The following is a 72089-nucleotide window of genomic DNA, read 5'->3' on the forward strand; positions in this document are numbered from 1 at the left end:
CGCTCATTTGTGATCTTAGTTTTTTCTCTCATCTTTGCTTGAGGACAAGAAAAATGCTATTTGAGGGTGGTGATCAGCTTACAAATGTGCGTTTTATTACCCTTACATTACTGCATTACAACCCTTCTTACACATAATGAAAAGACAACTCATAGCTTTTATTGCCTTTTTCAAGTTACAGAGCACTTCATACCACTTATCATAAAAGCTGCATCTTAACACCAAAAGGAGCCTTATTTACGCTTATTATGAAGATTTGAAGCTGCTATGAAAAAGTGCTAAAAAAGTCAAAGTCAAAGGTCAAGGACTCAAAACTAGATAACTGAAAGTCACGTCCTTAACTCAGAAGACCAGAGATGGATGGCCTTGATACAGAAGAAGACTTGCTCAAAACCTAGCTTGATCAAGAAGATATACAAAAGCAAAAAGGGAAAGCATAAAGCAACCCTAACCATGGTGAGGTGTCTTGATTGTAGAGGGAGAGGGCAAATTAGACTTTTGTAAAAGTAGGGGTATAAGAACCAAAAAGTAAGAGGAGAGAATACACCTAGACTTATTCTAGTGTCATGTAGGAGTAGTGTAGGATTTATTTTTCAAGTCATTTACATTCAAGTTGTTTTACTTTTTGTTCTTCAATTCAATCCTTTTTATTTCAAGTTTATGTTCAAACATTCACTCAAATTATTTCTTTCAAGTTTATGTTTCTAGCATTCAATCGAACAAGTTCATTTCATGTTTCTTTCATCAATCAATTTGTTTCCTTTGAGTTTTCTTTCAATACAAGTTTAGTCAACAAAAACAGGTCCTAAAAGCTAAGAGTACTATATTTTCTCCTTCACAACTCCCATTCAATCCAAGTTCTAAATAATTTATGGTCTCAATTAAATAACCTCAATTAAATAAACTTTTTAAAGCCAAATACTCTCCACTAAAGTCATATAGGGTTGGTTCGGCAAGTCTAAACCTCAAACTTCTACCCTACCCTAACTTTTAAAGGTCCCTATATTTTTTTTTTTTTACTACCAGTTTTTCATACAAAAATGTACAATAATTACAAACAAAGTCCAACCAATCTAGTAATAATGTATAAGTCCAAAATTTAAAATGCACATCCACAATCTAATGAACTCAAGTCCATCGAGAGTTCGAAATTTGTTCTTCCTTGTACTCAAACCTCACTAAAATTACCATAGACAAATAATTATATTATCATTTTAAAGGAAGAAGTAATAGATATAAAGAAGAAACCAGTTAATGGTCATGGAAGTTGTTAAACTATTTGTAATATCATAAATTATTTCTATAATAGATTCAAACAAATATAATATTACCTTTCTTCTAATTTAAAAGTGATTCAAGCTTTGTATATGGAAATGAAAATATTGGCTTTTTGAACAAGTGATGGAGAAAGGTTTGAGATTACAAATGTCATTTTTCCGACAAAGGTTGTTTTGGTTTCTAGCTCCTTTAATGGTGTGGAAGGAAATCTTTAGTTTTAGACTTGGCTTGGATGTGAATAAAAATATAATTTATAAGAAATAAGTGAGAAAAGAAATTGAGAATAATAAGTTATGGACTTTGACTTGATGATCAAAGAAATAAAGTCTTATTTTTTTATTAGGCTAGTGCTCAGTCCTTCATGGCCTTGTTAAGTTGACAAGTTTTTGTTATATAAGACAAGTTATTGGAAGTACCCTTGGGTGTAAGTGATAAATTACAAAGGACAATGTTATTTTAATTGAAAATATTTAACAAAGAGTTGGACAATTATGGTATGTGTATTTATAGTGAAAGTGTGAAATAGGGCGGTTAGGGCTTGGTTTCAAATCTTATCGCCAATAATGCATTTTTATCCTTTATTTAATGCTTATGGTCAAATTATGGCCAAATTCCCACCCCTACTACTATCCAGGACACTTAGGGTCCCTTCCCTTCATCTAGTTAACAATTATACTTTGAAAGTATAGGGTCTAGGTCGATATCCATCCTCAACCTCGGTAAGGCCATGTTCACCCCAGGTTATGTAGTCCCTCATTGCCTACTTTTTCTTTTTTATCCTCTTATAATGATTATGTCAAATTATATAAAATAATGTATAAAACTCATGTTCTTATCATTTTTCAGGATATGATAAGCACCCAAAATGTAGTTTAAACCCCCTTTAATAGTATTACATTTAGGCCAATTATGTTTATAATAAATAAGAGTTAGTATTGTTTACTTGTTTTTGTGTATTTCAGGTCTTTAAGTTGTTTATGTGCTTAAAGATGTCATTTTGCATGGAAAATGAGTCAAGATGATTGCTAGAAGAGTTCTATGTTTAAAGCCCAAGAATCAAGAAGAAAAAGTTTTTTCAAGCCCAATCAAAACTAGGAAGTCAAAGTCAATTCGGGTAGAAAAAGAATATAAAAGTCAATGGAACTTCAAATAGGCATATCTTTGGACTCGGGCCTCGGAATTGGACCTACTTTATGTCAAAATGACCGTCTCGAAATAAGCTTTACAATGGACTTAGTCTTGTCCCAATCAGAGCTGTAAAAGTAGATGAAAAGGATACTAAATTAATTTCTAGTAGAATATGCCCTTTTAGAATTAACCTAATGGACTTTGGGCTCACTTTAGAGGCCCAAAGTCCCCTTTTTTAGCCCATGCATAAAAATGTAACCCTAACCCTCTCCTATATAAAGAGGGTTAAGGCAAAACTTATTATATTCTTCCTCCCCTTAGTCTCTAATTAGTTTAGAATAGTTTAGTTTATGTTTAGTTAAGTAAATTAGGGTTAGCATTGTAACCTCTATTAAATCCCCATCAATAAAGCTTAGTTTATTTAATTCTTCTCTTTATTCTTATGTCTTTATCTTATTGTTTTAGTTTAGAACATCCAATGAAACAAATCTAAACCTCCATTAGAGGGGGTTATGAAGCCATGTGAGGATGATTGATTAATTAGAATGGTTATTATTTAGAATAGAGTTTCAAGTTTGATTCTCATGGTTGTTTAGAGACAAAAACCATGAGAGTTGAACTAGAGTTTAGAGCCACCATCAAAGAGATTTGTGGTGGAGCTAAACTCTCATACTAGTAGAACCTTGATCCGAGAGGACTTGGTGTTCACTAGGGATCAATAGACAATTCGATAATCAACCTAATGGTTAATCGAATTGTGTAGCGGATTACCTCTCTCTAATATCTTTCTCTCATTTAATTTTTCTATTTTGTATCTATTATTTACTATTTTCATATCATTATTACTCTCTCATTAGTTAATAATTTGATTAGTCTAGATTCGTTACAAGTACGTGCAAGCAAGAGTGGTTCGAACACGACTACTCTTATCTTCAACACATGTTTAGAGACTATTAATATAATTGATTAAAATGATTTTAGCATGTTAGAACTACTATTTTCACATCTTAATTTATTTATCTTGTCAGGATACAAACCTATTCTGGACCAAATACCTCAAAAGACATGATCTGGAGCCAAAAGGAACCTAAAAGGGACCTTATTGGACAACTGAGATAAAGTGCCAAAAAGTCAAGGGTCAAAGTCAAAGTCAACTCAATGTCAAAAACTCAAAAGCTCATGAAACACTCCAAGGCTTCAAGGACCAAAGACTCAACCTTTTGCAAGACAAGGACTAAGCACAAAAGTCTTAAAAGACCAAAGGATCAAATTCCCAAAGACATGGGCTTGGGCCCAAAAAGCTTGACCCTATCCACTCAAAGACGGCACAAGATGCTTCTAGATTAGGTTGCTTGTTGGATAACATTAGAAGAGGGCAAACTTGTACATCTTTATACATATATAAGTGTAGAGATGCCTACAAAATAAGGGAGCTAGTTAACTAATAGCTAGACTCTAGTAGGAGTAGGAGATAAGAATTAGTTAATTGTTTTTATTTACTTTTAATTCAATTGTTTTCCATTTTCATTACTTTAAAGCTTGAAGCTTTGTTGAATCTAGTTGCTTTTCTTCCATTCAAAGTGTTTTATCTTATTTTGCATAACAATAGTTCTTCAAAATATCTTCTAAATCATTCATTCACCCAACCAAAGTTGGTTATACTCATTTGAGTATAACTTGATAACCAAGTTACCTTTTTCATATCAAGTTCTTCATGTTTTTCATACCAAAACAACTCTTATTTCCATGTTTTCATTATCAAAACAATAATAGCTAGTTCTTACATCATTATACATAAAAAACCATCACAAAAACAATAGAGGAATCAAGAAAAAGTGAGGTTTTCTCCGCCACCATTCTTCCCACATTAGATCTAAGATGAACAACTTCGAAACCACAAACCCCCCACAATCTCAACATGTCAAATGGCACCGCTGTCATGGATCTACTGATATGAGAAGAAAAGTGAATCAAAAGGGGAGTATCTATCTCTTTTTCCAAATTTCTCAACTTGTTTTTCTTATTTTTTTAGTTTCTTTCTTGTTGGATCTTACTAATCCATTTTGTTTATGATTTCAGGTCTAACTCTGAGCTAAAAACAACTTTGTGAGGCAACTGGAGGAAGCCGGTCAAAAGTGGTTGAAGCACCGCCCGCGCCCGCCCTCTACCTCGCTGAACTAGAACAAATCCTTGGCTCATATTGAAAACTTTGTAGTGTATACCTCTTTGCTTAACTCGTATTTGTTTAAATGTTAATGGTTTGAAACTAGATAGATTTCCCATATTTAGTGTTCTTCAAATTCAAAAATATAAAAAAATGATAGAAATAAACAAAAGAAAATAAAAACATCTTAGTTTATTGTTATTATTAGATAAAGTTTAAGTTTTTTAGATTAATTTCATATTTTACTTTTATCATTATTAATTAGGATAATATCAGCTTGCTTAAGGATAAGGTTTAGGATAATATAAAGTTAGGCTTAAAATAGGAAGTAACCGTCTTTTGGTTTAAGTTTTTAAACTTACCAAGTGTTGGATATTTGATTAACTTGGGACATTCGAATGCACGAAGCAAGTAATGTAACAATACGCTCGCGCATTATGAATCAACTTGGAAATTAAAAATTCGAACTTTGACATTTCCTGTTATATTTTCATAATAACATAGTTAATAGTTAAATCACACATTTAGTTAAGTTTTTTAAAAAAAACGTAGTTACTTTTTGTTTTACATTTCTGTTAATTAGCCCATGAAAGCAAATTTGTAAACCTACTGGCTTTGCCAACTTTTCAACCCAAAATGTGGGTTTAGTTTAGAAATTATGTAACCTAAATAATGTAAAGCTTGAAAGGTGGGTTTGATGTATCGAGACACCCAACACTCGGTAAAACCCTACCACGTCACCTCCATCCCCAAGTATGTGTACGCACACTTGGGAGGTAATTTCTTCACCTCCTCGTAACTCCCAGTCAGAGGATACTTAGTTGCTTACAAAAGCATGCTTGCGTGACTCTATGTTAAGATTCAGTATTGTATTTACTTTACGCGCTTAAGGCTAAACCAGAGCCATAACATAACAACAAGTGGGACTAATCCCCACTTTAGTTAACGAACTTTGCGTGATTCAAATGCTATATTGACAAAACAAAATTTTAAAATCAACTAGGCAGAGCCAATCTAGTCCGGCCCACGGGACAAACACTTAGCATGAAGATTGAGAGTGGAAAACTACTAGATTCCAAGTGGACCAACTACCTTACTCACTCCCTCCCTCATTTCATTGCGAGTGAGATTATTGGTAGTACCCCACGTGGTGAAGTAGTGATCTTCTCTTTTGAAGTGTGTAGAGCCCCAAAACCTAGTTTTGTGCCCAAAATGTCCGTTTTGAACAGGGCATAGTATCAAATCTACAGCCAAAACAAATTTTCCAAATTTCCATCGTGCACAAATGTATTTCGATTTATTGAGCATCCAACTCATTGATTGCGCATATAGTAGATTTTACTAGTCTTGCAAACGTGCATGAGACTATACTCTAGCAATCAAAAGCTTAGAGCAACTAAAACAAACTCACGTAGGAAAGCACGTCGTTCTTGACAAACTCCTATCTCTCGTACCCCACTTTCTAAGATGGCGGATGAAGTTGTACAAGCTGAAGAGCCTCTCTCTAGTTTTTCTACACACTGTTACAAGATGGCCCTCCATCTTGTATACGACTCACACAACTCATAAGCAATTTCTGCATTCCACCAAACGTGTTCAATCTCTTACCCGTCTTTCACAATTTTGAACACGAGTTACCGTACGAACACCTACGCCAGATACATGAGGTATGCAATACTTTCAATCATCCGGGCATTTCTGATGATCAGGTTAAACTAAAAGTGTTTCCCTTCACTCTAGCTGGCAAGAGCCAAGCATGGCTTCTATCTCAGAAGCTCGATTCTTTCGATACATGGGAAAAGGTAGTGTTCTTCTTCATGAAGAAGTACTTTCCATTGAAGAAAACATAAAAGATAATAAAGAAGATACAGTTAATCAAACAGAGTCCGAGTGAGACATTCTCCGAAGCATAGGATAGATTCTCTGACCTGCTCCATTCATGTGCTCACCATAAACTAGAAAAATGCACTCTTGTCTAATATTTTTTCAAAGGTCTTCTCCAAGAACACAAAGTCACACTAGACATCATGAGTAATGGAAACTTTTTGGATAAAGGTGTTACAGAAGCTCTAACCTTTCTTGAAAACCAAGCATAAAATAGTACCCACTGGGGCGACACAAACAATTCCAGAACATCCAAGCCTAGTACATCTAAACACAATGGTATCTTTGAGGTAAAATCTGATCCAAAGATTAAGACACTAATCGAAACCCTCACAAGAAAGATAGATGCCCTTGCAACCAAACAAAAAGATCATGCTCTTTAACCAGTCATGAACATAGATACAAAGCACCATGCACTTTCTGTTTCGATCTAAATCACGTATCTACCCATTGTCCCTTGCTCAACAACATCGTGATCATTTTAACTAGAAGAAGTTTGTGCTTTCAATGTACCAAATGCACCATGGAGGCAACACCAAAATTTTCAATGGAATACTAATCAACAAATCCAACCACCTCGGGGTTCATAAATCATGTCAAACCATAAAATACATTCAATCGGTTCGGACAAGGACAAGGTGCCTCAACAATCGAATAGAGCGATGGTTCCATCTAATTTTAACCAGAACTACCAAAATCGACTAATCAATAACCAAAGAGACCTAGTTCCAGTTACCCAATGTACTAGTGTTTCATTAGATAAAACATCCGAGATGATGCTATCTTTGATGCAACAATAATCTCAAATCTTGGTGTCCATATAACAATCGTTAAACCTCCTAACTTAAGAAAAAGAAGAGAAAGGTGTGTTCCTAGGACAAGCAATTCCCAATCCTAAACAAGCAAACACAGCCTTTGAAGCTACAAGTGATCCCAGGTAAAACACTATCATGAGTTACGATCTACGGATGTAGAAGAAACCCTTCTCCACGATCCTATCTATGAGGATTAAATCCTCTTTTCCTTGATGTATTTCCAATCCATTCATTCTCTTATATTTGCTTCAATGGAATACATCAGATAAGGTGATAGAATGAAAATAAAAGCTTCCTACCCTATGAATAATGATTTATGCTAGGAATAAGAAAGCTAGTTATTAAATGTTTAATCAAAGTTTCTACTCTCAATTATCACGTAATAAACTTAGAGTAAAGATTTCGTTCCACTCCTAGTTGCTTAGAACGTAACAATTTTACTAACTTAAACAATTCTACAATACCAATGAGAGCAATGTTTTTAATAAGACTAATATGTGGGAATAACTAATTAAGATATTATAAATTATACTATGGCAATTAAATAATAAGATATAAATATAAAGAAGGAATTAAGGGGATTTGAAATCCACCTTGATTAATCCCTAACATGCTAGTATAGATTTTGTTGCAACCCTAATCTTTATATTTTTACACAAGATTCAACATAAAGATTAGGTCTTTTTATCCCTAATTATTCATGACATCTCTAACCAACTAATAATTAGCATGAGAGGAAGTTGAAACCCATTCTCATGGTGAATGAACTACCCTCTAAAATTGAAACTCTTAATACAACTATTTTATACTAACACATCAAGTCTTCATTAAAGCTTCAATAAAACCCCTCTAATGGAGGTTTAGCTATGGATCAATAGACTATTATTGAATAAATAATAAGAAGAATACGACATAATTAAAATACTACTTGATTAACAATAACTTGAATTGTATTAGTAGTGGGTAGGCTTATAAAACATAAAATTATGTTTAAACCAAAGAGAAAAGCTAAGAGACAAGAGGTAGGAGAGATAGTTAGAGTTGTGCCTTAGTCCTCTTTATATAGGAGAGGGCTAGGTTTACAATTTAGTGCATGGGATTTGGAGCTATATTTTGGGTCATTAAATCAAGCCCAAAACCTAATTACTTAAGTCCAAAAAGGGTTTCTCTATTAGAAATTACTGAAATAGCCTTTTTGCCTACTTTTACTCCTCTGATTGTATTAAGGCCTAGACTATTAGAAAGCTCTTTTCGAGCTGGTCGTATTGACATATAGTAGGCCAAATTCTGAGGTCTGAGTTCAAAAATACGGCCTGCGGAAGTTCTATTTGCGTTTATACTCTATTTCTGCCCGTGTTGACTTTGACTTTTCAGCTTTGACTAGGCTTTAAAAAGGCTTTTTCTCTTTGAAACTTTGGCTTTAATCATAGAACTTCTTATCAACCAACCTTTTCTCCTTTCTCTTGCAAAAGTGACATATTTTTTCCCATATTTAACTCCAATACCTGAAATTCACAAACGTACGTAAACAGTACTAACTCTTATTTATTATAAGCATAATTGGTCTAAATGTAATATTATTAAGGGCTTAAAACTACAATTTTGGGCTCTAATTAGAAGGTAATCGGACTCTCTACTTAGAGTGTGTGGTTGTAAGTCGGAGTCTTGAGTCCACGTTATACCTTGCATATTCCTTGTTATCATTTTTTTACTCAGTAGTTTGAGTAGTGTATTCCTATAGAGCTGAGTATACAATTTTCTTTTTCTTTATTTTACATTCTTTTTCAAAATAGTTTTTCTTTGTTGTGTTTTTACAAAAGTTCTTGTTTTTCCAGTGCTTATAATAGAGGATTCTCGATACAACACTAGTCATGTGATTTTCTAAAAAAATGGGTTGTAAGACATGGGCTATGTGCGTACGTCCAAGTTGGATAAAGACTCAAGTCTCCAAGTAAAGCAAAACTCTACTTGTTGAGATTGAGATAAGTATCACTTTGGATACGTATGTATCACTTTCTCCCTATAAGAAGGGAAGAGTAAACCAACGTAGAATATCTCTAAGATTCCAATTCTCACTCTCTCTTCTCTCTATTAATCATTGGCAAGCTAAATAGGGTTGTACTATGTGAAAACAAAGCCACTATTCTAGTAATTGTGGCGACGACAACAAAAGACGTATCTTTGATCATTGACGATTTCGCTTCCGCTTTTGATCTCGCTACTCTATTTGGACAAAAGGTATCTGCTATTTTGTCTTCATGGGCAATGGATTCTACACAGACCAACCCCTAGAACAACGCAATCTAGAGGCAGTTTTAGATCAGTTTTGCTTACCGTCTATATCACCGCGCTAAACGTACAGGTTAGGGCGTTTATGTCTTGCCCAGTAAATCCCCCAACTTGCGTAACTAAAGCTCAATCTGTCTAGATTGGGTTCACCTCATATCCGACACGAAAGTTGCCTAAGATCACCTGTTATGGTTTGTTTTCAAAACTTAGCCATAGAAATCACGGCTTTTGTACGATTATCTTTATATAGTTTTTCAAAAACTTGAGAATATAAAAATTTAAAATCTTACGTCCCAAAGTAACCAAAATGATACTGGATAAACGTATGATTTTATCTTCTTGTGTAACCCTCTATATAGTTAGAGATACCTTTTGAGAAAAACAATTATTTCAAAAAAAATAATAAAAAAAACTTGACGAGGCATCAAAATCTAGAATTAACCAAATGGTGTAACCCAAATTTAAACCATGATTTGTTTAATTCTATCTTATATGCACCTCTCTATTATTGTCTCGTTAATCTAATATTAAAAGGCTCATTTTGTACAAAAATTTCAAAAATTCTTTCCCCCCCCCCCCTTCTAAAAATCCTACAAACTTTTCAAAAATGTCTAAAAACAGTTTTTCTCCACCGAGCAATACTCAATGGAGACGTGTACCAACCCCTTCTGAAGTTTTTTTTAGCTTTTCTAGTTGATATAAAACTTGATATTTGGAAAAGAGTTCATGATACAAACCAGGTCAAAGAAAACGTTCTTTCGCACGCAAAAGACGTGCAGTTAGGGAAAATTGGTATATGTACTGTCAAACACCAGATTTCCCTGGCCTTCAACCTCTTAGCGAAGGTTCAGTTTTCACGGTTTATACTTGTTTAACACCATCAAGTCGTCAACAACTTCTACATGTCATTCCACCATCTGGTTGGGAATGATTCGCGTTATTTTTAGTCTTGGGGATCTGACTATAAACGACTTACCTTTTTTACGACTTTCCAAAAATTTAATCCAAAAAAATTAATTAATCTTTAATTTCAAAGTTTGTAAATTCAAAATAATGTTCCGCTTTCCTTTGGTCTCGTAGCTTTCTTTTAGATTCATTCTACCATTCGTACACCTTGCTTTCAAGTTTGACACACTATATTTCTGTTAGAGCTCATTCGTGTTATAACTTATGTCATATACGCTCTTCAAGGCATTTCTCCATCATCCTTTGTGTCATTTACCCTTGGATGATAGCAGGTGATAAACCGTTAGGTTGGTTTTTTTGAGGTGATCATTTTGGTAGCTTATTGGTCCAAATCGGACAGGTAACGAAGCGGGAATCTGCATTTTACACTTTTTGAGATACAAACGACAGAATTGGAATTATTGCATTTCATATGGGCTCGGGCCAAAAATTAAAAACCTACAAAGGTCACGTGTGGTGCACGTGCCTACTTCTTTTATACCCCACGCGCTCGCCCCCATCGCCTTCAATCTTCCCCAGCTGAAATAAAACCCTAGCCACCGTATTAATTTAACGCCGCCCTTTAACGGTCGCGTCGCCCTCTACCCACCAACACCACCCACCAAAAATTTCACAGTTCACTCCATTTTTTACCCCAACAACAAATCTCCACTCCTATTTCACAAATTCAAAGCCAAAATGAACCAAGTCACAAAAATCGTTCCGAAACAAAATTTTGGGCCTCTGTTCAATTCCATTCTTTTTGGCATACATTTCAGAGAAGAGATAGTGAGAAGACATTGGGAGTCTTTGGTTGAGTTGGTGCATACAACTTACTCTCTCTCGCTCACTCCTTCATTTTATAATAGTATGCACCGAGCGGGGGATGGTAAGGTTTTCTGTACGTTTGTTGAGGGTACGTTTGAGCTTACACCTGAGGTGGTGAGTGAAGCCATCAGGATTCCATTGAAGGCTTACACTAAGACAGAACAGTCTCCAAAAAACAAGTCTGTTGATGTTCTGATCGTCGAGACGCTTTTGGAGGGTAGGAAGAACACTGCATCTCACTACGCTTATCAAAACTCGCTAAGGAGAAAGTTGGCAGCTTCGCAATGGATAGCCTACAATCTTATAGGCTCAGCTAAGCCTTACGATATCAGTAAGAGTATTCTGTGCATTCTTTGTATTTTGCAAGAGCATAAACAACAGTTTCTGTGTAGTTCAATTCATTTGGGAGCAGCTTCGTAAAGTCCGTAAGACTTATGCTTCCTTCCTTGTGATTTTCACTCTCATCATGCAACAATGGGATTTTGAGCTTCCTGATGATACAGTGGAAGTCGAGTATGCTACGGCAGGTCTCATCTATGCCCACTGTGTCTAGCTATACTGGCATCCTCCTGCATCCAGAGCACCCGAGCACGTTCGTGCTAGTCCAGAACCTAAAGACTTTGCTCCTGGCGTTACTTACCAGTTCTCTCAGTCGATGGATGGAATTCATTTCCTCCAAGAGGGCCAGAAACTCCTGATAAGAGCCCAAAATTGTAGTTTTAACCCCTTAACAATAATTCTTTTAGACCAATTATGCAAGTAATAAATAAGAGTTAATGCTGATTATGTGTTTTTATGTATTTCAGGCATTGAAGTCAATTATGTGTAGAAATGTGCCACTTTGGTGATATAAAGGAGCAAGGGTTGGTTGCTAAGAAGTTATATGATTAAAGGCCAAGATTCAAGGAGAAAAAACCTTTGTAAAGCCCGGTCAAAAGCTGAAAAGTCAAAGTCAACGCGGGCAGAAACAGCACACAAAAGTTAGCAGAACTTCCAAAGACCGTATCTTTGGACTTAGGCCTCGGAATTGGGCCTAGCTTATGTCAAAACGACCGGCTCGGAAAGAGTTTTCCAACGGTTTAAGTCTTGACCCAATCAAAGGGGAAGAAGTGGACAAAACGTCTGTTAAAGTCAAAACCAGTTGAAAAGGGCTCTGTGGACTGAAGAAATTGGGCTTTGGGCTCGATTTTCCGGCCCAAAACATGGCTCCTCAGCCCATGCACGAAAATGTGGATCTGGTCTCCTCCATTTCCACACACAAGACTTAACTCTTAAGTAATACTTAGTTTAGGTAGAGGTAGCCATTAGAGATAGCTTGTAGATATAGTTTTCATTCAATTAATTAGTTTTTCAATTATTGTTTTTAGATCTAGTTTTTACTTTGCAATAGATTAGTTAGAACAAGTAAATGATTAATTGAGAATCATATTTAGTTTTATAATAAAGTATTAGATTTTAATTCCAATTTAGTTTATTGATTAAAGTCTTATTTAGTTTTAGTATTGTTAAATTCATAAATTAGTTGTCTTTATTTCATAATTAGTTAATCATAATCTAGTTTAATTATTAAATTCATTAGAATTAATTTCGATCTTAGTTGTTAATCATTTCATAGTTATTAGTTTAGTTTTGAATTATTGATTAGAATCTTTATATTATTAAAGTTAGAATATTTATATTATGTCTTGTTTAATTTCATTGGGAAATGATAGTTTGATGAATCAAGGCTAAACCTCCATTAGAGGGGTTTGATGAAGCCTTGATGAAAACTTGATTGTGTAGTATAGAATCGTTGTAAGAGTCTATTCCACTCTACAAGGTAGTTGATTCGCCATGAGAATGGGTAGAACTTCCTCACATGCTAGTCATTAGTTGGTAGAGATTGCCATGAATGATTAGGGATTAGAACAACCAATTCTTATCGTAAGAACGTAAGAATTTGATTATAATAATCTATGCTAGTTTAATTAAGTTGGATTTAAGGTGGATTCAATCCCCCTTCCTAATTCTTTATCTAGATTCAACCCTTAGTATTCCGTCATTTCGTTATTCGTATCTTGTTAGCATAGTTTGCATCGTAGTATAAATCCCACATTACTCTCATTAGACTTTGGATAGACTGATAGTCATAGGAAACATTGGATACTAACGAGCTAGGAGTGGAACGAATCTTTTACTCCACTTCTATTTCGATATAATCGATAGTAGAAATAAATCTTTGATAAACACTGAGTTCGCGTAAAGTTTAGTTTTAGTTTTACTTACGTTTAGAGTTCAATCTTTTATTCGTAGGTAAAACTATTCATTTTATGTTTATCAACTCCTCTACGAGCAAGTTCTCGAGCTCAGGCAAACTCAAGAAGCCATTCTAGCTAATCAACAAGCCTTCCAGCACGAGCAGAGATTCTTTCAACACAATGTCGCAAAGATATTGTGTAGGATACATAATGATGTCACCAGTAGAGATACGCAATGCAGAAACCATCGTCAACCAGGAGAAGGATCTTCTCGACATAACGACGAGTCACGCATGGATTCTGACTAGGTACATCCCTAGTGTCTGTATAGATAGCTTTATGTTAACTATTTGCACTTATTATTTGTAATAACTGTTAGTTCTATTATATTAGAAGTATAAATGCATGTTTAGAATTTTGGTATATGAGTAGAAGATAATACAAATACATCGTGCCAAAATTTTCGTATTTCTGCTTTATATATGTTTTCCAAAAATAAATACAAAAGCCCAAAAATTTCTTGGTAGAATAATTACGTAACTTACTATTTAGATAAACCATGTATTTCTTGTTCTATATCCGGCAACCCACACTCCAAATTTGTTTGGGGTGGTATATTTTCATCATGAAGAACAGAGTCTTCGTGTAATTGTCGTTTTTGCTCATGTTCCTATGGTAATATTTTTCCTTATCTTTTCATACTTTGAGGACAAAGCATATTTCTGTTTGGGGGTGGTATAGTAACATTCTGCAAAAACTAGGCATTTCTTATATTAGTATATTTCTTTATTTCTTAAAATCTTTTTGAAAAGACCAAAAATAGTTTTATGTTTAATACTAAAAGTTTTGTTTCCTTTTTCTATGATGAATACATAGTCTAGAAGTCTCATTATAGCAATATAGTAAGGATTCGTTCTTCAAACTTAGACTAATATATGTACAATAGTTTCTGCATCTTTTCATGAATGGAATGCATAAGCATTTGATTGTATATAGCATCAAGTTTCTTAGACCAAGGTTAAAACAGTTAAGTTCCATATCCTGTAAGAATATAGCCAAAAGCCTCATCTATATGTTTATTGAGTGATGACAAAGAAGAATAGATAGAAAGACCACATACACGTCCACTTGCTTGATCACTGCGCGCCATATCCTAGGAGAGAATTTAGGCCTTTTTTGGATTGATATAGCCAAATAAACGTTAAAACCCCACAAAAATATTTTTCCTTTAGTTACCCCTTTTTAGCCTTCAAAAACTTCTAAAAGCCTTTTTATTCTTCTTCACCATAAATCCCTGACCCGTTACAACACATAATAAAAAGCTTACCCAACTTACCTGACGAGTTGAGAATTGGATGGATATCAGAAAAAGAGAATAGAAAACACTGTACAAAAATATAACAGTTAGTTGCTTCGAAAAGAAAAGAAAAGAAAGATTCATATCAAAAATTGAAACTTCCAAAAGTTTAAAATCAAATGGAGTCAGTTTCAAAAGAAACAAAAGCAAAGTTAGAACTCCCAAAAATCAACATCATATGGAGTCACAAAGCAAAAGGGCTAAAGAATGAATCAAAAATTCAGAAGCAAAGAACAAAACAATGTTCTTCTCTACTTACAAGTATCTTGAAGACCCAATTTCTCAACTTATCAGAGTTTGTTTTTCTCTTCTTTTTTATTTCTAAACCACCACCTTAGCCCCATAACTCCTAATAAAAGACCTCTAGCTCAACTAGGAATATGATGGTGTGATAGTTAGTGGCAAGTGTGATCAATCGACCCCGGTTTTCTTGGACGTCATTCGTGTATATGAGGAATATAAGTGTCATTTGCACTTGAGAGAACGAAACTTGAGTGAATTGAAGTAATAGTATTGGTGGTGGTCTTCAAAAGAGTGGAAGTGAGGTTCATCATAGATTGTTTAGAGTTTGAATGGTTGGGAGTTTTAGAAAGAAGGTAGATTCTTTAGTTTAGGACTTATATGAGTTAACCAGTTTATGAAGAACATTGAAAAGCTTAAGTTGTAATGATTGAAGAACACAAACTTGAAGAAATGAAATGAAAAAATTGAAACAAGAACAACAAAGAAAGATGATTGATTGATAACAAAAGCAAATAACAAGATTGAAAATGAAGAACAATAAAGTAAATAACTTGAATGAAAAAAAGACTAGAAATTAAATCCTACATGACACTAGATTAAGTCTAAGTGCATTCTCTCTCCCTAACTTTTAGTTCTTATACCCATACTTTATGCCAATGATTGATTTGCCCTTCTCCATTACATTTGAGACACCTCACCACTTGTTTTATGCTTTTGCTTTTTCCTTTTGCTTTTTGATTTCTTCTTTATCAAGATAGGTTTTAGAGAAAGCCATCTTTTGTGCTAAGGACATCTATCTCTGGTCTTCTGAGTTGAGGACTTGACTTTTAGCTCCTTGGTTCTGAGTCATTGACCTTTGAGTTTGACCTTTGACTTTTTCAGCATTTTTTTATAGCAGCTTCTAGTCTTCATAATAAGCGTAATTAAGGCTCATTTTGGTGCTAAGACACAACTTTTATGATTAGTGGTCTGAATTTCTCTGTAACCTGAAAAACGCAATAAAAGCTATGAGTTGTCTTTTTATTAAGCGTAAGAAGGGTTGTAATACAGTAATATAAGGGTAATAAAATGCACATTTGGGAGCTAATCACCACCCCCAAATAGCATCTTGTTTGTCCTCAAGCAAGGATGAGAGAAAAACTAAGATCACAAATGAGTGATTTATTATAAGTTATACTAATCTCATTTCGCTGAGTGCGATTGCATTAACTATGTGCAACAAGGCCTTAAACCACTAGGAATTCCCTAGTGGACAAGTTTTAAGCCTCAGCTCGTGCGAGTTTTCCAGTGAAGGTACTCACAAACTTCTCCTATTTAGTACAAAAGGGTCTTGTTTCCTTATTTATTCTCAGAAGTCCATACATCTCATTAGCGGGGAATAAGGATAAGCTCCTTTGAACTTAGAATAACATATGTACAGTAATTTAATCATATAAAGATAAATGCACAAAATATGAGCAATGAAATGCAAAAGCAGAGTCGTTTTCGAGACTTTTGGAGAGCGTCCTTAAGGTGGGTTCTCACAGGGGTGTGTTACAATCACAACTCTCTCATAGATTCACTCAAGTTTTGTTCTTTCAAGTGTAGTGGGCACTTATATTCCTCACATACTCAAATGATGTCCAAAGAAACCATTGATCACGCTTGCCACTTACTATCATACCATCCTATTCCTAATTGAGCTAGAGGTCTTTTATTAGGAGTTACGAGGCTAGGGTGATGGTTTAGAAAGAAAAAGGAAGGGAAAAACAAAAATCTGATAAGTTGAGAAACTAGGTCTTCAAGATACTTGTAACCAAAGAAGAACCTCATTTTGTTCTTTGCTTCTGAATTATGATTTTTTAGCCCTTTGACTTTGTGACTCCATATGATTTTGAATTTTTGAGAGTTCTAACTTTGCTTTTGTTTCTTATATCGTCTCCTTTTGATTTTGAACTTTTGGGAGATTCGATTTTTGACTCCTTCAATTTTTTTGGAGTTTTAGTCTTTAGTAGGTCTTTCTTTTCTTTTCTTTTCTTTTCAAAGCAACTAACTGATCTGTTTTTGTACAAGGTCCTCTCTTCTCTTTTTCTAATATCCATCCAATTCTCAACTCATCAGCTGTGTAAGCTTTTTATTATGTGTGGTAATAGGTTAGGAATTTATGGCGAAGAATAAAAAGGCTTTTTAGAAAATAGTGAAGACTCAAAAAGGGTGATTAGAAGAAAAACTATCTTTTTGGGTTTTTAACGTTTATTTGGCTATATCGATCCAAAAAGGGCCTAAATTCTCTCATAGGATATGGCGTGGTGATCAAGCAAGTGGACGTGTGGTCTTTCTATCTGGACATTCTTTGTATCATCACTCAATAATCATTCAGATGAGGCTTTCAGCTAGATTCTTACAGGATATGGAACTTAATTGTTCTAACCTTGGTCTCGGAAACTCAATGTCATTCATGAAAAGTTGTAGAAACTATTATACGTATAATAGTCTAAGTTTGAAAAACGAATCCTTACTTTGTTGCTATAATGAGACTTCTAAACTATTTATTCATCATGGAAAAAGGAAACAAGACTTTTAGTACTAAACAGAAAAATATTTTTGGTCTTTTTCGAAAAAAATTTAAGAAAGGAAGAAATGTACTACTATATCTATATGAGAAATGCCTAGTTTTTGCAAAATGTTGTTATACCACCCCCAAATAGAAATATGTTTTGTCCTCAAAGTATGAAGAGATAAAGAAAGAGATTACCATAGAAACATGAGCAAAAACGATGATACACCTGTACTCTGTTCTTCGTGATGAAAATATATCACCCCTAAATAAGTTTGGGGCGTGGGTTGTTTGATATAGAACGAGAAATACATGGTTTATTTTACTAGAGATTTATGTAATTATTCTCTTTGTGAAATTTTTGGGTTTTGGATTTTCAAAACATATGTAATCTTGAGAAAAGAAAAATAGAAAATTTTAGCAAGATATATTTGTATTACCTTCTACTCATATACCAAATTTCACATAAGAAACAAATTAAAACAAGCAGATAAAATTAAAATTATGCTAAAAGTTATAATCATACATAAGTGTGAAAAAGAAAATAAACATCGATCTATACGGACACTAGGGAGTTGCCTAGTCAGAATCCGTGCGTGACTCATCACGATGTCGACAAGATCCTTCTCCTCGCTGACGTCGGGTCCTAGAGTGTCTATCACTACACGGGAGCGCATCTCTAATGTTGTGTAGTGTCCTTGTGACATTGTGCTGAAAATGTCGTTGCTCCTGCTGGAAAGACTGTTGCTCCTCTCAGAGGGTTTGCTGAGCCACTATAATAACTCGCTATCTTTGCCTGAGTTAGTGGACGTGCTGGTGCAGAATCCTCTTACCCTCATGGAGAAAATGAATTCCATCCATGGGCTTAGTGAACTGGCGAGTGGCACATTCAGCGAAGTATTCCACTGGCTCAGTAACGCGTGCTTGCTCGGCAGCTCTGGCAGCAAGAGGATGCCAGAATTGCTGGACACAGTAGGCATAGATAGGACCTATGGTAGCATCCTTAACCTCCACTAGAGCATTTGTAGCATCGAACCCCCAGTGTTACATGATCCTAGTGACCAGCATTGGTAGAGGAGCGGTAGACCTCCTAGGTTTGCAGAGTTGCTCCCAGACGAAGGTGAAGCTTTAGATAGTCGTGAGTATACTTCAAAAAGTTTGTTTAAGAGTGAGGTTCATCCTAATTTGTTTAGAGGTTAAGTGAGGGAGATGTAAAGAAGAAAGGTAGACTCTTGTATGGATTAGAATGGTTCAAATATTGAAAGCATTGATTGTTGTATTGAAATGACTTGAAAATATGGAAGGAAGATTGATTAAAACTTGAAACAAAAACAAGTAAACAAGATTGAAGATTGAAAACAAGAACAAGTAAATAACAAGTTTGATTGAAAACAAGAAACAAGTAAATAACAAGTGATAGAAAAGAAATAAAGCAACAAGAATATAAAAACATGAATTGAAAAACAAGACAAGAAATTAAACAAACCAAATGGTTTGGATCCTAAGATAATGGATAGGTTTCTCTCTCCCTTGCTTTTTGATTATATACCCCTACTTTTGCCTTTTATAGATTTGCCCTTCTCCATTAAAAACTAGACAGCTCACACTTCACTTTTGCATTTGCTTTTGCTTTTTGGTGCCTTCTTGACTAAGATAGGTTTAGGGAGAAAGTCATCATATTTTGAGATAAGGGCCTCCATCTCTGGTCTTCTCATTTGAGGGCTTTGATATTTGACTTTGACTGTTTACTTTGACTTTTTCAGTACTTTTCCATAGCAGCTTCTGGTCTTCATAATAAGCGTGATTAAGACTCATTTTGGCATTAAGATGCATCTTTTATGATAAGTGGTCTAAAATACTCCTTAACCTGAAAAATGTAGTAAAAGCTACAAGTTGTCTTTTCTTTAAGCATAAGAAAGGTTGTAATGCGGTAATATACGGGTAATAAAATGCACATTTGGGAGCTTATCAGAAGGTGGTGATGTAAAAACTATTTTTCTACTCCTAAAGAATCCACAGGATGTGGAACATCGCCTTACCGATATCAAAAGTCTTGATTGAGCTTATCAAATTGTAGGTTGTCTATTAAGATACTGCTAACTGATTCTTTTGCAGCGAACTCTGAAACGCGCAGTGTGACGTGGGGTTTTTCCTACCCTCAAGAAGCATTTCTGCCATCATAACGTCGATGGTCTTGTTGTCTGGGGACTATTCCATCTGTGTATATACTTTCAAAGGACTCTCCAGAGCCTCACTCACCACCTCCTTACACCACACAAAAATTGAGTTTAGCCGACGGACCCAGTAGAGGTACACCGATTGCTATAATCTGATGGTAGTTGTCGATGGTTTTAGCTCGTTGGCCGCCAAAATATCACCATCGGATTAGTTATTTAACATATCGTTAGATTTTTTTTCTTACCCAACAGATATCCCACTATTTTATGTCGTCGATATAACTGATGATTAATAACAGTTGGATATTTTCGACGGATATTTTATGTGTACCGACTGTTTTTAGAGTTGGCCAACCAGTTGGAATGAAATACTGCTGAAAACATTCAAGGATTTAACAAAGCTCGAAAAAAGTTTCAATTCCCACCCAAAATAATAGAAGGAAACATAATCTGAAAATATAAGGAAACATTGTCTCACACAACTACAGTAAACAACAGCCGGCAACAAAAGGGAGGCCAAGGTATTCTCTCTCACTCCCTTACACACTTTTGTCTTAAAAATCTCTCACCCCTAATTTTTTGATCTTTTTCAGTAAACCCAACGCCTTCAATCAAAGGTAATTTTTCTTCCTCTAACTCGTTTTCTATTTTGGTTTTAAAGGTAGTATTTTTTTTCCTCTAACTCATTTTCTATTGAGCTCAAATGAAGTAATTTTATTTATTTTTTGATATTGATGTGAACAGGTTTGATCTGTGTTCTCACATCAAGGTGAGTGTTTATTTTTTCCTTCCTTCTTTGGATTTGTGTGGGTTTCTCATTCTAAGCATTAGGTTGTATATAAATTAAGTTGATTTTTTTTATGTGTAGACTATGAGTCTCTTTTGAAGTGTGGGCTTGTTTATTTATGCCAACTATTTGCATGATATTTGATTAATTGTCTTAAAGATAAATCTTTGCAAGTTGGGTGCTGATTAAAATTTGGGTTTTGGGGTGTATTGGGGTTGGTATTTGGTTGGAGGATAGTGATACATCTCTTATCTAACAGGGTATGTGAATGGTGAATTTTACTATTGATTCCTTGTTTCTAATCTGATGAGCTTAACTTACTAACCTGAACTATTAATGAAATTAGGCGGAAAAAAAATGAAATCTTGAGTTTGGATGCTATGTTTGGGTGTGAGTGATTATAAGATGCATGAATATATATGTTCTTATTTTATTTTCTTTGTTCTGAATTCCTCTCTTTTCTATTTCTTTTAGAAGTTTATTAAGTTATGGAGTCAATAGGTTTGATAGACAAGAGTTGGATTAACTTGGACAATTTTCGAGATCCACGTTTTATAAAAGGTGTTGAGGATTTTAGTTCCTTTGTAGGTGTAACACCATCACAACAAGAATGTTATACCATGTCCTTGTAGAAAGTGTCAAAACCAAGGCCCGACAATGAGTCCGCGATGATGTTGTGATACATTGTTTTAGCCATGGATTTGACAAGGCGATATAAATTCTGGTTTTCGCGCGGTGAGAAAGAAAGGCCGAACAACTCAATGAAAGTGGATCAAGTTTTCAAGCAAACGTGCATGTGGTGGACATGAATGCAGCATTCACCATTCTTCTTGAGGAAGAACTTAGTCTTGGTAACTTGGACTTGTTTTTGGGTGAGGATCCGGGGAGGTCGCATCGACAGGGAGAAGAACTTCGTTGAAGGTGTTGAGTTTAATGATAATTTGTGTGAAGCCATGACTGAATTGTATCCTAGATGTACTGACTTCTCTGTTCTTAGATTTGTCATGAAATTGCTTAATTTGAAGATCACAAATGGGTTGAGCAATAAGGCTTTTACTGATTTGCTTCAACTACTCCGGATGGCGATGCCTAGTGGTAATAAGATACCCGAGAATGCCTACAAAGCAGAAAAGATGATTAAAGACTTGAAGTTGAAATGCTAGAAGATTGACGCATGTAGAAATGATTGCATCTTGTATTGGGGAGATAATGAATTTGAGGTTTCTTGTCCTACATGTGGAGTTTCTAGATACAAAACTGCAACCATTGAGCAATTAAGGATGCAGACTAGCAGGGTGCCTGCAAAGGTTTTGCGATACTTTCCTCTTACTGATAAGTTGAAGAGATTGTATAGTGTGGGTTGAGTGGCAAAGGAGATGCGGTGGCATTCTATTGGGGCATCAAAGCCTGGTATAATGAGGCATCCCATTGACTCGGCAATGTGGAAGCAAGTGGATTTGAAGTATCCAGATTTCTCTGCTGATCCATGCAATGTTCGTCTGGGACTAGCCACTGATGATTTTAATCCTTTTGGTACTTTAGGAACACAATACAATTCATGGCCTGTAATGTGTGTGACATATAACCTTTCCCCTTGGCTATGTATGAAGTCGCAATTCACCATGCTTACAACACTTATTGAGGGTCCAAACCAACAGGGTAATGATGTTGATGTGTATTTGCAGCCCTTAGTTAAAGAGCTGCAAGACTTATGGCGTGATGGGGCAATGGTTAAAGATGCATTCAAAGGTGAAGTGTTCAAAATGCATGCTATTTTGTTGTGGACAATCCATGATTTACCAGCTTATGGAAATATATCCGGTTGTAAAATTAAGGGTAGATTTGCTTTCCCGCTTAATGGTCAAAACTGCTTCTTTATGGCTTAAGCATGGAAAGAAGCATATGTATATGAGAACTAGGCGTTGGCTTCCATTGACATCGAAGGCTAGACATGATACAAAGGGAGAGCACGTATATGATAAGACAAAGGAACTAGGCGAGCAACCAATTAGGTTGAATGGTGTTGAAGTTAAAGAGAATGACCAAGAATTTGAAAATCAAATTTGGAAAAGGCAAGAAAAGGAAAGATGAAGGTGATGAACAAGAAGGCAATGAAGCAGCTTCATGTTTTTCCAAGTGGTCTATCTTTTTAGGCTCAAGTATTGGAAACACATTATCGTTAGTCATATCCTTGATGTCATGCATATTGAAAAAAATGTGTGTGAAGTCCTTCTTGCTATGATGTTGAATATGAAGAAAACTAAAGATAATGCCAAAGCACACAATGATTTAAAGCTTTATGAAAATTAAAATGAAATATTGGGTGACTCAAGTTAATGGGAAACGAGTTATGCCCCAAGGTATTTTTTGGCTTCGAAAAGAATAGAGGAAGTTGTTCATCTAGACCTTACAAAATCTAAGTGTGCACGTTGGCTTTAGTGGTAATTGGTCCAATATTGTCAAGGGAGATTGTGTGGATTTGAAACAAATGAAGTCACATGACTATCATATTTTGATGCAACATTTGCTCCCGGTGTTGATCCAGCATGCGTATAGAGATGGGAACAGAAAAGAAGCTCGATCTATTATTACAACTATTTGTACTTTCTTCGGTGCTTTATGTTCCAAAAAAGTAAAGATCGAAACAATGAATGTACTGGAAAGGGGTATGATCAAGGCCATGTGTGCTCTTGAGAGAATCTGCCCACCCTCACTATTCATTTCTATGATGCATCTACCTATTCACTTAGCTTACGAGGCTCGTCAATGTGGGCCAGTTTGCATTGTCGGTCCCAAGCCCGGATAAAGGAGGAGGGAAAAGCGGCGTGTAACTTGTCTCTGTTAGTTCATGAGATTTTAAGTTATTAATTATTTATTTGGTTTTGCTTACTCGCTTATGTTTTTCTGGTTTTATAGAACACCTAGCGTGAAATAGCTAGTGAAGAAGTTGTAGGAGATGGTGTGAATGATGCTAATCATAGTGGCAATGCCCAGATCTCCGAGCCATAGAACAATCATAAAATAGGTGAATGTGAAATGGTGGTTTCACTTATCATTTTGTTGTAAGTTATTTTGAACTGAATGTGAAATGGTTTTTTCAACCGAATGTGAAGTATTGCTTTGTTCGGGCTTTCTCTTTAACGGACATGTTTGAAGGAAGCTTATATATAGTGTCTTGAACAACCTGTTCCTGGGCAGCTTATATACGACAATGTATAAGCTGTGCACGATACTATATAAGCTGTGCACGATACTAAATTACAGAGAAAGTTTATATACGACAATGTATAAGCTTATATAAGACAATGTATAAGCTGTGTACGACACTGTATATACGACAATGTATAAGCTGTGCACGACACTATATAAATACCGTATGTTAGTATTGTGGAATTTACGAAAGACGATTTTGAACCTACCCATTCTTTAGTTTCTTCTCCATCTTTAATTCAACAAAAGCTTTGACTTGGCTAAATACCATATGTTAGTAGTTTCCTTGGAATTTTAGATACGAAACTAAGTTTTATATTCCCTTAAGTTAATATTGTACAATTGAATTCAGGTTTCCTGGAAGCGCTATACTCAAGAGTATGACTCATGGGAGCCGATAGAGAACCTTGGGTTTGCTACACCTTATATATTTAACTTTTTTTTTTTTTTTTGTAATTCTTATACATGTGTATGTACTTACCGCTGTTCATAATTTTGCTCTAGAAACTGTGAAGGAAAATTATGGGAGTTTGTAACTACTCAAGCATTTTGCCCTTACCAGTAGGTTATCTTTTCCTTTTCCTTTTTTTTAAGAGAATAGTTTATATCATTTATGTTCCTTAAATGGTGGTGTAACACATTTATTCTTAAGCTATATTTTGTAAGTTGTTTATTTTTAAATTTTACCTTTTAAAGGGTAAAGTTCATGTCATATGTGGTAGCCCTCCCTGCCAAGGTATTAGTGAATTCAACCGTTTCATGAACAAGGATAACCCTTTAGAGGATCGAAGAACAACCAACTTGTTGTTTTCATGGACATCATCCATTACTTGAAGCCAAAATATGTGCTCATGGAGAATGTCAGAGATATCGTAAAAGTTTCTGGTGGTTACCTTAATTCGCTTGGGCTAGGCGTTTGGTTTCCATGAATTATCGGGCATGACTGGGACTACTAGTTGTCGGATGTTATGGGTTGCCACGAGTTTAGCATCGAAAGCAGTTTTTTAGGGGGCTTGTTCTCTCGAGGTAAATCCACAAGAAATCAATAAATAAAACCCGTTTATCATGTAAAGGTCATTTATTGACCATTGTTTTCCTTTTCAAAAGCTTCCGTAGTTCTCATTACCAACCCATGAGGTGGATGTTCGTGGTCAAGTCCCTAAAGAGTTTAAGGTATTACTGCTATTTGCTATCAATGTCTTGGAAAGATTACATCTTAAGTTATGACTACTATTTTCTATCAATTTCTTGAAAACATTACAATAAATCGTTTTTCACAACTACAACGTAATGTTGTTGCCTATGAAAATGACCCTTGCATACTAAGAAGAGCTAACACATAGTCTGATTTCCTAGGGCTAGCTATATTATCCGCTGCAAACAAAAACATGCAGGTTGTAAAATGGGGAGACCCAACCTTGCATGAATGTTTGCTCAACCCAAAGAAGGTGAGTAGTTGTATACATTTTATCATTTGTATAAACAATTAAACTCAAAGATTTGAAATATTAAATTGTCTTTACTTGAACATAATATGATGTTTGGATCTCATACAAATATTTCTTCTTAACAAAGATTTATATCTCTTCTGCTTTGTAGTACATTCCTAGAACAAATATGGTTTTTCATGGACTTAAGAAGGCCCATGAACGTGCCGGTCTTATTGCAAACCTGGAATCAACAACTTCATCTTAAGCTACTCCCGGCGCTTCAACAAGAGTAAGAACAATAGTGGGGACTGGTTGTGCTTGTGTAGTGAAAGGTTTAGTAGACAATATATGGTGTTAGTATTTGTAAGCTTTAAAACAATTTTGCTCCTCGTTTTTATGTGTTTCAAACGAATTTGTAAGCTTTATCTTCTTGATTCATTTCTTCATGTTTATCTAGTCAAGGTGCTCACAATGCAATCTTGGGGGTTAAAGAGTTTTTGTTATGTTGTACATGGTTCTTATTTTGATGTGAGTAGAGGAAAAATAACTATATTTAAAAAAAAATTAACTCTTCCGACGGATTAAGTCTGCAGGAACATTCTTTATCGACGGCTACAGACCAATTGCCATGTGGTCTAGAAAAAACTTTGGCATCCAACATAGACCGTCAGCATAGGTAACTTTCCAACAGTTCAGAGTAGTGGAAGTTTTGCCGACAGCCCTAGACAGTGGGTACATTCCAACAGCTAATAGCCGTCACACATCCGTCGGCGTAGCATATTTTAGCCGACCTATTCCGACGGTCAAAAACAGTCAATAGGCTAACCCGACTAGCCATTTTCCGATGGCTCTCCAACTGCTTTAGGCCATTGGGTATTCTCTTTCCCGACTATTGTAGTCCATTGGCGAAGGTCATTAGTTTTGTAATGTTAGTTGCCCTCCATGACAACCATGACATGATATTCCTCCCCTCGTTAAATGTTATTATAAAATGAAAGAGTGAGAGAGGGAGAATAACTCGCGTCCCCCAACAAAACAAGAGACTCCCATCCTTTTCTTCTAATCTCAGTCTTGAAGTGCACTTCAAACAGATCGGAATTGAAGAGGGGTTCGAAATTTTGCTCCGGCACGATTTTTTGGACTCGAGCCATTTTGGGAAGGAGCTGATGAAAGCGGGGTGGTTAGTTGAAATGAGAGTTAAAAATGGAGCTTACTGTAAAAATTTGGAGTGGTGGTGTTTAAGGTGGACGGGTGGTCGCGCAGTGGTAGAGGGTGAACGCGCGCTGGTGTAGTGCGGCTAGGGTTTGGGATTTTTGGGGAAGATGGGTAGGTCGGGCGGTCGAGTGGTTTATAAAGGATTTGATGGCACGTGCCTCTTTAAGTTGTTTAGAATTTGGGCCCAAGTCCAAATGAAATCATGTAATTCCGATCACGTCTTTAGTGCCTCGACAACTTCAAAAGCAAATCCGTGCTTCGTTACTCATCCGATTCCGACCCGTGAGGTACCAAAATGATCAACATCGAAAATGCTATGCAAAGATATAAGGTACACTCACATCCAACGGTGGTTGAAAAACAAGTAAAAGAAAAAAACGAAAAATAACTTAAGGGAAAAATATATACAAATACGTAGGAAAATTTTAATTATTTTTTTTGGGTTTTGAATATTAATGAACTAAAATTTTAAAAATGTGGGTCATTTTAAGTCAGATTCCCAAGACTTTTTGAAGTTTTTGAAAACTCAAGTCAATCCCAACCAGACAGTTGGACTACTCTCTTCAGCTGCACTCGGTGGGCAAGTGGCTGACATATGAAAATCTTGAAAACTGAATTTTTAATATGAGGTTGAAGACCGAAGCAAGTTGGTGTTTGACAGTTCAAGCACCAGCCTTCTCTCATAGCGCGTCTTTTGCGTGCGTATGAACTCTTACCTAAACCAGAAATGGTTTTTGGTATATGTGTCCATATCTTCAGTTGCAGTTCTCTAGGAAGTGTTTACACATGGTCATTGAAACTGATCCATCTAGTCTTACTAGGTGAAGGGTTTTTGTTCTTAACAGAAGACATTTGTGAAAGTTTTTAGAAAGTTTTTAGAAAGAGAGGTTGAGAAGGGGAAAGATTTTAAGAATTTTGAAAATACTGAATTTTTTTTGAAAGTTTGTACAAGGTTGAGTCTTTTAACGTCAGATTCTCGAGACAAATAGAGAAGTGGAGGCAAAATATAGAATTAAACAGAGAATATATAGTATCACTTTGGGTTACACTATTTGTTTAATTCTCGTTTGGAGATGCCTCGTCTTTTTTTTTTTTTTAGTTGGTTTTCCTAAGCAAAAGATATCTCTAACCATATAGAGGTTTTGACAATAAGATAAAATTATACGTGAATCCGGTATCACTTTGGTTACTCCGGGGCGTATAATTTTCATTTTTGTATCATGTAGTTTTGAAAACTATAGAGAGATGTTTTTAAGACACTCATACTTAAAAGTCGTGATTCTAAACACTAATTTTTTAAAACAAACCATAATAGATGATCTCAGGCAACTTTCGTGTCGGCTCTAGGGCGAACCCAATCTAGATAGACAGAGCTTCAGCTACGCGAGTTGGGGTTTACTACGCAAAACATGGAATGTCCTGACCCGTGCAAATAGCGCGATGATATAGGCGACCCTTAATAAGCAAAACTGATCTCAAACCGCCCCTAGATTACGTTTTTCTAGGGGGTGGTCTATGAAAAATCCATTTCCGTTTTATTTTTGGAAAATCACATGACTATTGATGTATCGAGAATCTTGCATTAATAGAACGGGAAAAAATTGTTTTGTAAAATAAGTGTAAAATAAAGAAAAGAAAATTTGTATACTCACTCCATAAGTTCACACTTACTCAAACGACGAGTAAAAAGTGTTTTACAAAGAATATACTATATATACGTGGACTAAGGCTCCGGCACTTACAACCATACACTCCAAATAGAGGGTTCGATTACCTTATTGATGTATTCCTTTTAAGAAAAAGATGGAAGGAAAAGGGGAAGGAATTCATCGTGGAAAAGAGGATTTAATCCTCGTAGATAGGAATACTTATGAAAGAAGTTTTTGTGTTCCAGCTTCGTTCACATCACTTGTTACTTCAAAAGTTGTATTTGTTGGTTTAGGATTTGGGATTGTTTTGTCCTGGGAACACACCTTTCTGGGTTTTGTCTTGGGCTAACAAGTTTAGAGATTGTTGCATAGATGCGAGGATTTGAGTTTGTTGTTGCATGACCGATAACATTATCTCGGTTGGCTTCTCTGTTTGGACACTAGTTGGTGGTGTAACTGGAACTAGGTCTCTTTGGTTATTGATAGGTGGGTTTTGGTAGTTCTGGTTAAACTAGGATGGCACCAATGCTTTGTTCTGATTGTTATATGTACACTGTCCTTGCCTGAACGTAGTATCATGCACTTTAGCAAGACTCGCAAAACTACCTAAAAATGCGCAAACGGTGTAGTGGATGCTCAAATGATCGAAATTCGTTTTTGCAAATTAAAGTTATGAAAAAGTTTTTTTGGTCTATAGATATATTATGCCCTGTTCAAATGACCAATTGGGCTTGAAAGTAGGATGGATCTACTACATGGCTCAAAAGAGTAAGCAATCACTTTACCAAGTGGTGTGCTATAAAAAATCTCACTCACGGTGAATCTGGGGGAGGGGAATGAGGAAGGTTGTTGGTCCACCAGAATTTGGTAACTGATTACTCTAAATCCTCGTGGCTATATTTTTGTCCTTTTCTGGAGGAGCGTGACTACTTTAGGCTCTAGTTGATTGATTTTAATTTGTTTGTTTGGTTGGGCCTCAAGTAACAAGCAACGTCCGATTTATCTACATTGGATAATGACCTCCCAATGGTTGTTATGTGGCTCGGGTTCAGGCTTATGCATAAATTGAAATTACAGTGCGAAAAATTAATCAAACATTCATGTAAGTATGCTTGTAACACTCAAGGTATCCTCTTACATGGGCATCGAGAAGGTTTAGAGTTTACCTCTCAAGCTGTGCTTACACGCTGCTTGAGGTGAAGGCGATGTTGGTTGGCACGTGATCTAAAAATCAGGCCCAACTGTTTGAGTGTTCCCTGTTTTAGGTTACAAAAAAGCCTACTTAAATAAAGCCCACAGTTCGGGTTTTTAATAATTATACAACTTTACCTTCAAGGGCCCAAAACATAAAAGTAAAACTAATACTAATACTAATACTTAATAGATTAGCTCTAGTTAATCTAATACTTAATAGATTAACTAGAGCTAATCGTAATTAGAGTGTTGATTACCAAGTTGATTCAAAGTGCCCGAGCGTATGATTCACTGCTTGTCTTGCACACTTGAACTTCCCAAAGCAATGAAAACTCTAATCCTTGGTAAGCTGCACAATTTCAACCAAGTGCTCAACTCCTTCTAATATAACATAAATAATATTAACTAATAATTTTGATATTTTCATTTTTTTTTTTTATATATATATATCTGACTTGGCTCTTAAGTGGACTGATAAATACGGATTTCGAACAGACTCAAACTTAAAAAGGAATCTCACGTGAGTTTTAACCCAAAAAAACAATCCACCTACCAAATATAAAACAATTCTCCTATATTTGCTCCCTTTTTCATGAGACTCTCATGTTCTTTCTCTCTCTCTCTCTCACATCTCTCTCGTGGACTTTCGTCTTTCACTTCACTGCTTTTCTATTTTCATCTCTTCTTTCACTATCCTACTTCCCATTCATCTATTTTTCTCTTGTGTTTCTTTTCTATCCCCTTTATTATAGATTTTCCCTGTTGTTGATTGGAAAAGATTATTGATTGTTTAGTAACTTCTCATATTCGGATGGGTTGATTTATGACTTTCAATTGATTTAAGAATCAGTAACTTTCTATTGGTTTGAATTAGGTGATGTTGAAGAATAAAAGTCTGAAATTTAAACATTTTTTTGAGTGTTCTATTTTGAGCAATAAATTTCTGGTTTTTCAATTTAGTCCAAGATTGTAAAGTTAATTAATGAATGTGAATATCAATGATCGACATAAGCTAATAAATGAGGAAGCAATAGTAATTTGTCGGTTTTTCATTAAGAAAGCTATTGCATCGCCATCCTTAAATATTTATGTATGAGCTGCAGCATCAACCCGCTTTTACATTAAAGCCAAAACTATAAAACTTGGTCTCTATTAATGTATGAGTATCGTATTAATTACATGGTTTAAATCTATCATTTTAAACAAATCTATCTATACTAGTGTGTAAATCGATCAGTCTTTCCCTTTGTGATTTTGTTCCACTACAAAAGCTTGATGATGAATGTTGCTCTAAGATTTGAGAATAATTGAGACTCCCAGTTTACTTTGAGTAGGAACCTATTGTCTTACCACTTTCACTGAATTAAAATGGATGGTTGCGTTCTCACTGAAACTTACATTCAACATGAAAGAGACCCTCAGTCAAGCTCCAAGCGAGTACTTCTCGATTTGATCGACTCCCCCTTCTTTCGCTCTCGTTTTGTCTGGGCAGGAGAATCCAGGCGATCCACATCTCAAAGCATTATTTATAATAAATACTACCAATATCAAAGGAGAAAGGCAGATCCATCGTCTTGCTGAGGGAAGTGATCTCTCTGTCCGCCTAAGCAGTCACATTTTCCCTCCTTGAGGCTTTCTGAAAATGAAGCGCATCACTCACTCATAACCTTTTCTGCAGAAAAAGAAAAAGTCATTAAGCAGTTATCCGTACGTGACGGGGGGATAGCATGGAGGGAGTTGTCCTGCAAGGAGGCCTACTACACCAGGTGCCGTCATCAAGGTGACCATCAATGCTTTCGAACGGGGTTCGCATGGGTTTTCCACGGGCTCTTGCTTTCCATGTCAAAGAGAAGGCAGGCAAAGAAAGACCCCGGTTACTGATAGCTAGCTCTAGAAATGACTATGCATTTGGACCTGCGACTGGTGCTTCCTCGCTTCTAGAATGGAGAATCGTATCATGGATGGACTGATGTGCTTGGATTGATTGTATAGTGGTCGTTATTAAGTCGAACCAGAGTGGAAGTGAGTCTTTCATAATTTTTTCAAGCTTCAATGAATATTTTTGTAGTGGACATTGTTGTTAAGAAGAAAGAAAACGACTTTAATTTTTGCAGTAAGGTATTAGTAGATTAAAAAACAGAAACTGGAGTGAAAGAGAACTAGAATGGCGGAGAGAGAAAGTAAGAGGATGAAGTAGTTTTTGCTTGTCCGTGGGACTTGTGGGACCCAACTTTTAGTTATATTTGGTGAACCAAACTTAAACATCGAAGGAGACACATGAGATTCTTAAGTTCGTTCGAAATCCGTATTTATCAGTCCGCTTAAGAGCCCGATCTGTAGTTGAAACCACAAGACAAATTGGATCAAACTGTGAAAAAATTGCAGCAAAGTACCTGGAGATGACTGGGCGGTCGTGGTCGCGACCTAGTCAACGGGCAATTGCCCCTCTGGTTCCGGGGAAGTTTCGTTGGTTTCTGTCAATAGGTCCATCTCCTCTCCAGTATTCGAATTATGTGCCTGGATTTGAAACAAAATAGATCAATACTAAAAATAAACGAAATGAAATGACGAAAAAAAATGAAAAACAAGAAATGTAAGGGGTAGAATGTTGCTTCCCTCCTTAGAGCTTGACCATGAATCTACTTCTTCCAATCCACGATGGCGACACCATTTGAAGTAGTTGTATAGTGGGAGTATTCAAAGATTAGTTTGATGAGGTTCAACATGGATTTTTAGAGATGGATTGATGGGAGTTTATGGAGAGGGGAAAGTAGTATCCTTAAAGTTCATGACTTGTTTTTTAATGAAACAACATTGTACTAAAACTTGGCAAACATTGAATGAAAAAAATTTGGATTGATTAATGAAACTTGAAATGAAGATTGAAAGACAAACTTGGATGTAAACTTGTATTGAAAAACACTTTGTATTGAAGATTAAAGAACAAACTTGAATTGAAAAAGTTGAAATGAAGAACAAAAAGTAAACATACAAGAAATAAAAACTTGAAAATGTAAATTAAAAGAATTGAAATTAAAATCTATTCTACTCCTACATGACCATAGATTAAGTCTAGGTGCCTTCTCTCCTCCTACTTTTTGGCCTATATACTACACCTTTTGCCAAAGACTGATTTGCTCTCTCCCTCTACAATCAAGACACCTCACTATGTTGCTTTATATTTTTGCTTTTGCTTTTGCTTTTGCTTTTTCATATCTTCTTGAGCAAGCTAGGTTTTTGAGCAATGCAAGTCTTCTTTTGTAGCAAGGTCATCCATCTCTAGTCTTCTGAGTTAAGGATGTGATTTTCAGTTCTCTGGTTTTAAGTCTTTGACCTTTGACCTTTGACTTTGACTTTTTCAGCACTTTTTTATAGCAACTTGAGTCTTCATAATAAGCGTTAATAAGGCTCCTTTTAGTGCTAAAATGTAGCTTTTATGATAAGTGGCCTGAAATGTTCTGTTACCTGAAAAGAACAATAAAAATTATGAGTTGTTTTTTCATTATGCGTAAAAAGAACTATAATGCAGTAATGTAAAGGTAATAAAACGCAATTTAATAGCTGATCAAGATCCAAGAAATACTAAGCAACGAAAAACTCTAAGAAAACATCAAGCATAGAAACACTCCCTTTCTTCATTCTTTCTTTTTTTTTTTTTTTCTTCTTCTTCTTCTTTTTTTTCTTATTCTTTTTAATCTTCTTTTGTTTTCTTTCTCTCTTTTGTTTTTTTCTTTTTTCTTTTAGATCTAAAACAAACTCAAGATATTTCCATATTTACAAATTCTCTACATATTTTCTTTTCAAATAAAAATCTTTTTCTCTCCACAAATTATAGACATTTTCTTTCTAATCAAAGTCTTTCTATATTTCCTCCGATAAATTACAAAATTATTCTTTCCATGTTTCCTTATTAATAAAATCCCTACACATTATTTTAAAACTTAAAAACTTTCCTATTAAACCATTTTCAAACCAAACAAACTATTTTTCCTCATTTTCAAAAAGTCAAACATACATATTCACTCCACTCAACTTAAGACTTAGTCAATGTTATATTAATTTTTGCAAAATAATTAATTTTGGACATTTAATAAAAATGGGAGTATTACACAATCTTTGTTCATACCTCAACATAATGTATGTTTAGTGAGAACACACATTGGGGTATAAACAATTATTGTTCATACTTCAACATAATGTATGATCAGTAAGAAAACACCTATTGGAGTATGAACAAGGAATATGAACAATTATTGTTCATATATATTTGGCGTATGAACAATAATTATTGTTCATACCTCAATATAAGCTATGAACAATCTTTGTTTATACCTCAGCATCCTCAACATAATAAATGAGGTATGTTCACTTATTTGGGGTATGAACAAACATTGTTCATATACATGGTATGAACAATGACAGAAAGGGTAAAATCGAAAAATATTAATTTTAAATCCGAGCTATTTGTTCTTTAAGGATTATTTTCACCTAAAAATTGGGTTTCCGAGTAATTTTCACCCGAAAATTGGGTTTGTGAATAATTTCGAAAAAATTATGTCCTTCAGAGAGATTTTGGCCCGGAATTGGTCTTTTGGACCAATTTATTGTGAAATAAAAATCCAAGGGCTTTGGAGAGTGGAAGCTTCTTGGAGCAAAATCAAGAGGAGAGTGGAGTGGATTTAAATAACTTTGTGTGCATGGAGAACACATGCAGTAAATACTGGAACAAACAGTGTGCTATTTCCTAAATATTGCAAGAAAAAGAAATAGGCTAAAATATCTGTCTTTAAAACATTGAGCTAATTCGTACATGGTTGAGATCGGTAAGTCAAAGTTCAAGAGACAATAGATGCTTTCCATCTCTAGGTTTAATAAGATTCGCAAGCAAAAGAAAAAGGCAATTCGCAACAGTAATTAAAAGCACCAACCATTTTGTCATGATGATAATAGAAAAGTTAACAATCAGGTGCCGGTCATTAAGTCACTATGATATTGTTTGTTGAAAGTTGAAAGAAACAAGCGCATGATTGAGCCAGAAATCCAAGGTCCAGTGTAGTGGTCATGGCTTTGTAACCACTAAAGTGAGCTAGCAAACATGCTTTCTTTTTGTGGTCGCGCTCTACTTTTGTACCCCATAGACCAGTTGGAAGGGAACAACACAGAACGCTAGTACGTGATAGCTTGCTTAATGTGCAAGTCCCTAATTGCATTGTGTTTTCTGAGAGGGCTTGTATTATGTTCTCTATAAAATCTTATCAGTTATCCATAAGCCTTCCTTTTATCCTAATTTTTGCTAGTATGTTGAGCTACACACTAAATGGCTCATTCCAGTGCTGAATCGTGTCCTTGGTCTAAATACTAAATTAGTGAACAAATCTCTTAGATACGTAAGGTTTTTCAATTTTTATTTTCACAATGAAAAACTACTACAGCCTGCGGAACTAATTGCTCAAATGGCAAAAAAAAAAAAAAAAAAAAAGATCTGAAACACGAGATTTAATGTCACGAGTTTCCTTTGTGAAACGATTTCTTAAGTTCTGGGCTACATTCATAATCTATGAAAACAAATTCTTAGTATCTTTTATCTCAAATTTTACTTGTAGATCAATACGTACTACTAGTATTCCAACTTTGTAGGCAATACAATTGGGTCAGAGTGAATCAAAGAATTTCCCAAGGCGACCTCAAGAAGATATAAACATAGGGTTATTTGTAGCGGACCTGGCCAACTTTATAAGCTGTTGATGGCATGATCATGCCTCTGCACCAGCCCAAACGTTCCTTTCAACAGTAAACAGTCTTCTACATTTGATATGTGGATTTACCAACATACATACCCAGGATTGAATGATAATGCCTCTTCATATATCATTTCCTTCATCTCCTCTTCCATCAAGGGTTGTTTCTCAAAGTCAAAAGAGAAGGGCTTTGGGCAGATTGGCTCATAATCTGTGTTATGTAACCTTGCTAGGTAAGGATGCGCTAAAGCTTCTTCAACTGCATAAACAAATAAGAAAATTATTTTCAAGCCTTATCTACATCTACATAAAAAAGACAGTTAGAAATGAGAAATCTCAATGTATCAGTATATTCTATACATTTCAGTGCTGTTATCTGTACATTAGTTTTGTCGGTTACTCTACGGTCTACCTCCTTGGCAGTCATAAACAAAACATTTCCAATGCAAGCGGAATGTTAAGTTCAATGAACACATGAAGAGAGAAGAAAAAGCAGTAAAGTTATGATCAAGAGTTTAAGCTGCACTTGGTCTCTATAAACTTCCAATAAACTATTCTTAATTCTTCCAATAAGATGTCAATTCCATGACCCAGTAAGAGGACCAAATGAAACATGGATTTACTGTGGTTTTTAGATTTCAGTTGAATAACCATGATCATTTTATATGTAACTGTTGAAGCTCTTCATTTAATATTTAAGTATAGGATGACTTGGGAAGCATATGACAAACCAATTATCACTCTAAAAATAGCAAATCATATATCCATTAAACAGTACAAACTTACAAATAGAAACTTGTAGAAGAAACGAACTTACCTGTAATTCTTTGGGTAGGGTCAAAGGTCAACATTTTCTCTACAAGATCAATGGCTTCAGAATGAACATGTGGGAAGACGCTTGCTAACGACAGACGAGGACATTTCTTTAATTGCTTAATATACTTTCTAGCATTGTCGTTCTGAATAAATCCAAGTTCAGAATCATTTGGTGTGCCTAGAAGCTACAACATTGGTACTAGATTAGCAAAACTCTTACGGAATGGAACGTTAATCAACATTGAAAGTAACTTTAAGGAACTGTAAATAAGTCATTAAAATTAATAAAAGCAGCATCTCCTGTGAGGTCAAGACTTACTTCAGTCAATAAACGCATTTGATGTACTTGATCTTTCCCTGGAAATAGAGTTTTCCTATTTATCATCTCCATAAAAATACAGCCAACGGACCACACATCAATTGCAGCAGTATACTCTGAAGAATTCAGCAACAGTTCTGGTGCCCTATACCATCTGGTGACAACATATTCTGTCATGAAATCATCTTCAGAGGCCAGGCGAGCAAGACCAAAGTCACAGATCTTTAGATCACAATTTGCATTTAGCAACAGGTTACTTGGTTTTAAATCACGATGAATAATGTTTGCAGAATGTATGTATTTCAGGCCACAGAGGATTTGATACAAGAAGTACTGCACACAAGAACACGATATGCAACAAAATTAGTTAACATGGAAATACAATAGTAAATGAAGCTCAGATAAAAAATTCTTGATTAATCTGGAGGACTATCAAAATAAAGACACTACCTGACAATGCTCTGCTGACAATGCTTGCTTGGAGCGAATTATTTGATGAAGATCAGTGTCCATTAGTTCCGTTACAATGTAGACATCAGAAAATGCTCTGCGTATGGGTGGTGGTATCACATCTCTTATACCTATCACCTGTTTCATACACAATTTATTGAGACCAAAATTAACACACTGTGCACCTTTTGAATTAGATATGGATGTATTACTGTTATTGTGTTGAAAATGATCGGGAATAAGTTTTGCGCAGAGTAGAGTTGTAAAAAATAAAAAACGTGAAGTAGTTGACAGAATCAAAGAATGCATAACTTAACATGAATTGTTAAAACACACAATTTCCAGATGAAATGACCAGCTAGCTATTACCATCAGTAAGACAAATTGATCATAGATGGGAAGCGCTGCATACTGAACCAAATTATAGCCTACCCAAACATTGTTAGCTACCTATTTAAATGGAACATGTTACAGTGTCCTACCCATCTAAATTGGACTACACATTATTTGAGAACTACTCTTTCTTCATACTGAATTCAAGTACCATAAAGAAACAGGGGATCCTGTCCAGTTGTTCTTATATGGAATATTTTTCCTATAAAAATCAGTAGAAGGTTGCAAAGGATAATTTTGAAAACAAGCATCATTTAGAATCAATATCGGCATTACATACACATACTCCAATAGTGCAATATAAGAATATATAACATCACAATCCATCAATCCACATAAACTTTATTTTCAATAGGCCGGCCAGTTATTTATTTATTTCACACACTTGACACTTGGGTTGGTTGATGTAAGAAACTCTCTTAAAAGTAGTTCTAGCTAGCTAATTAGGCTGAATGGAAATGATCAACTCAAAATGGTTTGTTTACTTACATTTTCGTGATCCAAATGCCGAAGAAGTTTAATCTCTCTTAGTGTCCGTTTTGCATCCGTGTTATTATCAAAAGCATCAGATATCTTCTTGATCGCAACCATTTCATTCGTTTCCGAATTCAATATAGAACTGATCGAAACCAAAAACAAGAATCATACTCATTATTAAGCTAAATAACTATTATCATATAAGAAAACAAATTAGCAGTAGAAAAACGTTGATATACATACCAAACAACTCCATAAGCTCCACTTCCCACAGGCAATATTGGAGGTATATACTTTGATGTTATCTCAAACACGTTACCTAACATGTTGTACGCCACAAACTCTCCATCGTGAGTTGGAACTGCGCGAAAGTCGGCCATTTGAAGTGGTGGTAAACAACAAAGTGCTGCTAGTTTAGATTTGGTTTAGTATTAGTTTAGTGTATCTTGCTCTATGCCTCTATCACACGTTGAGATGATAGGAAGTGCAAGTACGTAGTTATTAATAGAAACAGTTATGAGCAGACGTGTAGGTGGTAGGAAGTTAAGAGGAAGATGGCTGAAGGTGGCAATGAGTGAATAAGGTGGTTTAAAGATAAATGAGTTGAAAGCTTCTTTGGTGCAGCCGTCTTTGGTCATAGTGGTGGTCTTCGTTGACTCATAATTTCAAACTTGGAAGTTCTTTTGTAGTTTTGTTCAAGTGTAAATTAATGGGAAACAACCAAAACCCGTTCTTTGGGATGGACTGAGGAGAACAACGTGTATGGCGTCACAGCGTACTTACTGAGCTGAAGTGCCGAAGCTAACCGCAAACTGGGTAAAGCACTTCAGTGCTGTTCTACTTCTACAGAAAACTCCAACTCTTGGTTGACCTTTGAAGCATCTCCCTATTATTGACTCTACATATCACTCAGAAACAACACGAAGTACTTAAAGTCACACACAAAATATAAGTGAGTTGGGATTTGGGATGCAAAACTATTATGCAGATATATGATGTGGCTTTATGATCAAAGTTTGACCCATGGTGCTATAATCTTATCCTTGCCCTACAATCTAATTTCCACATCTAATTTATATGGGAAATAAGTTTTACCAAAGAATAATAGGAAGTAAGACTTTGAGCCATTTTACGTTTAGTACGTTCCCCGGCTTAGAGGCATGACTTCGTCAAATCCAATGACCTTAATTAGCTTAATTGCTTTAGCATTTGCTATGACAATCAAGTTGGTATCTTCACTATCCATCCAGCATTATGTTTTGATGCAGCGAGACTACTAAAAAGATGTTCATATCAATTTGATCGATTGCTGCTTTTATTAGGGATGCTTTTATAGGGCAATCAAATACAAGTGTAAAGACGGATGTTAAGATGTGCATGTAATTTGTAAATAACTAAATATGTAATCACCCAAGTACCTTTAGACCCAACGCACCATCTGACTTTGACGCTCCATGTGACTTGATGCTCGGGCCACTGCAGTTTGTAAACCTCTTCTTCACCAAGGCCAACAAAGCCAGGAGGAGTTTGGCAATTAGGATTTAGGGTTCTTGTGTTTATTCTTATTTTAAAGAGTCCGAATTTGTGGACAGACTTGTCCACAAACAGCACATTTCTATTGATTAAATCCATTTTCGGTCCGTTTAACAGTTTTTTTGGACAGTAACACAGGTTTTTTGGGCAGCCACTCCACCAATCAGAAACTGAGGTCTTGTGGACAGCAAACAGTTGCTTGTCCACAAACTTATTCTGTATTTTAAATAGCACACTTGCGAAAAATATCGATTGGGGTTTTGAATGAACAAAGAATGAGCCCATTGGCAGAGGAAATGAGAATACTAGAATAGAAGAAGATAATTCCATGAATTTAGTGGTTAGTAGGTTGCTTGATTTTGTTGCATCTTGTTCATTAAAAGCAAATATTTTGTTGAACTATTACATTTAGTCAAATCTTTATGCATTTAGTCAACTATTTATTTACACTGATTCTATTTACAATGTAGATGATGACTAGAATGCCCTATTGTTTGTTTGTGTTATTGTTGTTCTATAAAGATTTAGTCATCTGATTGCTTAGAACCGAAGATATGCTTTGTAGAGGTATAATTATCAACGGTGATTCAATTTATAGCATATGTAATAACTTGAGTCCTACAATCATGTTTTCTCCTTCAGCAAAACTAAAATGGAGACCTTGTCTGGGCAATTGGGTGTCACTTAACTCTTATCCTATTTCCTGATATGGTATACCTTTTTATTACTTGTTTTAGCAAACATAGTAGATAGAGCAAATCTTATCTTCTCCTGCCCTCCAAAACCTCCTTTTTCAGGTAAGTTCAAATACCAAATAAGGAAGAAGAAGGCAGATTTGCATCAAGACTTAGTCTTTCTTGTTTTGCAACAGATGGCAAATCTTGCCTCTTTGTCTGCATCCCCAAATTCCACCGTAATTGGTAATGTTGGGCTTGGCGCTCAAGGCTCTTGGAGCTCTCTTTTTAATGGTGGCTCGAGCTCTAGTAACACGTCCTTGAGAAGGTTTGAAACTCACTAGGTTGATGGGGTAGTTGAGATTCCAGCGAACATTTTGGAGAAAGGAATTTCGATGTGGAGTGATTATGTGGTGGGGTTCTTTGTTGAGAAATGCCTACCCTTTCCTCTAGTAAAAGCTACTATGGCTAGACTATGGAAGATTAAAGGTAGCTATTCAATATCCACTGACAGAGAACTTCTCTACTTCAAGTTCAATTTAGATGAAGACAGGAAACAAGTGTTGGAAGCAGATCCAATTTTCATAGCTGGGCGATTATTTGTAGTACGTCAATGGACTCGTGAGGTTGAAGCTCAAAAGCACAAGATTACTTGCATCCCAATCTGGGTAAAGCTCATGGATTTGCCAAAGGAACTGTGGATTGATGATGGTCTGGGTTATGTAACAAGTTTAATTGTTAATCCCTTGCGTATGGATGAGGCAACAAAAGCTCGAACCAAGCTGACGTATGCTAAGATATGTGTTGTAGTACCAATTGACTACTCTTATAAGAGTTCAATTCCAGTGAAAATGGGAGATGATATCGTTGGCATTGCTATTGAGTATCCTTGGGTGCCTATGGCTTGTACTAGGTGTAAACTGTTCGGGCATAAGGTTTCTAACTGCCCCACTCGACCCAAACAAGTCCGAAGAGCTAAACCTGTCAAGTCGGGTAACATACCAGAGGAGGTTGAGAGGCAAGATGATTCTACTGATGGTGGGTCTAACTACACAGAATGTGAGGATATGGAGTCAGTGGAGATACCAGCAACTAGATTGGAGGTGATCAAATTTGTTCCACCTGCAGAGGATGTACCATTACCCCTTCAACAAGTGGCCTTACAATGTTTCCTACCTGTTGTTCCAAGTAGAGATAACTATACACCAGCTCCTATGGGACTTGATATTGAGCTACAACAGGCTATATCATCAGCAAGTGAGCAGTTCCATACTGCTACCACGCATGTTAACTTGGGAAAGAGCCCAATGGAACAGTTCCCCAAGGAACAAAACTCTTTTCAGGTTCTTGCAGATAGTGAGGAAGAAATCGAGGATGACATCTCTGAAGGTCTCCCTGTAGAATACTTCACTGATCATGATCCACCGAGGGAGGTGGTGGTGAGAGCAAAAACAAGGGCACAAAAAAGAGCAGCTAACAATGAGGAAAACAGTGAATCTGGTAGAAAAGAGCAGAGTTGTAACGTCCGTATTTTTAAATACGTATTTTTCTATTTAATTAATTAATTAAATTATTTATTTTCAAAATTGGCCTGGTTGGACTCGGGATATGTGGCCCGGTTTTGGGCCCGAAGTTTGTGTGGGCTTGGGTTTCGACCCAAGTATATAAACACATTTTTCTGTAAAATAGGGTTCCCGGAGAATAGAATAATGAAAATGGAGGCAGAGCATGAAAGCCGGATTTCACGGAGGGTGGAGCACAAATCCGTTCGGACTACGGAGGATTCGGTCGGGTTTTAATTGGTGAGTAGCTATTTTGCTATTTCACCGGATTTATGGTTTTCCCCTCAGATCGAGTATACCGACTAAGGTTTACTTTATTAATACCGTTCGTTATCTTGTTGTGTTGGAGTTTCGTGTCTTTGTATTAGTCAACTTTGTTAAATTTCGTTTTCAGAATCATCTTGTTGAATCGTGCCTTTAAACCGCCGAAAGCTCGTGAGCTTAATGGCGTCGGACAAATCGCCCCGATGGATTCGATTAAACCTTTTTATATACCGTGATGTTAAATATTAATTGGTTGTTGATATATGATGAATGTCGGGTTTAGCATGGTCGATTAGGTCCGGGGGAGTGGTGGAAGCTTGGAGCGTTAATGGCCCGGGGGTTGGGGCTACATTTTTGAGTATGATTGGAGTGTTGGGCTTTTGCCTAGACTAAGGTAGAGTGTTTGAGGGCGTGGGGGGCAGTTGAATGGTGGTGGAAGCCATTAATGTAATACGCTGGGCGATCGCCCTCCAATAAATCGCGTTTTTTATGTTTTTGATTGTTTTGTTGATTATTTGATATGGTTGTGGGTTGTTTGATAATGTTTGGTGGTAGTGGGGATGGTTGGGGCTGTCGAGTGGAGGTGGAAGAACCTTTAATGGCAGCTGAAAATTTGTAGATCTAGATTGGTGAAGTTTGGATTCTCTTATCTTGTGAGGTTGTTGCCTTTGTTAATGTGGTTGGGTTTTGGATTTGGAGTCAAACCGCTAGGTTGGATTGGGTGGCCGATTGGAATCTGGTGGTGGTCGGTTTTGGTGGTGGCTGATGGGGGAAGAAGATGAACAGTAACAAGCCGATTTGGGCTTGGGCCTTAGCTGTTTGTTTGGGCCGGTTTAGATTATTTTATGTGGGCCGAAATCTAATATTAAGTTTTGGGTTGGGCCAAAACTCTATTAGTTGATTTTGGGCCCGATTTTAGTTGATTTTGTTTAGGGCCTTTTCCCTATTAGCCTTTGGGCCGAACTTAGATTGTTCTTTGGACCGAACCACTTAACTGTTTTGGGCCCGTTCCTCATATTGCTTGGGACCAGTCCATTGGACTTAAAATAGATCTATGTGGGTTTTCCAATGTTTTAGACTTCGGGTTTAAGGTTTGGCTTGGCCATTGGTCCGAATCCATTACCTTGGTGAGCCCACGAGCCATGCACCTTTGACCTTAGCCCATGAACCACGGCTATTGATGGCCAATGAACCTGTCGAACACCTAAAACGCGGCGGTTTGACTTTGACTTGGGACGGTTTGACTTTGACCATCTAGATTGACTTTGATGGTTGACTTTGACCTTTGACCATGGACGGTTGACTTTCACCTTTGACTTTTGACGATGAGTTTGGCTTTGACCATGACATGTTGAGTTTGACCTTGACCATGAGGTGTTGACCTTTGACCGTTGATGATTGACTTTGACCGTTGATTTGGATATTGACTTTTCCAGTTTTTCATATGTTTGTTTATATGGATATATAGTAATAAAATCGTCCGGATATTGTATAACTTGGTTGGTAAATTATCTAATTTAGATTTGACGTGAGTAGTGTGTAAAGCATATTGGGCTTTGATTGTGGACTGTGGACTGTTTAATTGTACCACGTTTTATGTTGTATATTATATGGACATATGTAGTAATAAAATGTTGTGGAAGCTTGTATAACTTTGGTTGTCATTATCTAAGAAAGATTTGACCTTGATGTTGTGTATTTTTGACACGTGACGATATTGAGATGTTAGGAGATATTATATTCCTAATACGTTATAATGTATGTGATACGTTGAAGCATTGTGACATGACATAATATGCTGGGATAGTTATATTAATGCAATATCTTGGAGAAATGTATATACACTCCATTATTTTATATGTGAGATGCTAATATAGTATCGGTGAATATTTGCCCAAGAGTGTGGTGTAGTGCAATAATATATTGTGCATTGAAAGAATGAAATTTGGTTATGAGATATAATTGAGATGTTTCTATATATGGTGGCTTTAGTGCAATAAGGTAATTGACTTTTCGCGTGATATAGTAGAAATGATTATGAGTCATTAACGATGACACCCTGAATAAATGCACGAACGAAAATCCTAGAACCCGACTACCACAACTCATGTGATTGGCCCTTCGGCGTTCGGTTAATCTGAATGGCGCTTGACGCCCTTACGGCGTTCGATTAATCCGAATGGGCCTGGGCGGCCCTCCGGGCGAAAGCCGAATAGTGGTTTTGATTATTCCGTTCGCAAAATAGAACGATGATGCATAATATTTTATGCCGAATAGTGGCATTACTTATATAATTGCTTAGTGTGAGGATTTACGGTGTCGCGCATCCCGCCAGTGGTGGTTACGCACGGAGTGGTTCATTATATAAGGGGAGGCATGTGGATGTACATGTTCGGCGTTGGGTTGCGATTGTGGTAGCCAGGGAAACTAGGTAAGACATAGATACGACGTGATTTTAGGGACACGCAAAGAAAGCCTGAAATAATATAATTATGATAATAAGATTGGTTGGTTATTGGTTTAGTTCGAACCTAAGGCGCCTCGATGGAGGAACTACATGCCTTATTTATGATGCATATAGTTTGTTGTGTGGTTAGTGGGAAGTTAAGGAGCCTCAGTGGAGGAACTACCTGCCTTAATTATTATACATAAGGATGTTATATTAGTCGTTGAAAGTTAAAACCGCCTCGGTGGAGGAACTAACCGGCCATTATGGGTTGTGTATATATATGTATAATTATATGTTGTATTTTAGGGCTACTCACACCAAAGATTTTATAATCTTGACCGATTTGCATGTTTGCTTATCGGGTGTGTTCATTCAATGAACATAGTTGATAAGTTTTGACAGGTTTAGTGTTGAAGAAGAGTGGCTGCTGCTTGTGGTTTGCATTAGCGTTACATCTCCAGATACGTTTTGTTTTTCCCTTGAGGTGATATAGCTTTTCAGTCTAGACAATGTTTTTGTATTCTCATTTGTATATTTTAATTAAAGAGTTATTGAAAAGAGATTTGTAACCTAATCTTAATTGGGAATTTTTGTAATGAAGAAGACTTTTGTATAATTGAAATTTTTATTGGTTTTTAATTATCCGCATATTTTAAACTGTTTATGGGTTTTTGGAAGTGGAGAGTGCGTCACACCTCGGAGATCGAAGAGTCGGGGACAAATAATGTTTTTCCGAATTCTGTCGAAATTCGGGGTGTGACAAGAGTAAAGAAGTTCATGTCTCTGAAAAGAAGAAGCGAGGTAGACCTAAAGGGTCAGGGAGTAAGAAACATTAATCCTATATGATTAAGTTTTGTACATGGAACATTAGGGGCTTAATAATCCAAAAAAAAACGAAAGAAATAAACAAGTTCATTTGCAAGAATAAGATTTGTCTTATAGGGTTGTTGGAAACAAAAGTCAAGGAGGCAAAGAGTGGAAGTATCAGTGGCATTTGTGCTCTGAGTTGGAGGTTTGAGAGTAACTACAGTAGTAATTAATACTAGTGGTCGTATATGGATTCTTTGGGACCCAAATTTTTTGGATGTTAGTAAGTTGCATGAAACTTCTCAGTTTGTGCACTACAAAGTTACAATTCTTCTTAGCTCTGCTAGCTTTCTCTCTACCATAGTCTACGCTAGTAACAGTAGTCAAGATAGATTGGGTCTATGGCAGGATTTGCGGCACCTCAAGCTAAGCATTACAGGACCTTGGTGTGTCCATGGCGATTTCAATAATGTGTTATTTTCCCACGAAAGGATTGGGGAGCTGGTGCATCCTAGAGAAACAGTTCCTTTTGGGGACCGCCTCGCTGATACTGGGTTGTTTGATATTAAAGCCTCTGGCTGTTATTTTACTTGGACAAACTATGGCGTTGGAGCTAATAGAAAGTGGTCTAAAATTGATAGGGTCCTTATAAATATCTTATGGGCTTCTGTGTTCATTAATGCTTCAGCAGAATTTCTTCTTTAAGGAATATCTTATCATTCCCCCATGTTGGTACATTTGGTTGATTCTGAAAGAGGTAGAATTCCATTTTGCTTCTGCAACTTTTGGGCTCTTCATGACAACTATAAAGAGGTGGTTCAGCAAGTGTGGGATATAAAGGCGGTTGGTAGCTCACTCTACATTCTTGCGCATAGGCTTAAGTTACTCAAGTCTAAACTGAGGGGCTAGGCTAGGGTACACATGTCAGACATCCACATCAAAACTGAGGCAGCAAGGGAGGACCTTCACAGACTATAAAAAGAACTATATATTTATCCTTCAGATCCCCAGTTATGTGTTAAAGAAAAAGAAGCAAGGGAGTTGTTGTGTAAACTGATCGAGATGGAGTATATGGACCTCAAGGCTAAAGCTAATAATGATTGGCTTGACTATGGAGATAAAGGAAATAAATTCTTTCACCAAGCAATAAAAGAAAGGAAGAACCATAATTTTGTTTGGTCAGTCTCCGATTTAAATGGAGACAAGCATGAAGGTGCAGCACAAGTTTCAAATGCTTTTCTCAGCTTCTATCAAGAGCTTCTTGGAGAACAGTCTCATACTATTAATTATGTCCTGAGTTTTGATGAGATTCTAGTAAGAGACGTGTTGACCCGGCTACAACAGATAATATTACTGAAGATGTTACAAGTGAGGAAATTACAAAAGCGTTGTTCTCTATGGATGACTCAAAAGCTCCGGGGCCTAATGGATACTCTGCATTTTTTTTCAAAAATTCATGGGACATTATGGGAGAAGATTTTTTAAGAGCTGTGAAAGAAGCTTTCAGACTCAACAAAATTCATAAAAGTACCAATGCTACATTTCTATGTCTAGTTCCCAAGAAGCCTATTTGTAGGAACCGTTATTTTAGAACGACTATTTCTATAAACCGCAAGAACCCACGCGCAGCGGAATCAATGGGGTTCTCACAATTTTGAATAGAGAACATACCTTTTGAGAATCGGCTTAGATGTAATCTCTAAGAATCAAAGCTTTATCAAATCTGAAATCAACCCCTTGATCTTCTGTTGTATTCCTTTAGAACATATTGGACGTTGTGTGGGCAACGATCTACCAATCCCCTTCTTTCTCACAAAGCTAGATCCAATTTTGGGTCTATCTTTCCTTGCCTCTTTTTCTAATCAAGTGAATAGTCAATTTCAGCCAGAGAGAGATTATTCTATTTATAGGCTCTTGCGGGGACCATGAGGAGAAATTAGGGTTAAAGCATTGGATGGGCTTGGGCTTCCCATGTTAAGCCTTAACACCCAAGTCAAGTCCAACAACAAATGGCTTATTCCACTAAAGGTCATTGTTGCACTACCGCCATAATCCCAAATTATGTGTCAGCATTTATGGGCTCCATATTATATGCTCGTTGATCTCCCCGTGTTTAAGATATCGAATGTCCGTTGATTAAGTCAAGTTACTGACAACTACATTAATCAACTTATTATGTCCTTGAGTAGTACCACTCAACCTCATTGTCATGTCGGAATAAATCCACCGCGCGGGGTTTATATGACAATCTTTTGAGCTCTTCAAGGGGACATCATTAACCCGACTTTTTGGGACCGCGGATTCCTTCTATAATCAACAGCACACCTTACATACAATTTCATTACCCAATCCATCGAGTTTGTTGATTCACTAATGAATCTCATTCATTGATGATTTAAAGCAATGTACAATGTATGTAAGTGCCCGTTATTATATCCGGATTAGGAGGACAATCATCCATAATAACAGAGGCGTTTGTTCTCTTATATAGTCAGTATAAAGAGAAACAACCTCACTTGGTCCTGTTCAATACACACAAAGTGTACTAGTGTAATCCTATAGTCAAGATAGACTAATATCAGATTATACTATAACCGTACCAATGGTTTGTCCAAATCCATCTAGGTTGTGAACGATTAATTATACTTTATAAGGTACTGATGATATGATCTTCTGTGTGTCAACACCATATCATCTACAACATAAAGTATTAGACACATGCATATGACTAATAACATATATAATATGCATAACATTTGCCCATATGATTCTCATTCAAAATATAAAGAATTAGAGTTAATACAAAAGTAATATTTTTAATATATAACCCTATCACTATTGTCTCTCGGGTAGATGAATATAGACCTATTGCTTGTTGTAACGTTACTTACAAATGCATTGCCAAGATTTTAAGCAACATGATAAAGCCTTATATGGATCAGTTGATTGCTCTTAATCAATCAGCGTTTGTCCCTGGAAGATGCATCCAAGATAACCTCCTCTTAGCCCATGAACTACTCCGAGGCTACAATCGAAAGCATGGGCCACAAAGATGTACTCTCAAAGTTGATATCCAAAAAGTTTATGACTCTGTCAGTTGGGATTCTATTCATTTGGTCCTCAAAAGATTCAGATTTCCTGAAAAAGTTTATTATGTTGTTGTCTATGTGCTTCACTTCACCTTTTTACTCAGTCATTGTCAATGGTCGCCCTCATGGATTCTTTGAAGGAAAAAGGGGATTAAGGCAAGGAGACCCACTGTCTCCATACCTATTTGTTATGATTATGGAACTGCTGGGTGGGCTGCTTAAGCAAGGTCTTCACATGAAGAGCATTCTCCCTCATTCTAAGTGTAAAAGACTTGTTACCACTCATTTGAGCTTTGCAGATGATGTTCTTCTATTCTGCAAAGGGGAAGCTGGTTCCATTATGGTTGTTAAGTCTGTGCTTGATTATTTCTTTTCTCTCACGGGGCTCAAGATTAATACAATGAAGACTACAATCCTCACTGGCAGTATGACGGAAGATGATGGCCTTGCTCTTGCAGGGATGCTTGGTGTCCAACTAGTTACCCCTCCGATTACATATCTGGGATTACCTCTCACTGCTGCTAGACTTAGTACCAAGGACTGCCTTCCTCTGATATAAAGAATCACCATTAGAATATCAATTTTTAGAACAGGGCCTCATCTTATGCCGGAAGGTTACAACTCATTCAATCAATTCTCTCATCCTTCCACATTTATTGGGTGAAGACTTTTATCCTTCCAGTGGGTGTATTGGACAAGTTTGCTAAACTTTGTAACAGATTTCTATGGGTTGGTGCTAGTGTGCAAGCTAAGATGCATAAAGCTAGTCATGAAACTTTGAGATTGCATAAGAAGGAGGGAGGTCTGAGTATTATTGACCCGAGGGTATGGAACAAAGCTGCTTACTGTGGGTTGGTGTTCAAGGTTTCAAGTAAGGATGATACACTTTGGACAAAATGGACTTGGGAGTATCATATAAGAAAGAAGCACTTCTGGACTATGAAGGTACCTCCTGATTGTTCGTGGGTTTGGCAGTGTGTCCTGAAACATAGAAAAATAGCCCGGAGATATATCAAATGCTTGGTAGCAAATGGGGAAGAAACAAGCTTATGGCATGACCCTTGGATATCCTCAAAGTTACTACTTCACAATGCCCAATCTAGAAACCATCTACAAGTCCCAGATGATGCCAAAGTTAGTTCGCTTATCACAAATGGGGCTTGGAATGAGATAATTCATAACTTACCAGATGGTGAGTTAAAGATGAACATCTTACAGACTTCCATAAATACAAATCTGGCTCAGGATATGGTTGTATGGACAGTTACAAGCTCAGGACTTTTTTCCACAAAGTCAGCATACATGGCGATCAAAGGACTAAGAGAAAAGGTCAATTGGTACAGAATGGTGTGGGGTAAGTACAATGTCCCAAAACATTCCTTTATAATCTGGCAACTATTTGCCGGGTGCCTTGCTACACAAGATCACTTGATTCACAGAAAGGTCCTTACTCATTCAAAGTGCTATTTTTGTGAAGCTCATCCAGAAAAATCCAAACACCATTTTTTCAATTGTGATTTTTCTAAGAAGGTGTAGGCAGCAATCAAAGATAGATTGGGAATGGGAGCTTCAGTGCGTGAATCCTCTTTAGAGTGGCAGTCACTCCTAAGATTCACTAAATCCAGCTCGCTGTCTAGTGAGATTGCTAGAACCATGATCTGTGCGGCAGTGTATGGGATATGGAACGAACGAAATAGCAGAAGGCTTAGAAATAAACTAGCTTTTGACCCCGTACTACGAACGGGTGTCGTTATATTAAATTATTGTAAAAAATATTAGCAACTATGCATAGCTATAAGATATGAAAATTATATTAATTAGTCATTCAAATTTTTTGCACCACTCTCTATAAAAAGGAAGCATCAAACCTTGATAAAACTCATAGACTTCTTTTTGTTGTTAGATTTAATAATAGAAGTTTGATTGAAGTTTTGTGAGAATGCTCAATGTGACGAAGATAATATTGAAGCTACTTGAATAGCATGACATTCTTAATCATAATAAAAAAAAATTATGATAAACACTTCTTAAAATGCAAAACTATATTTGTCGAGACATTTATTCTCCCTACATATAATACAAACATGTTTTAGGGTTATTAGTTCAATGCATTTGCATCAAGTTTCTGATTTTCCATTAATTATTCTTTGAGGTTAGTTCAATGTAGTACATTGCATTCAGTTTTCAATTTCTCATTAATTATTCTTTGATGTTAGTTCAATACAGTTGCATCAAGTTTCCGATTTTCCATTAATTATTATTTGAAGTTAGTTAAGTGAAATTGCATCCACTTTATAATTTCCCGTTAGTTATTCATTAAGGTTAATTCAGTACAGTTGCATCCAGTTTTCGATGTTTCGTTAATTAGTCTTTGAGATTAGTTTAATGCATTTGCATCCAGGTTCCAATCTCCCGTTAATTACTCTTTGAGATTAGTTCAATACATCTGCATCTAGTTTCTGATTTTCCATTATTTATATTTTGAGGTTAGTTAAATGCAGTTGCATCCCATTTCTGATTCCCATTATTTATTTTTTTTAGGTTAGTTCAATACAGTTGCATCAAGTTTCCGATTTCTCGTTAATTATTATTTGCGGTTATTTCAATACATTTGCATCCAATTTTCAATTTCATGTTAATTGTTCTTTAAGGTCAGTTCAATGCATTTGCATCCAGTTTCTGATTTTTGGTTAATTATTCTGTGAGATTAGTTTAATGCATTTGCATCCATTTTCCGATTTCTCATTTATTATTTGATAATATTGCATTTGCATCTAGTTCCCGATTCCCAATTAATTATTGTTTGAGTTTATTTCAATGAATTTGCATCCAGTTTCCGATTTCCCGTTAATTATATCTTGAGGTTAGATCAATGCATTTGCATCCAATTTATTATTTATGCTTTGAGGTTAGTTCGATGCAATTACATCCGGTTTCTGATTTCCCGTTAACTATTCTTTGAGGATATATCAATGCATATTTGCATTTAGTTTTTGATTTTCCACCAATTATTCTATGAGGTTAGTTCAATGCAGTTGCATCCGGTTTTTGATTTTATGTTAATTATTTTTTGAGTTTAGTTCAATACATTTGCATCCAGTTTCTGGTTTTCCATTAATTATTATTTGAGGTTTGTTTGGTGTATTTGCATACCGTTTACGATTTTCCATTAAATATTTTTCAAGGATTTGCATCCAATTTCCAATTTTCTGTTAGTTATTCTATGACGTTAGTTTAATGCAATTTGCATCCAGTTTCTGATTTCTAGTTAATTACTTTTTGAGTTTAGTTTATTGTATTTGCATAAAGTTTTCAATTTCCCGTTAATTACTCTTTGAGCTCAGTTATGTATTTGAATCCAGTTTTCGATTTTCTTTTAATTATCCAATGTGGTGTGTAATACCAACTTCTACTAATTCATCTGTAGTGTCCTTGTAAACATGACATAAAAAATAATTATATTTGATTTACTATGTTGGATCATCAAAGATTATCTAGTTCCCGATTTTCGTTAATTATTCTTTAAATTATGCATGACTCACTATGTGGAATCTGCAAAGATTATCTATGAACGGGTATTGTTATATTAATTATTCTAAAAAATATTTGCAAATATGCATAACTATTATATATTAATATTATATTGATTACTCATCCAAATTTCTTATAACGTGAAAACCTCACTCTCCATTAAAAAAAAAACTCACATTTGATAAAACCCTCCAACTTCATTTTGTTGTTTAATAATAGAAGTTTGATTGAAATTTTGTGAGATTGCCTAATAAGGCGAAGTTCATATATATTGACGCTACTTGAATAGCAAGGAGTTACCAATCATACGGAAAGAGATAAGATAAACACAATTATAAATGCAAAACTATACTTATCGAGACATTCTCACAACATATAATTTAACTATGTTTTGAGGTTAGCTCAATGTATTTGTATACAGTTTCTGATTTTTCATTATTTATATTTTGAGGTTAGTTCAATGCGGTTGCATCTAGTTTCCGATTTCTTGTTAATTATTCTTTGCAGTTAGTTCAATACATTTGCATCCAATTTCCAATTCCCTGTTAATTGTTCTTTGAGGTCAGCTCAATGCATTTGCATCCAGTTTCTGATTTCCGTTAATTATTCTGTGAGATTAGTTTAATGTATTTGCATACAATTTCCGATTTTACGTTTATTATTTGATAAGGTTGCATTTGCATATAGTTTCTGATTTCCCGTTAATTATTGTTTGAGGTTAATTCAATGAATTTGCATCCAGTTTCCAATTTCCCGTTAATTATTTCTTGAGGTTAGTTCAATACATTTGCATCCAGTTTATTTTTTAAGATTAGTTCAGTGCAGTTGCATCCGGTTTTCGATTTTCCGTTAATTATTCTTTAAGATTAGTTACACGCATTTGCATCATGTTTCCAATTTATAATTAATTTATCTTTGAGGGTTAGTTCAATGCAATTGCATCCAGTTTTCGATTTCCTGTTAATTTAACCTTTGAGGGTTAGTTCAATGCATTTGCATCTAGTTTCCAATTTCCCGACAATTATTTTTTGATATTAGTTTGATGCATTTACATCCAAGTTTTGATTTACCATTAATTATTCTTTGAGGTTAGTTTAATGCAGTTGTATTCATATTCCGATTTTCTATTAATTATTTTTTAAGATTAGTTTAATGCTTGCATTTGCACCCAGTTTCCGATTTCCCGTTAAATATTATTTGAGGTTAGTTCAATGCATTTGCATCCAGTTTTCGGTTCCCCATTAATTGTTTTTTTACGTTAGTTTCATTCAGTATTATATATGTTTTAAAATATTTGTCATTATTGATTTGCCATTATTATTTTTTTCGTTATTTTCTATTATATATTTTGTGATGTTATTTTTTGTATAATTTAATTTTCCACATGTAATTTGTTTTGGATTGGTATATAATTTATTTAAGCCCAACGTCCACTTTAACTGAATCTCGTTATTATATATATAGTGTTGAAAATTTATAAATTCATAAATTTAATTGGAATATGTCGTAATTATTGTGGTCAGAATAGTGATTTTTGGAATCATTGACTATGAATAAATGTTTAAATCCCATTGTGAATGACGCATCAAATCGAAAGGGTTTTAGGAAAATTGTTTTCGGTGGAAACTATTATTTTTAGCAATTTAGTTTTTTGTCTCATATTTTTTTTTTCGTAATTAGCTATATTGTTTAGAAAAAGTTGGAGACTCTGTGAAACTCTATATGGGATTATTTTTCTGTAATTAGTTATAGTATTTAGGAAAAGTTAGAGACTCTCTGAAACTTTAGATGAGATTGTTTTCTTATTTATATCTTATTTTTTTTATAAGTAGTAATAGAGTCTGCGAGTGTTCTAAAAAATAGACTGGTGAGGGTATAACTATAATATAGATCTAAGGAATTGGAATACGTCATAATTATTGTGGCCGTAATTGTGATTTTTTGAATCCTTAACTGATTAAATGTCTAAATCACATAGTGGATGGCGCATCAAATCGAAAGGGTTTTACAAAAATCGTTTTCGGTGGAAGTTATTGTTTTTAAAAATTTAGTTTTTTGTCTCCTATTTTTTTTCGTAATTAGCTATATTGTTTAGAAAAAGTTGGAGATTCAGTGAAATTCTAGATGGGATAGTTCGTAATTAGCTATAATGTTTAGAAAAAGTTGGAGAGTCTGTGAAACTACAGACAGGGTAATAGAGTTTAGAAAAAATTGGAATCTCTATAAGAGTATAACTATAATATATATCTAAGGATAAAAATAAATATTTGTTTCCTATTTTATCTCCTACTTTTTCTTAATTAGCCATAACACGTGGACACTCTAGAAACGCTTCCTCAATTGAAGAGGTAGAGCTATAATATATATATAAAGATCTCACACTGCTGAGTCGATAAGCAGGCATATCATTGATAAGATGAGGACCTACCTCCAACGAGTAATCAAGGAAACTGATGACTCTTCCCAGGCGACCAGAAGAATGACAGCTAGGCTTGGCATCGAGATCAAGTACAAGTAGAAAGTTGCAGAATTCATCCAGTGGACTAAGCCATCGGTAGGCTATGTAAAGATCAATGCTGATGGATCGGTCAATGATGATAATGCTAGATATGGAGGTATTTTGAGGAATCATGAAAGTATTCCTATACTCTTCTATTTGGGAAATGCCAACCTTCGATCTGTGATAATCCAAGAATTAAAAGGTTTTGAGGCGGGACTTCTAGCAGCACTCAGTGTGAATTGCCTAAAGATTTTGGTCAAGTCTGACTCCATGAGAGCTACTCAAGTTATCAACAAAATAGAGGTAAGTCCTTGGTACTGTATCGACCTTGTTGAAGCCATTCGAGAACTCATGAACAAGTTTGAATCGGTTAAGATTTCCCATGTGTATAAGGAAACGCATAGAGCTGCTGATATGTTGGCTAAGACTAGTACTTCTCTTGATATAATTATAAATCCAGGAGAAACCTTTTATAGCTTTCCTCCTCTCATGTATGATCTAAATGTAATAGTGGAAGAAGATGCTACAGGTAAGATGTACCAAAGAGTTTAATTAATACAGGTTGGGGTCCACCTAAACTCCCATAATCGTTTCAAATAATAATAATAATAACTTGAATGCCCTTTTATTTGATTAAATTGTTTCATGTAAGATACCTAATTGTTTTACCGTGGCAAGTGGCGCAAATGTGTTTTAGGCCTGTGTTTATTGAAATGTTAAACTTAGATAACTAAGCTAATTCAATCTAAAGTATAACTGCGTAAATACTGTTTGATGAACTCCCTTGTGTTCACTGTATTACAATTGGCTATTAATCTCCAAGAGATTCATATCATATAGGTCCTTTTATATTTCAAATTTTATTATTCCAGTTTAAAGAGGGTAATTTTATGCATTGGAGTTGAATGGCTTAAACCTCTTTGAAGACTTGTATGGTATGATTCAGTACTTCAGTTTGCTTTTTGTTTTTTCCCTTCTGGTCACATTTTGTCCACTAAATTTTTGTATTGTTTGTTTTTCTACAGTCAACATACTGGACTTGTTCATTGCGGCAAACCAATATTGAAGTCCACTGAACCTTCTCTATGATCTGTGCACTTTGAAAAGGCTCAGAAACACATCACAAGGGCTTTGAAGAAGGCAGGTCTTAACATATAACACCCGGCTATTTTTATTTATTATTTTTATAATATATGATTTATATTAATAATAATAATAAATAAAATAAAACAAAAGAGATAAAGATTTGAAAGAGATAGGGTAAAGAAGATAAACCCCATTCCTATTTTTCGGAGGGTTTTAAAACAAAAAAGAGTTCACACGTAGAGTTTATTTTACACAAAAAAAAAAGACGGAAAAGGATAAACCCCATTCCTATTTTTCGGGGGGTTTTAAAACAAAAAGGAGTTCACACGTAGAGTTTATTTGTACACTGAAAAAAAAAAAAAAAAAAAAAAAAAAAAAAAAAAAAAAAGGAGAGTAACACCAGTGAGTGGTTGTTGTTTGAGAGTAAAAAGAAAAGGTTTCGAATGAGGAAGACCATCTTCTTCGTGCGACAGTCGACTTCGGTCTTTCAGATTCTTTCGCTTTTGAAAATTTAGTTGTCCGGTTTACAAACAGTGCGTAGTCTAAATTTTTTCTTTACAACTTATTTGATTGATGAGCATATAACTTCTTTTAGTTATTTACTTAATTTATTAATTGGAATTTTGGGATGAAAAATTATTAATTTGATCAAATGAGATAAATGGCGTACTGAGTTACTGACTCAAGGTTTACTTCTGCTATATCTAGATATTCGTGGGTATGTTGTTGTAGCCATGGGTGTTATGTAGGTTGCTTTGAAGTATTTCATTATATATGTGAGAAGTTTAGATTTCTTTTGTAAGGCTTCAACTATAGCTACTGTTGGAACTATTAATGAATTGTATAAGTGTTAATGATTGATATGAATGCTATGCATGAGATGGCTACAGGTGCAAACCTTACCGAATACTATTTCAATTAATGATATGTGATCATGGGTATAAATAATTTACTAATGTACATGCATTTTATCCCGTTCCATGAATTTATTCAATGTTGTCTCTTTTGTTTTGGCACACCATATGATAGAATGGCGCTGGTGAAGTCGTGAGTAATCATTCTACCAATTTCTTGTGGATTTTGAAATTTGAAATTTTAATCAATGAATATTGCTTAGTTGGTTTAATTGTTTGGGTTCATACATATACTGATTTCATGAAACTAAAAACTAGAACACTTATATTTATGTCCTGTTTTGGAGGTGATTTTCTTATACTTCGAGTTTAAGTTAGATTTTCCTCTAAACACAAAAAAAGTAAGGTCTGAAAGTCTGATTTCCAACCCAATTGACCTAGTTGCATTCCGAGGTTTGTGGATATGGTTACGGTGTTCGGAAGTTAGCATGTCAGAATTTTCTGACTGCAGAAATCCGGTCTGTGTTTGGTTTAGAATCGCATTTTCACCTAGTTAGGGTCAGATTCAAACTCTCGCCAAAACATGAAAAAGTGAGTTTTTTGTGTATTCTTTCCAACCCATTTGTCCTTGTCGCATTCCGTGGTCTTTTGTGGTAGATATGATGTCTGGAAGTTTGGTTGACATAAAATAATGCGTCAGAAATCAGTTTCTGAGCACTGTGTTCAAGTCCAGTTTTAATTTAGTTAGAGTTTTAACTAGATTTTTATGAAAACATGAAAAAGTAAGATTTGGAAGTATTCTTTCTATTCGAATTGGCCTCATCGCATTCCAAGATCTATGTAATTAATTATGGTGTTTGGAAGTTTAACTGGCAGAAAATAGTGCGTCAGAAATCAGTTTCTGCGCACTGTGTTCGAGCCTAGTTTTCGAACATTTAGAATGAGATTGAGTATTTTTATCAAACATAAGAAAGTAAGTTCTTTGTGTTAGATTTTCAACGCAAAAATCCTCGATGCATTTGGGCACCTGTGGAAAGCATTGTGTCATTTAGAAGATAGTCCGTCAGAAATCTAGTTTGCTAAAAATTAGGATTTTACCAACTTTGAACTATTTTTTACTCCGAGATAGAATAACATTGGGACTTCGAGTTCTACATGAAAAAGTAAGTATACCTATCCTAGTTTTCAAATAATCAAGTGGGGTATCATTTGGATGGTTATAGAAAATGTTATTGTTTTGGCAAGTTAACTAGATAACCTACCATGTTTTCTTTTTAGGGGAGCTCTAGTTAATTTTTCTTATTGGAATGAGATAAATTATTTTACTTAGACATACGAGTGACTTGAAATCTTGATTGCTTAATTTCACATTTGTATTATATTCCAAGTACAATTGTTGCATATACACTAAATGTTAATATAGATTTATGTTATCTCACGTGACATGTTACATTAAAGTTTGTGTTTAATATATATATATAATTGAGGAATGAAAAGGAAATGAAGTGTGCAACCTTAAAACATGAATTCTTATTGTTCTTTGACTTTGACTATGTGGTTGATAAGAACTACGAAAGCTTGATTCCAATCTTGAAAGATTTGGATACGTAGGCAGCTTTGAGCAAAAGTGCAACCACTATATTATATATTAGTTATTAGTTATTAGTTATTGTGATAACTATATGTGAACAATGTTAGTACTTAATTGTGTACGTGATTGTGGTTGTTTAAAATATATTCACGAGACATTTAACTAATGCATTATTCCTGATTGAACCTTTTGATATCTATGATTTATATAATTGATAATGAGTTGAGTTGATTAGTTATTTTGTTTGGAATTTTTAGTAATGAATTATTGTTTGAGACGATATTTGTTTTGTAATGAAATATTATAATAAATGAGAACTCTTGAGTGTTAAAATCCGGTGTAAAAGTGTCTGGTAAAAATTTAATGAGTCACCCACATTTTTAGATCTCTCCACACCTCGTTGATGAAAAGAAATATTTTTGACTAATGATGTCATGTGAAAAGCCGCATTAAAGAAGAACTAAGGCATTCGCCTTGCGGGTGGGTTGTATTCCTTGAGTGTATGGGAATGTAGGTATGGGTATTCCTTAAATGTGGCGGGAATGACCTAAGGTATTCATTGAATGTGCCATAAATGACCTGTTAGTGTTATGATGGGTATTCCTTGAATGTGGCGGGAATGACCTAAGGTATTCATTGAATGTGCCATGAATGACCTGATATTTTGTTATGCCTAAAAGAAGCTTTGTATATGTGTATGGAAAGCCTAGAGATGCCTGTGACTCACAAGTTATGAGTTTACAAGATGAAAATATATTTTCTGGAGGCAATATCCCCGCTTGGGACATATGTCTTGTAGTGGTACTCGGTGTGAGTAAGGCTGATAAGAGCCCAAAACTGTAGTTTTAACCCCTTAATAATCATACTGTTAGACCAATTATGTGAATAATAAGTAAGAGTTAATACTCGATTACGTGTTTTTATGCATTTCGGGCTTCAAAGTCCATTATGTGCGAAATGTGCCACTTTAGCAAGATAAAGGAGCAAAAGTCGTGAGAACTTAGAATGCCATATCTTTGGACTCGGACCTCGAATTGGGCCTACCTTATGTCAAAAACGACCGCTCGAAAGAGATTTGCAATGGTCCAAGCCTTGACCCAATCAGAGGAGCAGAAGTGGACGAAAAGTCTGTTGAAGCCGAATCTAGTGAAGAGGCCTTTTGGATCGAAAAGAATTGGGTTTTGGGCCCGATTCTTCGGCCCAAAACATGGCTCCAAGCCCATGCACGATTTTGGATCTGAAAACATATAAAACAAAAGCTTAGCTCTCTGTTAATGGGAGATAGGTTAGAGTAAAAGTAGCCATTAAAATAGCTTCTAGATCTAGTTTTATTTAATTGTTTTGATTAAGTGTAGTTTAAAAAATCCAATTATTGTATTAGATTAAACCCTTGAATCTTGTTCTTCATTTTGATTAGATCAATAAAGTAGTATTTCTATCAACTTCGATTTTTGTCATTTCCATTTCTAGATCTAATTTAAATTCACGTCCTTATTGCATTTTAGTCATTAAATTAGATTTCATTATTGTTTAATTAAGTAAATTTCAATTCTTTATATCATGTTTAGTTTAAATTTAATCGAAATGATTGCGTAATGATTCTCGGCTAAACCTCCATTAGAGGGGTTGAGAAACCTTGATTCGATTAACGTAGATTCGTCGTAATTTCCTTTCCACTCTAGAAACGTTTAGTTCACCATGAGAATGGGTTTAATCGTTCACATGCTAGTTATTAATTGGTAGAAATGCCATGTGTAATTAGGGATTAGGAAGAACCAATTGTTCTGCTTGCGGGCGATTCAATTCGGATTACGACGATTAAGTAGTTAATAGGATTAAGTCGAAGTTAAGGTGGAATCAATTCCCCTCTAACTCCTTATCATCGAATCAACGTAGCATTCCCTTTAGTTATTCCTATCGCCGACTAGTTGCATTTCGTGGGTAGTTGCATCGTAGTCTAGTTGCCTTTTTCGTAAATCTCTCATTAGACTTTAAGAAGAATACTTACACGTGAGAACACAGCATGCGGAAGGACTAGGAGTGGAACGAATCACTCTACTCCACTATATCTCATAGGATTGAGAGTAGAATCTTTGATAAGTTTTAGTTTACTTACGTTTTGAATTCATCGTTCATTTCGTAGGTAAACTACTCTTTTTACATTTATCAAAGGCACGCGGATATGTGTGATTTGGCAAATGTGTGAAGTGCAAATCGTGGTGTGGGAACTAAAGGTTGGGCTGTGTCTTTTAATAAATGAGTCGATAAGATAATTAATAAGCAAAGTAAAATATTGATTTTACGTGTGACTGAGTTATTGCATATGAATATTTATGTATTATGATGTACATGATTTCTTATGAGAAATATATACGTGGTTTGTGTGAGTTAATACTCACGAGGGATGAATGTACTCCTTAGTTGTGATATATTTCCTCGTTCTCATAAGTAGACGAGTGGTTTTAAGAAAAACATTGGCTTTAAGTATGAGTGAGTTATTGGACATGATTGGTGATATATTATTATATGATGCATATAATTTCTTATAAAGAAATGTGAATATGGTTAGCGTGATATGATGGATATGGTAGTATGATATGAATGTTAGTTAATATTTGTGATATATTATGATATGGTGGATATGGTGGTGTGATATGAATGTTAGTTAATATTTGTGATATATTATGATACAATAGATATGGTGGTGTGACATGAATATTAATATTGACGATATATTATGTCAGATTATATATACCCATGATGGTTGCAGTGAGAGTAAAATAGATGTATATTATAAATTATTACATTTGGGAAATCTAACTTTGTTTTGCGAGAGGGTAGGACTTATTAACTTTTTATGCATAAACATTGTCTTACCCTAAGAAGACGTGCTGGCTTAAAAGTAAAGTGTATCAAACTCATATTTAAATAAGCTAAGTTATCATATGTGTATGTAATAAGTGAAATATAAGTGGTAATTATATTATTAGTTATTTTAGAAAGTGAGAATGATGAATATTGTTATATGAGATTTCTTGAAAATGTATATTGGGGGTTGAACTCTTACTTTGGAAGAAATTGCATGCCGTTTTGAGAATACGGAACTAAATTGTCTTCTAAGTTGAAATGATTGTAATAGTATATTTCTTGATTTGAAAGTTTGAATATACTGCTATACTATTTTATATTTTTAGTGTATACTCAAAAATATTACAATCTCTCTGTCTTTTTCTCTCGACCTCTTTTTTTCTTTCTCTTCTTCTCTTTTTATACTCTCCCTTTCTCCAACTCCTCCTCTCATCAGGTTCGTTCATCTCTCCTCCATCCCTCGCCTTCTAGCTCTCCACCTGTCCCACTCCCTATATGGCAGTTCTCGACAGTTCTTAGTAGTTACGTTTCCGCGGACTTGATCTGCTGCAACAGGCTCTCCCTTTACAATACTGCGTGCGACCCCTTTTTGCCTCTGACTTCACATGTCATCAATAGGTCCTATACAGATGCCCCTCTCGGTTCCGTTGACATTCCGCGGTATCATCTATGGTCCGCGGACTGTATACAGTTCCGAGACTCATCCCCAAACCTCCTCCTCCAAATATTCCATCTCTGACATGCACCCCTTTGCATGCGCGATAGCGCCTCATCCACGCGTGGCCCAAGAGCACGTGTATGAAAGTTGTCTTTTCGGCGCACGCGCATCGAACCTGCCCTTTCGATTTTCGAGGACCCACGTGTCTTTTTTGCTCTGGTTCTTTTTTCTGCTGATTTTACGCTTTTACCCCTGTCGCTTAGTATCCTGCTCAAACCTCTCTCTTCCTTCAAAACCCCTCTTTTGCCTCTAAACTTTTTCACTTCTCTCCATTTTCTCATTCTGCTATCCTTCCCTCTTGTTTTCGCTTTCCGTAGGTTTTGGCCGTTCAAGGTTCGAGTTTTCTTCATTTTCGTTGCTCTTTGCTGCTCGTATCTCAGGTTTGTCTTCATCCTCCTTGCTTCTGCCCTTTGTTCCTGATTACGCTTTTTTCTTAGTGTAACTGTTCCTCCATTTCCCTTCGTTGGAGCTCTCCAACTTATCGGATTCTATTATGTCGGAATCCGAATCTGTGAGTGCCTCCAGCACTCACTCCAGGGGATCTGCGTCCTCCACCTCCAGATCTAGCGGTCATACCGCGGAACGATCTGAATCCACGGCTTCTGACATTTCTAGCCCTGCCGCAGAACCTTCCACTTCAGGAAGGAAAGCCCCTCTTCCTCCACCACCTTCCTATCGCTGCAGACCCAACTTAGAGGCCATTAAAACTGCCTACGGCATCCCAGCCGAAGTGATCCTTGAGCACGTGCCCAGCATTACCCATTTTCCCCATCTAGTAGCACCGCGGTCTGGATGTCTCGTCGCTACCGTAGGTCAGATAGCGCCGGGTTTCGCGGTTTCCTTAACTCCTCTAGATGTTGCGGTATGCAACCATTTCAACATCCCCCCGCCAAGGCATTGGTAACTTTTTGGCGATCTTATACGCGAATTTCTACAACAAAACCAACTCCCCAAAATCCAAATGGCGCGACATAATAGCTCATTACTATATAAAGAAAAGTACCAAATTTGGTAGCGTGGGATACCAATCCCTTTGTACCCGCACCACAGAAAAAGTCATTTGTCCTCCACATCACTACGCCGACAAAGTATGGCATTATTATCCGCTATATGTGTGTCCGTAGTTTTCTATCCGCGGATCTTCCCTCGGCCGACGCTTTCTTACGGCATCTCAGTTTCCTTTCTAGTGGTGCGTAACCTCTTTCGGGTTCAGTGTCTTTTTCCTAACTAGCTTTTAACTCCTCTTTCTTCGCGGATAGGTTGGAGACTGATTAGCGATCTAAGATTTACACCGCCGTCTCCTCCGCAATTTTCCAAAAGCTCCGCGGACTTAGGAAGTGCCCATGTGAAGTTCTTGGTATAGATAGATACAAGGGCAACCCTCTTCGCTTGATCCTTCACGAAAACCATAGGTAACTATCAAGGTCCGCTCTACCGACAAAGCACCACCCAAAGAAAGACTTCCCAAATCCTCCCCCCCTAAGAGAAAAGCCTTCAAGTCCCCGAAAGTATACCAAGAAGATATCTCACTCCAAAGCCGTTGGCTTCAACGAAGCTGCCCCCAATCTCGTGACGCTACACCTACTACCGCCCCTCTTCCTACTCTGCCGCGGCTGATTGGGAAGACGACTTTATTCAACCCTCATCCGCTGTATCGACATCGCCATGGCCACAAACAAGCTCAAACTTTGGGAAAGTGACTTCGGGACGGTGAGGAGGCCCCGGCAAAGCAGCCAAGAGTCCTCCCAAAAGGCTAGAACCGCAGCCCGGTCATCTCGAACCCGCCTCTCATCATTACTGCGACCCTCCGGGTCCTCCACGACGCCGGTAAAGAGCCCCACCCATCCGGGTCTTTGCCATCCGGGCCATGGACATATGGCGCCTCAATTCAGGGGCCCGGAACGGATGTAACAACCATTATTGACTCTGCTTTAGAAAACACCATTGCTTTCGGCTCTCTTTCTTTCAGATCGATCTTCAGAAAAGATCAAGCATATGGAGATCTCGGCTCGCTTGTTTCGCACGTGAGCTTCCATCTACCATGGCTGGGAAAAGGTATGCATTTTCCTTGGAAAATAACTTTTCATTCGTGATCGTTTAGTAAACAATTCTCTTTTTTGAGTTTGGACATGCTACGTGGTTCGCGGTCTAACCAACACACTTGAATCTCTGGAAACCTTGAAGCATGAGGTTGAAGGCCCCGATGGGTGGAAGGCTACGCCGCCTGGAGAAAGATCGCACGATCTTCAGATAGTAGCCGCGGAAGAACCAAAACCAAAGCGAATCGGTCGAAGAAAAACATCGCGACTATGTGTCCGTGTTGCTTCCAAACTTGAGGGGCCAAAAGTGGTGGGTAAGATTGCTATCCAAACCGGTGTAGACAAGGCCGCGGGCGGAGGCCGCCGATCCGTTTTCGTAATTTAGCCGAGAAGAAGATTAGCCGCGGAACTCAAACAGCAGCCTAGAAGCTCTCTGCGTCTGCCGGTTTTCTTCCAGCTATCGCTTCCCGCTGGATGGATGTACCGGCCTGCCGCCAAATTTCCCCGTCAGACCCTTTCTCGATTGATCTTCGCTACTTCAAGGGGTAACTCGCCGCAATCACCGGGTGGTTACCGCCCCATTAATTTGATAATGATCCTCCTTCCTCCGGTGAAAGGGATTTACGCCCACTTCAAACATGCACCCCGGCGGCGCTAAAGAACATATTTGGCTTCATGCCTTTGTTAATCAAAATTTGTGTATTTGTGGTGTTGTAATCCTTCTACTATGACTAATTGCCCTTTTGTATGATATACTATCAGATTTTCGGGTAAACCCAGCAGAGGGCTTTTAATATTAGTCTTTTACAAATCTCTTTTCTTGAATGTACTTTTTATTTTCTATCTATCGGGCGTTCTTTTTTCAAATTTTGTTGCATAAGTAAATTTGATATTCATTCTGCAAAGGCCCCTCTTGTTGTTTCAATAAATCGTAGAGTCCATTGGGTTATTTGCCTAAAGTTTAATTGATAGGGGCACTCAGTTTTTGCCCCCGTTTGATTCGGGCTGTTAGTCCGCAAGGGCTCGCCCCCCGGCTCTCTTTTGAAGGTCGGTGAAGCCAGCTAGGGGCAGCCTCATTTTGCCCCAGTTTGATCGGACGTTTGTCCCGCCGGGCGGCTCGCCCCCCCGCTTCTCTTTGGATGGCTGTGAAGCCTAGGGGCGCCTCATTTGCCCCCAGTTTGATTCCGGACATTTTGTCCGCGGCGGCCTCGGCCCCCGCTCTCTTTGGAAGGCTGTGAAGCCAGCTAGGGGCAACTCATTTTGTCCCCAGGTTTGATTCGGACGCTTGTCCGCCGGCTGGCTCGCCCCCAAGACTCTTTGAAGGCTTGTGAAGCCAGCTAGGGGCAGCCATTTTGCCCCCGGTTTGATTCGGACATTTTGTCCGCTGGCTGGGCTCGGCCCCCGGCTCTCTTTGGATCGGCTGTGAAGCCAGCTAGGGGGCAGCTCATTTTGCCCCCGGTTTGATTCGGACATGAGTCCAAGCGGGCTCGTCCCCCGCTGTCTTTGACCGGTCAGATAGGCCTGACAGGGCAGCCTTCAATTTGCCCCTCGGGTTTGATTCGGACGGAGTCCGCGAAGAATGGGCTCATCCCCCCGCCTTTCTTTTGATTAACCACGATGCATGCCAAGCAGCCAAAAATGCAATCTTTGTTTCATTGACTTAGAATTTTGCACACAACATATATACATTACACAAAATATGCTTGTTCCACTGAAAGCTACACACTCTTTCTCTCATGGAATTTTTTCAGCATTCTTATATTCCATTGTTTCTCAATCGTGGCCCCTCCCCGGCGTCTCTATTTTGTGGGTACCGGTTCCTTTTGTTGTCACGACATACGGTCCTTCCGGTTGGGTCCTAGTTTGTCGTCATTCTCCTTCTTAGTGGCCGGGCGTAACTCTTCGCTAAAGCACCAAATCCCCACCATGAATCTCCGCGGCTTTTACTCGTTTGTCATAATCGTCTCTCAGAGCCTTCTATGATACTCCTCTAATCGTGATGCGAAGCTATGTCTCTTTTTTTCCCTCAATTATATCCAACTTCGGCCAAGCTAATATGTTTTCATTAAGACCCATTTCCACGGCTTTGGTTCTTGTCATTTTCTATCATTTCCACCGTATGACAGCCTCTACCCATATGCCATTGCTAACGGTGATTCATTCGTCAAGTCCAGCGGTGTAATGATAAGCCCATAAAACATGATTCAACTCATCAACCCACGCGGCCTTTCGGTCCCGATTTTTCTCTTTAAATTGGCCATGATGATTTTGTTTGATGCCTCGGCTTGGCCATTGCCCTCCTGGATTATATGGCGGCCGAGAACCCTTGTTTCACTTTGTAGGCTTGAAGAAATTACGCACCTTTCTTCCAAAATTGTGTTCCATTATCTGCAATGATTGTATGGGGCAAACCGAATCGCATATTATGTTCTCCCGGAGGAACTTCTTCACATTCTCTTCTTTAACTTGTTTGTAGTGCTACCCTCTACCCACTTGGTGAAATAATCAGTATGCCAACAAAATAAATCTCTCACCGGGCCATGGGCAAAGGCTCAACTATATCCAAGGCCCACATGGCGAATGGCCACGGACTAAACACATTATGCAGTGGCTCTGCCGGGGAGTGGATTAGTTGCGCATACCTTTGGCACTTCTCACAAGTTGTTGCATACTCTGTTGCATCCTTCTTCATATGAGGCCAAAATATCCCCGCGGATATCAATCTATGGGTCGTGGTTCTACCTGCTGAGTGACTTCCACAATCCCCTTCATGTATTTCGGCCAACACCTCTTGCACCTGCTGCGGCCCTATGCATCTCAGTAATGGTCCGCTGAAACTCTTTTTGTACAAAATCCCATCTAACAAAACATATCTTTGACTGACCTGCTCCATCTTTCATCTCTCCTTGGTATTTTCTATCTCTGCTCCCATAAGAAAAGCTTTAATGGGCGTCATCCATCCTATGTCCTTTTCAATGGCGAGACACACCTCTTCGGTTTCTGACGTACTAGGCCTGCTCAACACTCTGACTTCAATAGAACGACCCTCGGTTCCTGGAAGCACCGCGGCCACAAATGCTAACGCGTTGGCATGTCTGTTCTCACCGCGGCCCAAATGAGCAAACTGAATCCTTTTGAACTTGCTGGCTTTCTGTCGCAGAACTTCCAAATATCGTGCCATTCTTGGACACCGCTACCACAAACCCCCATTCATCCGGACAAATAACCAAGTTAGAGTCGAGAACACCGATAGCTCGCTACTCCCGGATCCCGTGCCAAATTCAAACCTCGCTTATCAACGCTTCATATTCAGACTCATTATTGGAAGCCGCGAATCCTAGTTTCATTGATAACTCCAAATTTTGTGTTGTTAGGAGTCACCAAAACCACGCCAATCCCATTAATTCCGTAGAATGATCCGATCAAGAATACTTCCATCCATTTAGCATATCCTAAGGGTCCAAAGGGATCACGCGTTTAGATTCTTCCTTCCCCCGATCCATGACCATTTCCTCTCCCCTGTGGGATCCTCGGCTGGAAATTCTGCTAGGAATTCCGCCATGCTTTTGCGCAACCGTTCTAACCTCGATATTGATTTCATAACAACTAATCATCACCGCCCATTTCAAAGCATTCTCCTCGACTTTTCATTTCTTCAACTTTTGCTTGAGAGGCATATTTGTTATCACTACCATCGAGTGTGCCCGAAATAGGGCAAATCTACTTATATGCTCACACAAATGTATCGATGCTCAACAAATGGAATTTGTTTGTAGCTTTGAAGTTTTTAAAAGTTTGCATGTAATAACCGCTGGACAGAAACTATGCCTTGTTTGAATTTAACAGCCGATCTAAAACTAGGGTTTTGGGAACTACACGCCACGAGGGAGAAGATCACTACTCACCTCGTGATGGGTGCCACCAAGAATCTCACCCACCGTATTTCCTCGGTGGTGCTGGAGTGAGGAAGGCGGTTAGTCCAATCGAATCGCAGGTAGTTTACTACTCTCTTTGTTCATGCTAGATGTTTGTGCCGGATGGACGGGACTAAATTGGCTCCGGCCGGTTGATTTTATCTTTTAATTTGGTATATGTAACAAACATTTCACGCAACGGCCCATTCTAAAGTGGGGCTTAATCCCACTTTTTGTTCTTTTAGGCCTGGCTTAGCCTTACGCATGTAGATGAGACTAAAATGTAAATCACACAATCATCTAAGCATGCTTAGTAACACACAAATATCCTCTTACACTTTGTAGTGAGGATGGTTTGAAATTACCTCCCAAGGTGCTGCATAACCCACCCCTCCAGGGGTGAAGGCTACGTGGATTTGGGTTAACGTTGGTTTGGTGTCTTACGTGGTCAACCCACCATTCGAAGTTCTTCCTTACTACAAATTTAATGTAACTAAGACCCACAAGTCGGTCGAATGTCGATAAAAGCCAATAAATTACAATTGATTGCCTTCGTTGGCCTAAAACAAATTTGCCTTTCGTGGCTTAAATTATGAAAGCGATAAACACGGGGATATTAACTACGCTTAACTTAATTAACTATTCACTAATGATTAATTAAACAGTATATGTAAAAGTTCGAAAGTATTCGCCAAAGATTGGAACTTCAACCCCCGTTTTGAGATGTGCGAGCTGATGTTACACTATTCTCACTTTTGCACATCCAACGGGGTCCAAGTTAGTTGAATCCCCAACTCTTGGTAAGTAAACTTAAACCAAAAGACTAAACTTCTAAAACTTAAACTATTTTGTATTTAACCTAATTAATTTTTATTTTTTTTGTATTTTGATTTATCTATATGATATTATCTTAATCTAATCATGCCTAAACAACAATTAATAAAAAAAATAAAACCTAAATATGCTACTAAACTAATTCTAATATTTAACCTTGCTGATGGATTACTAATTCATTTTAATTAATAAAACTTTTAATTTTTTAAAATGTTTTTTTAATTGAATTTTTGGTTTTTGAAAACTCAAAAACTTGTAAATCTATCTACTTTTATCTACTAACGGTGAATTAAAAGACTATAGTAAATTAAAGTGGACTTACATATGAAGATTCCTAGCCAACTAAATCTTCATCCGGACAAAACGAGAAAGGCCCTGGGTTGGATAAGGCACAAATGTAATAAAGTATCTGCACGGATTCAGGGAAATGGTTCAGCAGCGCTGGCGGTGGCACGACGCACCTTCTTTTTCTCCGTTTGTGCTCTATTTTCTCTGAAGAAGTTCTCGTGATTCGCCTCGTGCTACTATTACCTCCCGCTCCGCTTAAATGTCTTGAAACATACTCTAAAACTAAACATCGAACGAAATATTTAAAAAACTAAAAAAAATTGAAACAACTAAAAAGATTGAGAAGAAGGGTTCAATGAGTGTTACTTTTCTCCATCTTCCTCCCCATTTGAATCCATGACGGCGCCCATTTGATGAATAAGATTTGATAGTGGTGAGAAGGGTTGTGTTATTCATCTTAAACTCTTATGGTGGGAGGAATGGTTTTGATGGATTGAAACAACTCTATCTACTATTTTCTAATTATTCTTCTTGTTCTTAAGTTCTAATAGTGGAAACACTAGTTCTTATCTTAACTTGTTGAAATATTAACACATCAAATAGAGAAACATGGATGAAATTGGTTTTGGTGATTATGCTCTCACAAAGTTATACTCATTTGAACTTGTCAAATGAGTATACTTGTGTTTGTAGGAATCAAGCAATATGAAATAAGTAGAGAACTTGTATATAAGAGAGGATGAAAAACTTGTATTGAAAACGCTAAAGACTTGTATTGAAAAGACTAAGAACTTGTATTGAAAACACTAAAGCTTGAAGAACATGAAAATGGAAAATAAGTAAATAACAATTTAAATTAAAAACATTTAATCTACTCCTAATGACCAAAGATTAGCTCTAGAGTAATGTTCTCTCTCTACAACTTTGGTTTATATAGGACACCATTTTACATCTTTGCCCCCTTCTAGAAACAACCTAGTGGGCTTTTGACCTAAGCCCATGAAATAGAATTCTTGATATTTGCTTTAGGTCCACGAGTCCATAGCTTTTCAGCCTCAGAGTCCTTCGGTTTAACTTTGACAATTTGACTTTTGACTTTTGAATTTTGACTTTGAAGTTTCGCACTTTGCTCCTAAGATGGAATCTTCCCAAGGCAAAGATAAATAGCAAGCTTTTTTTTGTGTTAAACCGCATCGCATTAGAATATGCTACCCCAATTAAATGGCATGTATCCTCCAAACGGTATCAAAAGTTATAAGTTTTCTGCTCATTAAGCATAAGAAGGGCATAATTGAAGTATTGTAAATGTAATAAAACGTACATTTACTGACTGATCAGAAAATGAGTCAAGATGATTATTGAGGAAGTTCTAATGCTTAAAGCCCAAGAATCATGAAGAAAAGCCTTTTTTCAAGCCCACCAAAGCTCGGAAGTCAAAATCAATCACGGGTAGAAAAAGAATGAAAAAGTCAATAAAGCTTCAATAGGTCTTATCTTTGGACTCGGCCTCAGAATTGGGCCTTCAAGTATGTAAACACGACCAACTCCTAACCAACTTTCCAATCTAATCTCGGCTTTGTCCCAATCGTGAGCTATAAAGTGGACAAAAAGGGCACCGAAAATAATTTCCAAAGTTGTGGCCCATTTAGACTTAACCTAATGGACTTTGGGCTCACATTAGAGACCCAAAGTCCCCTTTTACCCATGCACGAAAATGTAACCCTAACCCTCTCCTATATAAAGAGGGTTAAAAATTAAACACTCCTCCTCTCTCTCAATCCTCTTCTTTTTCTCTCAACCCCTTAGTTTATAATTAGTTTTAGTTTAGTTTAGGTTTATAATAGTTTTAGTTTGTAGCCACCAGTAATTCCCATAAATAAAAAGCTTTAGTTCTTTAATTAAATTCTTGTCTTTTACATTATGTTTTATTATTATTATGTAGTTAATATGATTCCAATGACACAAGGCTAAACCTTCATTAGAGGAGGTTTATGAAGCCACGTGAGGATAAGTAGCCATTTGTATGTTATTATTTTGCATAAAAGAGCTTCAAGTTTTACATTGTGAGTGTCTAAAGATAGAGCTCATAGCGGAGAACTAGAGTTTAGAGCCACCACCAAAGAGATTTGTAGTGGAGCTAAACTCTCAAGCTAGTGAAACCTTAATCCGAGACGGTGTTCACTATGGATCAAACAAGCGATCGATAACTAACTAATAGTCAATCCGAATCGCATGGCGGATTAAACCCTTTCTAATATCTTCTCTCATCATATAAAACACTATTTATAACATCAAATCTACTATTTTTACTCTCACTAGTAAAGCATTTATCTAATCTAAACTTGCATTCAAGTAATGTTCGACAAAAGTGGTTCTAACACCTACTACTCCTCATTATTTCTATGAATTTTGAGAGTATTTAATTACTGTTTTTCCATCTCTAATCTACTATTTCTTCACCTTCAATCTACTGTTTTGATAGTTAAAATAATATACTATCACGGACCCTCCATTTGGAGTGTGTGGTTGTAAGTGTCAGAGCCTTAGTCCACGTATATCTCGCATATTCTTTGTAAAACACTCTTTTTACTCGTTGTTTGAGTAAGTGTGAACCTATGGAACGAGTATACAAATTTTCTTTTCTTTATTTTACATTTCTTTTTTAGAACAGTTGTTTTCTCTGTTATATTAATGCAAGATTCTCGATACATCAATAGTCATGTGATTTTCCAAAAACAAAACAGGCAATGGATTCTACATGCATCTAACCCCTAGAAAAACGCAATCTAGGGGGTAGTTTAAGATCGGTTTTGCTTATTAAGGGTCGTCTATAACACCGCGTTATTCGCGCGGGTCAGGACATTCCATGTCTTGCGCAATAACTCCCCCAACTCACGTAGCTGAAGCTCTGTCTTTCTAGATTGGGTTTGACCCAGAGCCGACCGCGAAAGTTGCATGAGACTACTTGTTATGGTTTGTTTTCAAAAATTAGGGTTAGAATCACAGCTTTTGAGTACAAGTATCTTAAAAAATCTCTATAGTTTTCAAAAGCGAGAGGATATAAAAAATAAAAATGATCACTTTCGAGTAACCAAAATGATATCGGATTCACGTATAATTTTATCTTCTTGTCAAAACCTCTATATGGTTAGAGATATATTTTGCTTAGGAAAACCAACTACTAAAAAAATATAAAAAATAATAATAATAATAATAATAATATAATAATAATAATAATAAAAAGACAAGGCATCTCTAAATGAGAATTAAACAAATAGAGTAACCCAAAGTGAAACTATTCTCTGTTTAATTTTATATTTTGCCTCCACCTCTCTATTTGTCTCGAGAATCTGACGTTAAAATACTCAAACTTGTACAATTTTCAAAAATTCTTCCTTTCTTCTCAAAATCTTCCCATTCTCAATCTCTCTTCCTAAAAACCTTCAAAAAATTTCTAAAAAATGTCTTCTGTTACGAACAAAAACCCTCCACCTAGCAAGACTATATGGATCAGTTTCAACGATCGTGTGTAAGCACTTCCGAGAGAACTACAGCTAAAGATATGGACACATATACCAAAAACCATTCCTGGTTTGGGTAAGAGTTCAAATCAGACGAAGAGACGAGCTATGAGAGAAGGTCGAGCACCTAAATCGCCAAACACCAACTTGTCTCGGTCTTCAACCTCATAGTGACAATTTAGTTTCCAAGGTTTTCATGTGTCAGCCACCTGCTCACCGAGCACAGCTAAAGAGAGTAATCCAACCATCTGGTTGGAATTGACTCAAGTTTTTAAAAACTTCAAAGTCTTGGGAATCTGACTTAAAATGACCCACCTTTTAAAATTTCAGTTCAAACTTATTCAAAACCAAACAAATTAATTAAAAAAAATTATTCTTTTGTTTGTATATATTTCCCTTCAATTCTTT

The 72089-nt window shown here is 36.5% G+C and overlaps 2 protein-coding genes across 3 annotated transcripts; one reads left to right on the plus strand and one right to left on the minus strand.

Moving 5' to 3' along the window:
• Positions 1–32273: 32273 nt before the first annotated feature.
• Positions 32274–38125, minus strand: LOC147481601 (mitogen-activated protein kinase 3-like). 2 transcript variants are annotated; one of them, XR_015203563.1, is made up of 7 exons: positions 37803–38034; positions 37572–37701; positions 36690–36827; positions 36240–36572; positions 35922–36105; positions 35088–35363; positions 32274–32831 (listed from the first exon to the last, which is right to left on the minus strand). XR_015203563.1 is itself a non-coding variant. In XM_086575576.1 (6 exons), exons 1-6 carry the CDS (start codon positions 37937–37939, stop codon positions 35188–35190), a joined length of 1098 nt encoding a protein of 365 aa, XP_086431702.1. In that variant the 5' UTR covers positions 37940–38125; the 3' UTR covers positions 34862–35187. The 2 variants fall into 2 exon arrangements, 1 of the variants encoding a protein (XP_086431702.1); XM_086575576.1 differs by lacking the exon at positions 32274–32831 and having other exon boundaries at positions 34862–35363; positions 37803–38125.
• A 1221-nt stretch (positions 38126–39346) lies between these two features.
• On the plus strand, positions 39347–45630 carry LOC147481602 (uncharacterized). Its single transcript, XM_086575575.1, has 2 exons — positions 39347–41284; positions 44808–45630. The coding sequence occupies exons 1-2, from the start codon at positions 40162–40164 to the stop codon at positions 44885–44887; spliced, it is 1203 nt and encodes a 400-aa protein (XP_086431701.1). The 5' UTR covers positions 39347–40161; the 3' UTR covers positions 44888–45630.
• Positions 45631–72089: the final 26459 nt, after the last annotated feature.

The sequence above is a fragment of the Coptis chinensis genome, chromosome 8 (genome assembly GCF_015680905.1).
Source record: "Coptis chinensis isolate HL-2020 chromosome 8, ASM1568090v1, whole genome shotgun sequence".
NCBI classification, from domain to species: Eukaryota; Viridiplantae; Streptophyta; class Magnoliopsida; order Ranunculales; family Ranunculaceae; genus Coptis; species Coptis chinensis.

Excerpts from the sequence above, each read along its gene's own strand:
- LOC147481601 (XM_086575576.1), bottom strand. The coding sequence starts at position 37,939 with ATGGCCGACTTTCGCGCAGTTCCAACTCACGATGGAGAGTTTGTGGCG. Across the intron at positions 37,702-37,802 it reads GGAGCTTATGGAGTTGTTTG|TTCTATATTGAATTCGGAAA; the intron begins GTATGTATATCA and ends GGTTTCGATCAG. Across the intron at positions 36,828-37,571 it reads GGCATTTGGATCACGAAAAT|GTGATAGGTATAAGAGATGT; the intron begins GTAAGTAAACAA and ends TGTATGAAACAG.
- LOC147481602 (XM_086575575.1), top strand. The coding sequence starts at position 40,162 with ATGTGGAGTGATTATGTGGTGGGGTTCTTTGTTGAGAAATGCCTACCC. Across the intron at positions 41,285-44,807 it reads TGGTAGAAAAGAGCAGAGTT|TAAAGAAGTTCATGTCTCTG; the intron begins GTAACGTCCGTA and ends GTGTGACAAGAG.